General features: G+C 39.7%; 2 protein-coding genes and 1 pseudogene across 6 annotated transcripts; 2 read left to right on the top strand and 1 right to left on the bottom strand.

Moving 5' to 3' along the window:
- Positions 1 to 17,297: 17,297 nt before the first annotated feature.
- Positions 17,298 to 70,552, bottom strand: LOC145513196 (uncharacterized). 5 transcript variants are annotated; one of them, XM_081508808.1, is made up of 11 exons: positions 70,238 to 70,552; positions 69,654 to 69,735; positions 37,608 to 37,764; positions 37,266 to 37,508; positions 33,383 to 33,643; positions 29,309 to 29,606; positions 27,979 to 28,040; positions 27,652 to 27,735; positions 27,311 to 27,523; positions 17,716 to 17,902; positions 17,298 to 17,514 (listed from the first exon to the last, which is right to left on the bottom strand). In XM_081508808.1, exons 8-11 carry the CDS (start codon positions 27,701 to 27,703, stop codon positions 17,418 to 17,420), a joined length of 549 nt encoding a protein of 182 aa, XP_081364934.1. In that variant the 5' UTR covers positions 27,704 to 27,735; positions 27,979 to 28,040; positions 29,309 to 29,606; positions 33,383 to 33,643; positions 37,266 to 37,508; positions 37,608 to 37,764; positions 69,654 to 69,735; positions 70,238 to 70,552; the 3' UTR covers positions 17,298 to 17,417. The 5 variants fall into 5 exon arrangements, 1 of the variants encoding a protein (XP_081364934.1); XR_014059237.1 differs by lacking the exons at positions 17,298 to 17,514; positions 29,309 to 29,606 and adding an exon at positions 43,882 to 44,029 and having other exon boundaries at positions 17,518 to 17,902; XR_014059249.1 differs by lacking the exons at positions 17,298 to 17,514; positions 29,309 to 29,606 and adding an exon at positions 43,882 to 44,029 and having other exon boundaries at positions 17,518 to 17,902; positions 70,453 to 70,552.
- LOC145513157 (small ribosomal subunit protein eS6) lies at positions 20,328 to 21,192 on the top strand. The gene has a single exon (XM_081508678.1). It carries the CDS (start codon positions 20,365 to 20,367, stop codon positions 21,112 to 21,114), a length of 750 nt encoding a protein of 249 aa, XP_081364804.1. The 5' UTR covers positions 20,328 to 20,364; the 3' UTR covers positions 21,115 to 21,192.
- LOC145515473 (mitochondrial pyruvate carrier 2 pseudogene) lies at positions 42,239 to 42,618 on the top strand (annotated as a pseudogene).
- Positions 70,553 to 72,089: the final 1,537 nt, after the last annotated feature.

The following is a 72,089-nucleotide window of genomic DNA, read 5'->3' as shown; positions in this document are numbered from 1 at the left end:
AATCATCAACAACCCCGATGGGATTTTCTGCTATTCAAGAAAGAGGGAAATTGGCAGGCCTCACTTATCAAATCCCATTTTCGGCAGGGTGCAGACAGTTCTTCTTTGCCAGATCTGTTTCTTTTTTGATTTGGAGTTCTCTCACAGTGCATGGTTCATTATACTTAATTACCTAGAATGTGTCACTACATCCAAAATAGTGTGGCTTTTTGAAAACTCACCTGAGAAAACTTCTTGTTTGACTCTGAAAACATAATGCAAAATCCAGGCTTAAAATGTAATGAATTTTGTTTTTGACAAAACTTGCCAGAATAAATGAATAAAATAAACAGGCAAACACATAAGCAAGCAAGTAAATAAATCCCCAAACCCTTTAATATTTAGCATGGGTAATTTGATATGCTTCTATTTTTTGCTGATTTGATTCCAGGGATTTAGAGTAAAAGATATAGAAATGAGAGCAGTTCCTGTGGAGAAATAGCATGTGAGAGAACATTTCCATCAAGGGTTCAGAGACATGTGGTCAAAGATATTCCTCTAAGAGCACTATTATTACATAATTGTGTGATAGATATAACTGAATATATAATAATTTAACACATATAGAAAATGTGGTGCATATGTAATACATACATACTAGAACTAGAAAGTTCAAAAATGGGAAATTGGTTTAATTATGGTTTATGCAAACAATGGAATATCTACAGTCATTAGCCAGTAAGAATGATGATGTAGGTAAATTTGTTGTTATAGAATAATGCCTATGGGGACTTCCCTGATAGTCCAGTGGCTAAGACTCCATGCTCTCAATGCAGGGGGCCTGGGTTTGATCCCTGGTCAGGGAGCTAGATACCACATGCCACAACTAAGAGTTTGCATGCCACAACTAAACATGCCTCAAGGAGGACTGAACATTCCACAGGCCACAACTAAGATCCAGCAAACAAACACAAAAATAAGAATAAGTATTTAAGAATAATACCTATGATGTAGTGGCCTTTCAAAAACAAAGAAAAAAAGAAAAAAGGAGCAGATTAAAAACAATGTCTATCTTATCAAATTCTACTTCAAAAATCTTCTATGTCTACTTGTATTCATAGAGAATACATATTGTATTCATAGAGAAAAAAATTAGAAGTAGCGTTGTTGAATAATAGTCATTATCTCTGGTGATGCTGATTGTATGTGATCTCTCTTGTTTTTTCCCTTTCTTCATAGACCATGAGCAGAATAGAGATATAATTGTAGTTGTGTTCTGTGATGTATTAATTACCTACTGTGTGTCCGAGGGAGTTGAGCAGGGATAGAACATGGCTCCATAAGTAGATGAAACTTACAACCCTGATGTTTTTCACATCATGCCCCATTCAGCAGAAGGGCAGTTTGCCAGTGTTAACCATGCTCTTTTTTTGAGTGTCATACTCCTATATACATGCATGCTGAATCGATTCAGTTGTGTCTGACTCTTTGCGACTCTTTACTTCTTCCCTGGTGGCTCAGACGGTAAAGCGTTTGCCTACAATGCGGGAGACCCGGGTTCAATCCCTGGGTCAGGAAGATCCTCTGGAGAAGGAAATGGCAACCCACTCCAGTACTCTTGCCTGGAAAATCCCATGGATGGAGGAGCCTGGTAGGCTACAGTCCATGGGGTCGCAAGAGTTGGACACAACTGAGCGACTTCACTTTCACTTTTTTGTGACCCCATGGACTGTAGCCCACTAGGCTCCTCTGTCCATCAGATTTCCCAGACAGGAATACTGGGGTGGGTAGTCATTGCTTTGTTCTAAGTCTTTTTTTGAGATTCTTCTTAATTCTATACACTTTAAGGATTTTAAAAAGATAGCAGATCATTTGACCACATTTAAATGAAAGATTTCAGTTCCAATAAGCCAACTACAGACAAAATTAACATATGGGTGACAGACTGAAAATAAATGCAATGTCTGAAATTAACAGGAATTAGTATCCAGAATCTGAGGAACTCCTAAAAACAAAACCAATAAAGGATGTGAATAGGAAATGGAAGTTATTTTATCCCAGAGATACCCACACACACGTCCACAGCATCATCCACACAAGAATATCCCTAGAAGTCATATTATGTCTTTTGGAATTTGCAAGCAACCTAGATATTAATCAGTAGAGCTGTAGATATTGTTTACACAGTAAACAAAAGCTTATTACTAGATGTACAAACAGCAACATGAATAGATAGATCCTAAAAACAGTGTTGAGTAAAAAAATGAGATGTTTGTTAACATATCTTGGTAAATTATAAGTGTGAATATAAATAAAATGATATTATGAATTTAACAAGGATATTAGCATGTTTAAAGACATACATATATTAGAATGGATTTCTTTGGGGAAAGAAGAATGGGAGAGAGAAGAGAATTGAAAAGAAAAATAAATAGAAAACAGTCTTCTTTTCTTTCCATTAATTTCTGAAAGAGAGAGTGTATATATCAGAATTTCTCAAATTTCAACCAATTCAAAGGCTGAAAAGTTAGGTGAGATGGTATTTTGGGGAGTACAAAATAGTTTCATATGTACAAAATCTGGAAATACTCTCATATCTAATATCCAAATAATTAGTATATCCCTTTGTCTCTTCCATCAAATCGTATACGGAATCCGCCTCCTTTTTTTCACCTTCACTTCTACCACTTTAGTATAATTCATTGTATTCTTTTGCCATAACTCATGTAATTATCTCCAAACAGGTTTCTTTACCTCGCCATACTCTTCCACCCCCAACTCCCCCCCTAACCCACCCGGTCAAATCTCCAAACAGAAGCCAAAATGATCTTTTAAATGCCTCGCTCAGGTCCTATTACTGTTTAACTAAGAACTTGCCAGTGGATTCCCTTCTAACAGAATAACGTGTAGGTCCCCAACCCCAGCACAGGTCTATGACCTCAAATCCCATCTCAGGGCTTTTGTCCTTGGCACTTCCTCAGCCCAGAACCCTAGTCCCTGTTCAAGGTCATCTCATCAGAGAGGTCTTCCAATCATCTCTAAAATAGCAAAGTTCCTTTTCTCCTTCCCATTTATTTCTCTTTATCTCTTTAATTTTTCTTTTTGGCATTAACTACCTCACAACAGAGTATTTGTTTCCAGATGCCCTTACCACACTAGAAAGCCAGTGTCTTGAGGATAGGGACGTCTTGTGATGTCCTAGTCAGTTTTTAGTGCCTTCAATCAATACTAGTTGAGAGCATAAAATAATGAATGAATGAATGAATGAAATGAGAAGGGAGAGAGAGATGATAGAAACAGGCAGACAGAGAAAGAGATAGAAGAAAGACCTGCTCTCTGTTGGAGCCACCGTGCTTGAAGTAAGAATGATTCTTTTGGGCTAATCCTTCTCCTTTCCCTTCTGATTTCCTCCTTGGCTCTCTTTCAGCTGTGGGTATTGATCGAAAAGTGACTGGAACATGGAGTAGGGGCTTATTCTGACTGCTTAGGAAATGGCACCTACAAATGCTTCCTTATTTCTACCAGGCCTGGAACGAAAGAGCTACATTTGAAGAACTAAGTACCTTTTCAAACAAGTATAGACAACTCTAAAAGTAGACATTAATTTTTTTTTCTATTTTAAAAGCACATGTCTATTGCAGAACATTTAGAAAATACAGATAAGCAAAAAGTAAAAACAAAATTCAAATATCCAGTAACTTCAGTATCTGAGATAGTATTTTGATTTATTCCTTGGCAATTTATTTTTCTATACATACACTTTCTTATATACTCATACCCACCATTAAAAAAATGAAAAATGAGATTAAGAAAAATGAAACTTTATGATAATGGCATTTCACCCCTGCAGTTTTTTCTTCCAAAAGAACATAACCCTAGTCAAATCACGAGAAAAATATCAGACAAATTCCAAATGAGGGACATTCTACAAAATATCTGACCATTAATCCTCAAAACTTTCAAGATCATCATAAAGAAGGAAAGTTTGAGAATCTGTCACAATAAGAAGAGCCTATGGAGACATGATGACAGTGTTATCTGGGGCCCTGGATAGGATCTTTGAACAGGAAAAGAACATTAGGAGGAAATCTGGATAAAATGCACGTTAGTTAATAAGGTATTAATACTAGTTCATTAATGTGATCCATGGGCTTCCCTTGTAGCTCAGTCAGTAAAGAATCTGTCTGAAATGCAGGAGACCTGGGATTGATTCCTGGGTCGGGAAGATCCTCTGGAGAAGGAAATGGCAACCCACTCCAGTATTCTTGCCTGGAGAATCCACATGGACAGAGGAGCCTGGCAGGCTAAAGTCCATGGGGTCACAAGAGTCAGACACTACTTAGCAACTAAACCACCACCACCTATGTGATCCATGCATCATAGAAGTATAAGACATAAATAGTAGAGAAAACTATGTGAGTATGTGTGTTTTGGAGGGAATGGAGTGTAGTGCTGTTGTTTAGTCACTAAGTTGTGTCCAAATCTTTGTGACACTATTGAGCACGCCAGGCTCCTCGTTCCTCCGCCATCTCCCGGAATTTGCTCAAATTCATGTCCACTGAGTCAGTGATGCCATCTAACCATTTCATGGAGTGTATGAAAACCCTGCACCATCCTCACAAATTTTCTATAAACCTAAAATTTAAAAGTTTATTTTTAAATTGACACGACATACTATACATGAAATATATTTCCGCCCCTGTATAATGGGAAAAAAGATTGCTCTAGAAATACCTTGTGTTTAGTAAAATTTTTTTTCACCATTCAGAATATACCCTCCCTTCCCAATCACTGTTGCGTGAGGCAGGTAGATAGAGCCTGTTTCTGGGGAAGGAAAGCCCAAGTTATATAATTAGCTCTCTGTCAGATATAGCCTGAGGATTTACATGTTTTGCCGTGTTTAGGTTTCAGCTTAGAGCTCCGTCGTGTTATTTTAAGATCCTTAGCCTTTACAGGAAAAGGGAAGCATGGAAAACACATCAATTTTTATATAACTTCATGTTTAACAAAAATGATTTACATGGAAGTGAGCAATCAGACGAGATTTGGAAATCAGCAGTCCTGTTCAGAGAGCTGTCTACATGGAATTTCCTTGTTTTAAGAAAAGCTTTTTGTAAATCAACTATACTTCAATAAAAATTAAAAAAATACTACCATAAAAAAAAAAAGCTTTCACATAGTCTATGAAAAGAGGGATAGTTTCTCACTCGTTTCCTCTGCTGAAAAGGGTAGAAAGGTGACAAACTGGATCTATTTTGCAATCAACTCACCACAACAAGATGTGATGTGTAACACACATGTATTTATCCTATATGTAAACATGATAGATTGATTTAGATAGCTATATATAGAGTTCTAACATACAATATGATATAACATATAACATGTATGTTTCAAGCATAATACAAATATCCTTAAGACAAACACCCCTGCACGCATCATCCAGTTCAAGAAAGAATATTTCATATTCTTTGAATCCTCCTCTGTAATCCTTCCTAATAACATCCCTCATCCTCTCCGTGGAGATTACCGCTGTCCTGAATTTTATATTTATTATTCTCTTGTTTTCTTTGCAGTTATTACCAGGCCAAAATGTATCTCTAAAGAATAACTTTTTAATTATGTATATTTTTTAATTTATATAAATGGAATTAGATTGAATGAATAGCTCCTTGATTTGTTTTTTCACTCAACAGTATGGGCATTTTTAGTATATGTTTATTTGATGCTTATGTTTTCTCTTCTGTAAAATATTTTTTTTATAACATATCTGCTTTTAATTCTTTATTTTGTCTTTATTTTTTATTTATCTTTATTTTTCTTTTCTCTTCCTCCCTCTTGAACCATATCTGTTTTTCTACTGAGTTATTTTCTCATGAAATTTTAGGAGTTTTAAAATATTTACATTCTGGATACTAATCACTCATTGGTTATCTATACGGCAAGTATTTTGTCCTAGTTTTAGCTTATGTTTAAGCTTTCTTTGTAGTCTTTAGAATATAGAGCTGTTGATACTAATGTCAGTTCAGTTCAGTTCAGTTCAGTCTCTCAGTCATGTCCGACTCTTTGCGACCCCATGGACTGCAGCATTCCAGGCCTCCCTGTCCATCACCATCTCCCGGAGTTTACTCAGACTCATGTCCGTTGAGTTGGTGATGCCATCCAACCATCTCCTCCTCTTCATCCCCTGCTCCTGCGCCTTCAGTCTTTCCAAGCATCAGGGTCTTTTTCAATGAGCCAGTTCTTTGTATCAAGTGGCCAAAGTATTGGAGTTTCAGCTTCAGCATCAGTCCTTCCAATGAATATTCAGGACTGATCTCCTTTAGGATGGACTGGTTTGATCTCCTTGCAGTCCAAGGGACTCTCAAGAGTCTTCTCCAACACCACAGTTCAAAAGCATCAATTCTCCGGCCCACAACTTTCTTTATAGTCCAACTCTCACATCCACACATGATTACTGGAAAAACCATAGCTTTGACTAGATGGACCTTTGTTGGCAAAGCAATGTCTCTGCTTTTTAATATGCTGTCTAGGTTGGTCATAACTTTTCTTATATTAATTTAATCAAATAAAATTTTCTTTTTCATTTTGCTTTTTGTCTCATTTAAGAAAGTCTTCCTTGCTTCAAAGCTCTTAAGATCATCTCACTTATTTTCTTTTCAAAGTTTAAAAATTTTTAGATTTACATCTATGTCCTTGATACAACTGGAATTTACTTGTGTGTAAAATGAGAGAAGTAGCCCATTTCATTTTTTGAAAATATTTCTCTGACTTCCGAGTCATGTTTACTCCCATCCAGTACACAGTGTTGCTGTTGAGAACTCAATTTTCAGTCTATCACTGCTTTCCATATAATACATCTTTTCTCTTAAAGGATCTTTTTTTAATTATTGTGATCTGTCACCATCATAAATCCAGATTTGAGTTTGTTTGCTTGTGATGTGTGCTTCCTGAATCTGAGCATTTGTGTCTTTGATCAGTTCTAGAGAATTCTTGGCTATTATTTCCTCAATTTTACATCTTCCCTATTTTCTGTATTATTTACCTCTGATGTCTTATTTGATGTATTTTTAGACTCCTGAGTCTACTTTCTAGGTATATCAAACTATCATATAGTCAGTCTATGATATAGTCTCTCTACTGCAGTCTTCTTCTTTTTTTAAAATATTTATTTATTTTGGCTGTGTTGGGTCTTAGTTGCGGCATATGGGATCTTTTTAGTTGCAGTGTGTGGGATCTAGTTCCCTGTCCAGGGATCAAATCCAGTCCCCCTGCATTGGGAACTCAGAGTCTTAGCCACTGAACCATCAGGGAAGTCTCTCTACTGCATTCTTGATAAGTACTTCAGATCTATTCTCTGTTTCACTAATTCTCTTGTCAGCTGTCTCTAATGTGACCTATACTACATCTCAGTTCAGTTCAGTTCAGTTGCTCAGTCGTGTCCGACTCTTTGCGACCCCATGAATCTCAGCACGCCAGGCCTCCCTGTCCATCATCAACTCTCGGAGTTTACCCAAACCCATGTCCATCGAGTCGGTGATGCCATCCAACCATCTCATCCTCTGTCGTCCCCTTCTCCTCCTGCCCCCAATCCTTCCCAGCATCAGGGTCTTTTCCAATGAGTCAGTTCTTTGCATCAGGTGGCCAAAGTATTGAGTTTCAGCTTCAACATCAGTCCTTCCGATGAACACCCAGGACTGATCTCCTTTAGGATGGACTGGTTGGATCTCCTCGCAGTCCAAGGGACTCTCAAGAGTCTCAACACCACAGTTCAAAAGCATCAATTCTTCAGCGCTCAGCTTTCTTCATCGTCCAACTCTCACATCCATACATGGCCACTGGAAAAACCATAGCCTTGACTAGACTGACATCTACTGAGTCTCAAATTTTATTTAGTATACTTTTCTGTTATTAGAAGTTCTATTTGGCTTTTATTCATATTCCCTGCTCATTAAAAATATTTTTAACATGAAAAACTTCAAACATACTAAAGAAAAGAGAATAGCAGAGTAAATCCTTATTTATCCATTATCCAGCTTCAACAATGAACAGTTCATGGCTAATCTTTTTTCCTCTATGTCTCTGCCTACTTTCTTTCCCACTCCAGATAATATTGAAGGAAATCCTAGACATCACATCATTTTATCTGTAATAGTTAAATATTTGATATTAAGGAAAAACACATGGTAATTCCTTAATATCAAATATTACCATCTTTTAAGCAATATTTTCTGGTTCCTTGATCATACTTTTTAATAGCCCCATTAATTTAAGTTTTATATCTAGTTTTCCCAATTCATGTGGTTCTGATATTCTTATTTATTATTCCTCAGGCTTCTGCTCATAATGATTTGTTTCCTTTGTGTCTGTAATTTTTTTTTTTTAACTGGGGGCTCATGGTCATTGAAACTTTTTTGTAGAAAATTTTTAAGACTTGGTTAATTCCCTTTGGAATTAATCATTCCCCAGAGATTTGTGATTGCTTTTTCAGGCACCTTGTGTCATTGTTAACCTTTAATCATTTAAAGTCAGTTCTCAGGCTGAGTTTTTCAGACCACCCAGGTAGGGTGAATTTTGACACTAAACCTAGGTGATAATCACCTTGTTGTTAGTAATTCTCAGGGAAGCCTTTATTTTCCTTCTTTACCCAGAGTCAGAGCTGACAGAGGTTAAGAGTTCCTACTGGGTTCTTGCTGTGATACTAAATTTATTTTTCTAGTTTGCCTTTATTAGGGTGTTGCCTTTTATAGGACTGGCTCTATGCAAGGGTCTCAATTTGCTGTCCTAGCTGGTGCAAACTCCAGGTATTATCTCCTATCCCTAGCACATGCTTATATTGTATTAGAACAAACAATTCTTCACAAGCATGTATTGGCAGATTTCCTGAAGACAAGATTTAGTTTTAATGCCCACTTACTGCTTTGAATTCGTGACTTATTAAACTATTTTTATCCTATGAATATTTCCTGCATTTTCTGAAACTTAGCTAAGCATTTTAAATTATATTCTGAATACTTTATCCACTATGTTGAGGTGCTCTGTATTGGGATTCCTTATTATATACACTGTACGATCACATTCCCGGAAAGAGGATCTAAACTATGTCTTAAGCCCCACCAGAGTGACCACCTGAAACTAACCTCCTTCAGAGTATCTCCCAAGTGTGCCTGAGACCTTCCCATTCTGGGGGCTGAGGGCTCCTAGATGCACATCCTTTACACCCTGCACCCTTCTGTTCTGTCTTCCTCATCTGACCATCACTCTTCTACTGCTGACGACTCTCATGGATTCCTTGTTCTGTTTTGGGAAGTTTGTCCTTCACTGGACCACTACTGTCACTACCATTTTTGGTCTTTGTCTGAGACACTGTTCTTTCTTTGCTTATTTTATTCCAAACATTGTATTGACCCCTGTCTTTAATTCTCTAAAGCACAGAAGGTGTGTGAGAGAGTATTATAATACAGAGATCTGCTGATAACTACTGCCCAGTACCAGATCCATCCTCAGGCCTCCTGGTCCACCAACTCTCTCCATCCTGTTGCCATGTCACCATAGCTAATTTACTTTCCCGCACCTGGGTCCTATTCTCACCGATGGGGTTTGGAGTTCAGGCTAAATTTCACAGAGTCCTGGAGAGAGGAATTTTTACTCTCTTCTTCCCAGACCCCACATCCGCAGTCCCTATTTTCCTATCCAGAAAGGACTGCCTTCCATAGCACTTGGAAGGAAGAAGTTATTTTTTTCTTTCAGAAAAGCCCAGGGAAATAGGACCTTACCTTATGACTCCCCACTTCTAAGACATCTCTGACACTAATCTGACATCAGTACACTGTCCAACATCTGGACCTTTTAGTCTCACATAACACCTTGTGTGGGATTCCCAGGTGGCACAGTGGTAAAGAACCCATCTGCCAATGCAGGAGACATAAGAGACCCTGGTTTGATACCTGGGTTGAGAAGATTGCCTGGAGGAAGGCATGGCAACCCACTCTAGTATTCTTGCCTGGAGAATCCCATGAACAGAGGAGCCTGGCAGGCTACAGTCCATAGGGTCACAAAGAGTTGGACATGACTGAGCAACTTAGCATGCACAACACCATGTTTTAGGACCTTATCACCTTTTTAGAATAGACGTCATTGAGCCTAGTCCGTTTCTTTTTCTGGTGTGCTGTGAACAATGACTTAGAAAAGAAACATATTACAAACTTCTCCAAAGACACATAATACTAAAGAGGTATTGAGCCATCTGAAGTCATTGTTAGAAGAATAACTGCTCTCTAAGGGACAAATTGTCTGCAGAGATGCAACTCTCTTTAAGACATCTTCTAAATTTACCTGAGTAAGCAGAACACTACATTTTAAAATTCAGGTTACTTTCCTGCATTGGGGATTTCTCCATGAACAATGAGTGGAATGTGACCTAGATTTGCATAACTAATAGCTCCCAAAGTGATGGTTGTTCCAGAAAAAAACAAACAAATACATGAACAAAAACAATAACCAGCCCCAAAAGTAAACTCAAGTCTTCACCTGGGATCTCCTTCCCCTATAAACATACTTTTAAAGTAAAACCTGAAACTTTTAAATTGTGGTTTTCCAAGCACTGTACTCATACATTTTGTAATAAGAATCTTGTTTCTTAGATACCCTCTTATATATCTTTGTCAATATACTACAAAGCAACGTCTTAATCTGAGTGGGTCCTTATTAAATATATGTTTATGCCACACATCAGTGTGAATAATTTGACTCATACTGCTTTTTTCCTACTATGACATGGAAATAGGGGCTTTGATGGAATAAGAGGCACTTGAGATCTTTAAATCCCTGCTCTGCCAGATATTGTGTGACCTTGGCTAACTTATTTTCTCTAAGCTTCAGTTTCCTTGTAGAAATGTTCCCATAGTAAAAAACTTAGCCAAATGTTTCAATGGATAGTAATACTCTCTTCTCTTTCCTTCTGCCATCTCTCAGCCTCAAAATGCTAGAGGTCATTTGGCTCTGGGAAAGAGCAGGGGAAGCCAGGTCCCAGACCACTTAGGCCCACACTTCTTTTCTTTAATTTTAAATTTTATTTAAAAATTTTTATTGGGATATAGTTGATATGCAGTGTTGTATTAGTTTCATATGTACAGCAAAGTGATTCAGTTATATATATATATTCTTATTTACATTTATATATTCTCTTTAAGATTCTTTTCCATTACAGATTATTACAAGATATTGAGTATAGTTCCCTGTGCTATAAAGAAGGGCTTTGTTGGTTATACATTTTATATATAGTAGTGTGTATCTGTTAATCCCAAACCCCTAATTAATCCCTCCCACTCTTTCCCCTTTGTTTTCTATGTCTGTGAGTCTGTTTCTGTTTTGTAAATAAGTTCGTTTGTGTCATTTTTTTTAAGATTCTACATATTAGCGACATGGTATGATATTGGTCTCTGGCTTACTTCACTTAGTATGATAATCTCTATCTAGGTCTATTCATGTTGCTGAAAATGGTATGCTCACACTTCTGAGTTCTATGGTTCATTTGTCATTGAACTGTAATATTCCCAATTCAGACATTCTTCTTCATGTGTCTTCTATACATTTATGAGCTGTTCTGGAAAACAAGAAAAGGATCACAGAAGGCTAAAGTTGTATAAATCAGTACTTTTCAAAATGTTGATTTTGACTCATTAGAGAATCCTGAAATTAATTTAGTGGACGGCCAGCAGTTTAAAAAACTAAATAGCAAAATAGAAAGAAATGTTCATAATAAGAGGAAATAATATTTAGTGAAATTTTATATAAAATGAGTCACATTGTGTGTCCAATCTATTTCTTACAGTAAGTTGCAATAAAATTTGAGAAATACTGCTTTAAATTGTTCTGATACAGTCAAAATTCCTTTTAAATTCTGCAAAAATAAAGTAACGTAGGTGAATATTCCCATGTAAACAATAATAACATCTCGTGTAGTAGTTTGATTGCTTTACTGGTCCCAGTTTTTCACTCCTCTGTGTCTACATTCTTTCCTGAGAAACTTGGTCTGCGTTTCCATTCTGACTGTCACGTGACTTGATTTGGCCAATAAGGTATTAGCAAATGAGATGCATGAAAAGAACTCATGAAATTGGGCTTGATCTTGCTCTTGCCCTTTGCTGTTACCGTGAGAACATGTCCACATTAGTCTGTTGGAAGATGAGAATCACATGAAGAAGAGTGGAATTGCCCCAGTCTCCCAGCCAAGTCCATCTTGGACTTAGCAACAGTCAGTCAACTACCACACCTTTAAAGGAGTCCAGAGAAGACCAGAACTGCCCAGCCAAGCACAGCCCAAATTGGCTAACATGTCTACTCATGAGCTAAATAAGTGTGTATTTTAGCATGCAGTAAGTTGTTTGTTATGGAACATTATTGTGGCAATAGATACTTTATACACCACATTGGGAGATATTGTCAAATATTCATAATAATAATAACCATTGCGATAAAATACACACCAATTTCTCAAAGACCATCTCATTATGTAATTTCCAAAAACACTTCTCATCTTTGTGTTTCGCATTACACTGGGTGTCACAAAAGGGCTTTTACTTACAAGAGCTTATTCAATTGTTTTAATGAAAGACAAGATGGCAGACGAAGGATTCCTGCCCAAGTTTACCTAACCAACTTCTGTTACTAAGAGAGTTGGGAAGAGCCACTCAAGAATTCTTTTTCAGGACCAACAAAGGTTGCTGACCACTCTAATTTTCCAAAATGAAAACCCCAGTTCCTGTCCATTCTTCTGAATCTACCTCTATTTTCATAGAAGTTACCATGGGATGTCTGTTTGAATAATTAAAATTGACATTTTGCTGTTAAGCAAAACAGAGGCCCTTACCTCAGGAAACCACAATGACATGAATATCCTCGGAGTACATATCGTCCTCCAAATAACCCAATTTGTTTTCCCTAAATTTACATTTTCATTGAATCATTGAAGATGAGTTTGTCTTTGTAACAGGAGGCCTGTGATTCCCTTGACTAGTCTATTTGTCTTGTTGGTTCTCACAGCAACATCCTGGGGCCATTTGCTCCTGGAACATTTCAGTTTCCGGGGGCTATCAGTTATCTAACAAGAGATGCCCTTATCAGTGAGTTCTCACCCCAGTTATCAATTCAGGGGATAAGGAGTGGCAAAGTGGTAGTGAGGATTGAATTGGAGGGGCTTTGAGGTTCTTTTATAGACCTCATACCAATATGTTAAGAAGATATTGATTGCCATGTTACAGAATTGACGGTATGTATAGATAGAATTGTGGGTATGTATATTGAGCAAGAGAAAATGGAACACAGGGAAAAATCTTTCAAAGCCATTCCCTGGTACTAGCAAACACCCATAAATTAGACAGACCTGGTAATTTTGGATTAAAAAAATCCGAATATTTTGTATCCTATTGACAATGGATCTATTAAGCTCTGTTTGTGTGTATGTGTGTGTATGTGTGTGTGTGTGCGCATGTGCACACGAGTGCTCAGTCATGTTCGACTCTTTGCAACCTCTGTCCATGGACTTTCCCAAGCAAGAAATATTGGAGTGGTTTGCCATTTCCTTCTCCAGGGAACTTCCTGACCCAGGGGTCAAATCTGCATCTCTTGCATCTCCTGCCTTGGCAGGTAGATTCTTTACTGTTTGTACCACCTGGGAAAGTAAGCAGTAACTTCACACATATCTGAAATATGTGTCTTGTAGTGGCTTATGACCTTGAACGAAGGCAAATTTATTAATATTCATGCATCTTCAATGTGTTGGGCTCTATGCAGAGTATTGGTGATCTACAGACAAATAAGACCCACCCCCTGCCATCAAAGAGGACCTACGATGCACCTGTTTTGATGTGTTCATCTCTGTGACCCCAGGGAAGGGGTCAATATTTTAGCTCTTTGATGACTTAATTTTAATAGCAAACTGAGGTTTTATGTATTTCTTACAAAATTTTCTCTGATTTTTGACAGCTTGGTTGTCATTTGTGTCTTTTGATGCTTTACCTTGAGTTATTTTGGAGTTTGCATTCGATACAGATAAGTATCCAATACAAAATATTCATTAAATGAATGTAGAAACAATCACATTTTTTAAATGCCTCAAAATGAGTAGTCAACTGGTTTGGCAGAATTCACAGGAAAAAAATACACACGTTGGTACGCATGTGTGCACCAAAATGCTTACAAGAATCTCATCTAATATATATTTTTAAGAACATAAGTACTTTTTCAGCTAAAGATCTTAGGTTGACTTGAATCAAATTTGACTTACATTTCCTCCAGTGCTTAAAGCTTGGATTGAAGCTTAAATACTTGGGTTCAAAGTATTTCAGCATTTAACAAAAATCCTTCGGATTCCATCAAAATGGTAGATTAAGTATGCTTACTCGAATCCCCTGCCTCACAAATGGGTCTGCAAATCTATTTTAGTGAGTGTTTTACATAAGCCCTTTCTTGAGAAATGGTTAATAAGTAAATTTAAGATAATCTATTTTAGTTAGAAAAACAAAACATTTCTGAGTGTGTTTAAAGTAAGATTTGTTTTATTTAGGGTATTTTTCAATATCCTTGAAATCATGTAAATTAAACAAAAATGAAATATTAAAAAAAATAATTTTGCCCTACTAGTACACTTAAGTGTTTTCCTTTTACATGTTAGTTATCATGTCTTTATGTGTTATGTATTTATTATTTTTGTGAAATAAGAAGAATATTTATAAGAAAATCCATTGTTACATTATCACCAATGTTTGTAATCACAGGATGATACATCCATCCATCAGTGACATTTTTGTTTAGGTTTGACTCATTTTACTCTGTGCTGTGCTTAGTCACTCTAAATGACTGTAATTATTCCATCTAAAAGAGCTCATAAAGGCTTTTAAGATTAATTTGTATCAATATCCCCTGATCATAGACATAGTTCATCGTCATGTGTTCTAAGACTGTCTTCTACTTTGTGGGAGACCAATGGGTGATCATGTAGAATAATATAATTAGAGTGTTGTAGGACTGGAAAGAACTCAATGTAATCTTAATTCATTTCACATAGGTGATGATTTGGCTTATAAAAGTTAAGTGATATGTATACCCTTCTAACCTTACATACAAAGATAATTTCAGAATTGTTGAACCTGGAGATGGCAATTGGGATAAATTATACATAATTAGCAAGGAGATCAAACCAGTCAATCCTAAAGAAAATCAACCCTGAGTAGTCATTGGAAAAACTGTTGTTGAAACTGAAGCTCCAATAATTTGCCCACCTGATGCTAACAGCCGACTCATTGGAAAAGACCTTGATGCTGGGAAAGATTGAAGGCAGGAAGACAATGGGGCGACAGAGGATGAGATGGTTGGATGGAATCACTGACTCCATGGACATGAGTTTGAGCAAACTCTGGGAGATAGTGAAGGACAGGGAAGTCTGGTGTGCTGCAGTTCATAGGGTCACAAAAAGTCAGACACAACTTAGTGAGTGAACAATGAACAACAATACATAATTATTCCCAGTGAGTATTTTACCAACCACCTATCATCTTCCCAGAATGCAGTACAAGAACAAAATACCAGGATGGCTGTAGGAGTTATGGATGGGTAGTATGGTTGATGTGAATCTATGGTGTGTTCTTCATCACTCATAGAACACAAACGATGCTGAGAGCTCACACCAGAACCCAAAGCAACAGGAAGAAGATGGCCAGAAGGGGATAATGAATAACCCCTCAGGAGATGATGTGCTGATTTTATTCTTGCAAATATTGACTGAGTTCTATGGCCTGAAGGTTTGTGTCCCTTCAAATTCATATGTTGAATCCTAACCTCTAAAGTGATGATATTTGGAGATGAGAACTTTGGCGGTTAGATCATGAGGGGAGAGCCCTCATGAATGGGATTAGTGCTCTTCTAAAGGAGACACCAAAATGTTCCCTCTCACCTTCTGTCCTGTGAGGACACAGGGAGAAGAGGGTCTCTGTCTACGAGCCAGGGAGCAGGCTCTTATCAGATGCTGAATCTGCTGGCACCTTGATCTTGAATGTCCCAGACTCCAGCATCAAGAGAAATAAATGTTTGTTGTTCGAGCCATCCAGCCCATGTTATTTTTGTTATAGCATCCCCAAAAGACTAAGGTACTTTTAAACCAAACTTATTGCTAGAACTGACAGATGATAGTTTCTGAGAGTCAGAGGGTTTCACAGCCATCTGTCAACCAAGACCAGAAAGTATAGAATGACCCAGACATGTGTAACGCTTGTGGGTCCCATTACTGAGATGGTAAATCATGGACTGGATAGGGTTCCTGACTCATGATCAATTATGATAACATGGTAAAACTTGCCTTCAAAGAAGCTGGCAACTAGGAAAATTTCTTTGAAGAGAAATTCCTTAGTGAAAGTTATCAGTGTTCAGGTGACTAGTTCAATCTGTTTCCTGGGTTTGAGGAGACAGTGACGAACAGCAGAGAGGACACAGACTTTAAAGGGAAACAAACATGGATTTGAACCTTAGCTTTACTGCATGGTAGCTGTGTGGCTCTTCTGTAAAATGGGGGTTAATAAGACTGCCTTTGCAACATGGTTTTAAGAGTTAGATGCTTGGAACTTCCCTGGTGGTCAAGTGGTTAAGACTCTGAACTTCTAATGGAGCATGGCGTGGGTTCAATCTCTGGTCAAGAAACTAAGATTCCACATGCCACCTGGCACAACATGCACACACACACACACACACACACACACACAAGAATTAGATCCTGGTGTATACAAGATCTGCAGTAAGTGCTAATGAGTAATAGTTATTAATTTTCCTCCCTCCAAGTGAAGGAGGACAATAATGATATAATGGTCTCTATTCTTTATGCCAGCCAAATAATCTCTAGATGCCAGGCAAAAAGTTTATAAACTGTCTTTCTGAATCTTCATCATTATCTCTAGACCCAGGTATTATTGACATTTTTCATATATAAGAAACATAGATTCTGTAAGGTTAAGTAGATACCAAGGTCACTTGGAAAGTAAGCTGCAAAGACAGGGTTCAACCCAGATCTGTCCCGCTTATCACCACAATTCTATACTCTCTTTCCACAACCTCTGGAATCAGGATGCTGATTTCACTCGATAGATGGTCCTTCTCTCATATCTGTTTAAGCTGAAAGAGAAGCAATGATTAACTAATGAAGATGATTTTAAAAATCCCAGAACTCTTTGAGATGCATGAGAGGGGGAAGAGCTCCAGATTTCTGTAGTTTTAGAGAAGACCCTCAGGAACATTGGTGAAACTAGAAAGCAGTGAGACAGATGTTTAACTTTGAGTTTAAACAGTGGAATTTTTAGTGCTCTGTGTTTGTTTTAGAACATATTTTATAGCAGTTGCTGTTGAAATGATGGGAAGATAGAAATCTCTTTTAGCATTTGGAAGTAGTTTTTTCATTTTCTTTGAGTGGCAATGTTATGACTGGCTTCAGAAGATGAAGTTTTTAAGACATTCATGCAAACTTCCGACATTAGCTGATTTCCTTCAGCCCTGTTGTAGTAAAATTCAGGTAAACAATTTTATTCCATGTCTTCCATTAACAAGGTCAGAAGATTAAAGCATACAAGGCCCTGTTCCTTTTGTTCTAAAAAAGCATTTAGCTGGGATTACGTTTACCATCCTGGGGTTTTCTTGCTTCTTAAAAACTGTCCTGATTTCCTTGGTTGAAGTTGTCTAGTGACTCTTGGTTACCTGGATTTGTAGCTTGAGAGAGTGGTTGAAGGGGGCAATCTGAAGGCTCTTTCTTCTGTGCTGGGCTCTTGTAGGTCCTGTTGTGCTAAAATTTGGGAAATGGCCTTATAGCCTAGAATGCCAATTGTAGAACTGTACAACGAATTTGTTACTTTGCTGATTTGTCCTTTTGTCAATGTTATTATATCTGGAAAGACAAATAACTATTAGTTAATCCATGAGAAAATATTTTAGGAATTTTTAATAAGTAGCTACTATGCTATGGAGGGGCTTCCCAGGTAGGTCAGTGATAAAGAATCCGCCTGCCAGTGCAGATGTGAGTTCGATCCCTGGGTCGGAAAGATCCCTTGCTGGAGAAAATGGCAACCCACTCCAATACTCTTGGCTGTAGAATTCCATGGACAGAGAGCGGCAGGCTACAGTCCATGAGGTTGCAAAGAGTCAGACACAACTGAGCAACTGAGCACACAGGCACCATGCTATGGAGACCATGATGGCAGTTACAAGGAAGTGTAATAAACTGAAATGAGCAAAAGTTCCAGAAAAGACAGTTCACGTCTGATGATGCTGGTGATGATCACAATAATGACAGTGATGATGATGGTGGTAACTATCAATTACTGAGCATCTTCCATGTATCAGGACCAAGAATCTGCCTGGTTCTAAAACTCCTACTCTTTTCTAACACACCCCACTTCTTTGTATCTGCTTCAGTGCTAAAGAGCGGCTTCTTGGGTGGCACAGACAATAAAGAATCTGCCTGCAATGCAGGAGACCTAGGTTTGATCCCTGGGTCAGGCAGATCCACTGGAGAAGGAAATGGCAACCCACTCCAGTATTCTTGCCTGGAGAATCCCGAGAACAGAGGTGTCTGGCGGGCCATAGGCTATAGGGGCTCAAAGAATCGGACATGACTGAGTGACTAACACACACACAGTGCTATAGAATGGCAGATAGTCTGTACGTAGCTCACTTTAATGTTCCCTGGGTAGGAAGTAACAGGGTTGGGGACACTAGTGATGTGACATCAGAAATATGAATTATGTCTCTTCACCACTCTAAGCTTTATTTTCCTAGGAATAATTTTAACTATGAGGTATCAGAGAGGCTTCTACAAAGAACCAGGTTCATGGAAGATGTTTCATAATTGGTAGTGATTATTAATATTATTACTATTATGAGACATAGCCTTGCTCTCTAAGAAGTCTTAGTAACGTGGAAGGGAGTTCTAAGAAGAATATGGTCAACAGTGGTAAGTTGGCCAGAGAAAGGCCAAAACTCGAGAACAGTAAGAAGAGGTAACATGTTTCGTTACCATGGAGTTATTAGAAAAGGAATTCAGGTAGGTCACGAGGCTGGGCTAACTGGAAATCTATACACCTCTTCCTTGTGCATGCAGTGCCTTAATCAAGGTCATGCAACATATTTTCTTTTTTCACTAGCTTCACACTGGGACCACACTAATTCTGATTTCCAGAGCCTTACTTCCCTGGTCTTTGGGTGGCTGTGCATATATCCCTGGGGCAGACTCATATCCATCCCTCCCTTCATCCCATTCTGTTGGAGCGGTTCTCCTCACCACAGCTTCCCTTCTGCCCAGGAGAGGCTGATTATGTTCCCAGAGAAGCAATCAGCAACCTTAGCCTCTGGGTTTGTGAGTGAACAGAAGACACTAAAAGGTTATAGTCCACTGAAGGCTGCACCGGGAGACTGAACGGGTGGGAACCTTCTCTTCGGTGACTTGCTGAACTGTGGTCCTCATTAGCTTTGTTTTTTAGCTTGTTAACAGTGGATAGAGAGGCAATAAAATGCTGCTCAGTTTTGTAGAGACAATTGTTCCAGCAGATTTCAGTACTTGCTTTGGTCTTTGTTAGTTTGGGATAAATTTAAATTATGTAAACAAAATCTTCCTTCTCCTGACTATTTCAGCTTTTACGTTTTTCCCCTTGATTGCTCTAAATTTGAATGAGAGCAGCGCTGGAGCTCAGTCAGACACCCTTTTATTGAGGCATCTCAAAGAAGTGCTGAAAAGCATCTCAGAGGTGATTTTTAACTAATCAGTTAACTAATTAATTATCTCACAGAGTTTAAGAAATAAGTAATACTTATTTTCAAACAGAATGAAAGGGTAAACAGTAAAAAGTATGTCTGCTTTCCTGATTCCATTTCCCAATTTTTTTTAAACAGCAAGTTAGTGGCATGATAAAATCCAATCTGAACACAGATGAAATTTCAGGTTTTGTATTATGAAAAATGAATGTTTCTACTTTATCAATGCTGTAAATTTGCAAACTGAAACATACTGAATTTGCTGACAAAGAATGACACCTGTAACTGTGCTATGGTCAACAACCACAAAAGCAAAAGACATAGAGAAGGAGAGCAGAAAGAATAAAGAGTACATTAAAGGTGAATGAAGTGCAACAGCCAGACCCTGACATGATGCCTTGAAATCCACTTTGTGATTTCCAAGTTACCATGTGACCAGCTCACGGAAGAACTCATTAGGGAACTTTGGGGTGAAATGTAATGTAGACATCAGACTCTGTCTCCAGTTAACTCTTCACAAAAACCACCTCCTGTCTGCCCCATCAGAATAATTCATAATCTCTTTTTCGTGGCGCCGCGGAGGCTGTCGGCTGCTTCAGAATGAAGCTGAACATCTCTTTCCCGGCTACTGGCTGCCAGAAGCTCATTGAAGTGGACGATGAACGAAAACTTCGAACCTTCTACGAGAAGCGTATGGCCACAGAAGTTGCTGCTGACGCTCTGGGTGAAGAATGGAAGGGTTATGTGGTTCGAATCAGTGGCGGGAACGATAAACAGGGTTTCCCCATGAAGCAGGGTGTCTTGACCCATGGCCGAGTTCGCCTGCTACTGAGTAAGGGACATTCCTGTTACAGACCAAGGAGGACTGGAGAGAGAAAACGCAAATCTGTACGGGGTTGCATTGTGGATGCCAATCTGAGTGTTCTCAATTTGGTCATCGTGAAAAAAGGGGAGAAGGATATTCCTGGACTCACTGATACTACAGTGCCTCGTCGCCTTGGTCCCAAAAGAGCTAGCAGAATCCGCAAACTTTTCAATCTCTCTAAAGAAGATGATGTCCGCCAGTATGTTGTGCGAAAGCCCCTAAACAAAGACGGTAAGAAACCTAGGACTAAAGCACCCAAGATTCAGCGTCTTGTGACTCCACGAGTTCTGCAACACAAACGCCGGCGTATTGCTCTGAAGAAACAGCGTACTAAGAAAAATAAAGAAGAGGCTGCAGAATATGCTAAACTTTTGGCCAAGAGAATGAAGGAGGCCAAAGAAAAACGGCAGGAACAGATTGCCAAGAGACGGAGGCTGTCCTCTCTGAGAGCTTCTACTTCTAAGTCTGAGTCCAGTCAAAAATGAGATGTTCTAAGAGTAACAAATAAATAAGATCAGACATCAGAAAAAAAAAAAAAAAAAAAAAAGAATAATTCATAAGAACAGCTGAATTCCTCTACCCTAGCTTCGCAAAATAACTTCAAAAATTATTTAGAGGAAAACAGAAAAATCTACATGATCATCTCAAATTTCCAATTTCCCCAGTGGCTCAAGTGGTAAAGAATCTGCTTGCAATGCAAGAGACTAAGAAGATACAAGCTCAATCCCTGAGCAGGGAAGAGGAAATCACAACCCACTCCAGTATTTTTACCTAGAAAATCCCATGGACTGAGGAGCCTTGTGGGCTACAGTCCATAGGGTCACAAAGAGTTGGACTCAATTAAGCATGCACGCATCCATCTCAAATTTCAAGAAAGGTTTCACATTTCCCTGGCCATCCTGACATTCTTATTACTTCCTAGTATGAAACTAAGAACCGAAGAATCGGTTTATAATACTTACCCCTAGGTGTTGCTTTCAAATACCTGTTCCCATTTAAACAAACCAACCAACAAACAAAACATTCAAAAACTCCAAAAGTCCAAGAGAAGCCTCAAGAGTATGTCTGTGCTCCCAGGCTGCTCTCAAATTTCCTCATAAGCTTGATTTCCTTGGGTCTACTGGGTTTGGCCCAGAGAAAATACAAACCAGTTTCTTCTCATGGGTTTTGTTTTTCATTTATTGCAAAAGAGTATTATGACCAAGAAGTGTGCTTGGTCACTTAGTTGTGTCTGACTCTTTGCAACACCATGGATTTTGTAGTCCATCAGGCTCCTCTGTCCAGGGGATTCTTCGGGCAAGAATACTGGAGTGGGTTGCCATTTCCTTCTCCAGGGGATCTTCCTGACCCAGGGATCAAATCTCATCTCCTTTGTCTCCTGCATTTCAGGCAGATTCTTTACCCACTGAGCCATCAGGGAAGCCCACTATGATCAAGATGATCACTGGAAAATAAGCATTGCTATAAGAGATCTCATTTCAAAGTTAAAATATTTTATGCATGGATCATCAGAGATAAATTCTACCTCTACCCTACTTCTACCTCTTTTTCCTCCTTATATTCTCCAAGCTTTGAAGCTTTTCTCCAATAGAACTAATAAACCAACACATTAGGAATAGATTTAATCTCGGGGCAGCCAGAACTAGGGTTCCATCATTATGAATTAACTAATTAATAATACGATTAACTATGTCTACCCAGTTATCTGCAGTAGTAAATAAACAACGCAGGGACTTCTCTGGTGGTCCAGCGGTTAAGACTTCACCTCCCAATGCAGTAGATGTGGGTTCAATTCCTGGTCAGAGAGCTAAGATCCCACATGCCTCATGGCCAAAAAACCCAAACATAAAACAGAAGCAATATTGTAACAAATTCAACAAGACTTTGAAAATGGTTCACATCAAAAAAACTTTAAAAAAATAAGCAGTACACTATGTATTTGCCAGATCAGTTGGTCGCTCCAATTCTTTACTCTCTTCTCCATAACCTAGTCCTTCTTTTTTTCCTATTTAATTTCTAAATGTATTTAAAATTATGTACCACAGCAAATAACTCTCATGGGAGAATCTTCCTAATGTGCTATGATTTAAGGACAACTGAGTGAGTTAGCAGATGGAGGAATAGATGGAACCAGGGGTGAATGAATGGGTGATTGAGAAGGATGCTATGAAATTTGAACTTGGTATATTAAATAAAAGGTTCAAAATTTAGGGAGGTCAAAGGAGTATTATAGACCTCAAAGATAGCCATAAAAGATTAAAGCAGCAGCTAAGAGATAATGTATGCAGATTCCTTAGAAAAGTGAAGACCATAACAAACCACTAGAGGTTTCCAATACTTTTTTTAAGTTAGAGGACTAAAACAATGTATTGCTTCTTTCCCCAGTTTTTAGTTGCAAAAATTAGTCTACCTTTAGGAATACATAAGTTGCCCATCTGCCTTCTTTGCTATTTATTGAGAATGATTATATTCAGAGTCATTAGAAAAGTAATTCTCTCTTGATTTTCCGAGAAAATCCCAGATGTGACCTGCACATTGATAACAGGGAATTTAGTTTGCTGGCAAGAACTAAATTGGATTTTGGTTGTATTTTTTAAGTAGAATTGCTATACTTGTTTCTTTTTTCAAGGACAGATTCAAATACCTTTCCCCTGCTGTCCATGACTGTTACTCTGATGGGAAACTCCACTAGAATAGAAATATATTTTAGGTAGCAAAAAACACAATTGACAAATATTTAAAAAAAAATCTACCTGTGAGATCAAAGTAACAAATTCGACTCTGAAAACGTATTCTTGGGTTAATCTCCTAATCTCTGTCTCAATAATAGTACCTGAGAGAGACTGAGTGATTATGCAAATCAGCTGCTGGAAATTAAGTTACTTTGTTTAAAATGACCAAATCTGTAGTGGAATTTAATCACTTGAACCCTGGCATTATTTAAATACCAGATAGCATGATCCAATGGTACCGACTGTCAATCATGTACTACCCTCTATTTATTAATGCTGCCTGGGTGATGCTTTGCCCTGAGGTAAAGATAGTAATTTCAATTGGTCAATACAAACAATGAGCTTTATTTGTTAAAGTAATTTGAGAGTGAAAAAAGGAAATTATTATGAAACATATATTGTCACATAAATTTGTATTTGAACTAAACAGTGGGCTCTGGGTGATAGCCTAGTACAATATTAATAGGTTCTCTTTAACTTGAGCACAACATATAAAGAAGAACTTTTGCCCAGGAGATAAACATCTGAAGTAATTCCCAAAGTAAATATAAAATGACCACCACAGAAGCAAAAGTGTGATGATATTGAAACTTTTCTTTTGAAATATTTAATACAATTCAAAGAAAATAACTGCCTCTAAGGGACTTTAGAAAAATGTGCATATTAAGAAAAACTGGAAGGAAATTTACAAACATGGAAATAGTCATGTTGGGGAGGAAAGATTATGGATAGGTTTTTTCTCTTTTATTCTCCTCAATTTTATAAATTGTTGTAATAAAAAGAAAATGGCTCAATTGTGCTCTAGTTCCAGGGTTTGATTGATAGAATCAGAGTGCTCTGGGTATCTGTTTGTTCCCTGTAATATTCTACTGTTTGCAGAAACCATTTTGGGGTTTTTATTAAGACCTGGAGGAAAAGAAGAAGGGGTGTGTGTGTGTATGTATGTCTGTGTGTGTATGTGCTTAGTTGTTTCTTTATAAGCTGTCTTTTTTTGCTGCTTGAAAGAGTATTTCATTTGTATCCATTGTCTTTCTCTCCTTAAATGCCTGTTCTCTAGGAGAGCTTGCTGAAAAAAAATCTCCAGTCAATAAGAAAGGTACTCTGGTTATAAGTAATTATGTTTTCCTATTCTATGTCATTGTTTCTACATTTGTAAAACCAATATTATATTCTGCACAAAAACATATGATTGCTACACACTTCAGCAAACTTTCTAGGTTAAGGTAATTTTAGACTTAGTAGGTTTAGGTAATTTTCAAATCATATGCAAAATATCAATACAATAATAAGATAGTACTTTGTGTATCTTCTACAAATAGTCATTCTAAGATAATAAATTATGGCCTTATATTTTAAAGTAGTGTTGATAGAGAAGATACATTTGAACAGTGGATGAAGAGGGGAAATATGTATTCAAGACTTTGCTACTCTTCATCTCCCAGCAGGTTTTTGACTCCATTTCCCCATCTGCGCAGTGGCCCAAATCTTGCCCTGACCCAGAGGACTCCTGTGAAAATGCTCTGGGAGGATGGACTATATTCATAATTTTGTGCATTTTTTTTTTTCCTGATCTCTCTGCAAATCACAAGGAAGAATTTGCCACTTTAAGAATAGGTCCTACTCATCTTAACTCACTCAAGCATGTATTCTAGCCTAGAAAACATAAGGTTTCATCCTCCCTTGTCCTGGGATTCACAGACATGGACCTATGTGCAATCAGATATTCCTAAACCACTGAGAAAACTCTTTTCAGTGAATCATGATGTTCGTTGAAGCCCGAGGGACCATCCAAAGCCACTGTCTCAGGCACTAAGTCTTTCCAAATGAAAGCTCCTTGCTGGCACTGGACTGAATTGCTCTCTTGCAACAGTATTCCATCCACCAAAATGTCTCTGGAGAACCTTTAGTTTATTGTCATCTGTGGAAAATAGGAAGCCTGCACAGAGCTTTCTAAACTCCTAATTCATTTGGCAGGATCTTGAAACAAGTCATAGCCAAGGGCAGAAATAGTGGAAAATGAACCCCAGGCTGACTTATGAAATATGTGAGCTTGCAGTTGCCTTGACATCCAGTTTCTTTATGGTCTGTCTTTTTGATTCACCAGTATTTTCCCTTAAGCATTTTGATGTGATTTTGCAGTTGTTGTTCACAATAAAAGGTAGAGGTTTCAGAGTATGACTTCCTTGCCTTCAAGGATTGGCTACAGAAACCCAGGGAGTTCTTGGTCTAGACATAGAAGAGAGGAAAAATTCTAACAGTTTCTGAAATAACAGGTGAGGAGCTGGGAGGGTGGCATATAGCCATGGGAGGTGGGAGGCCCAGGCAGTGGATGAGGAGAAGGGAACACAGTGCAAAGGGGGCCATGGATGGGAGGGGGCCCTCCAGGAAGAGCTTGTAAACAAGAGCCAGAGAACAACTGTCTATTTTTCAAGACAAAATGGAACAGGGAGAAGCAAAACAGTGAATGAAGGTTTGACTGAGTTTTTTTTTTTTAAGCTTGGGGCAGTATTAAATTCCTACTGACTTCGTAGATCATTAGGTTGCTGAAGGGGCCAGCACTCCATATTTTCTCCATTAAAAGTGGGGAAATCAGATTCATTTATGCTCATATGAAACATATGGGGAGTAGATATTAATCCTGTAATTACCCAAATCAATAATATCAATAGGTATAAAATAGGAGAAGAACCATGAATGACAGAAAACTACAGGGAGCTGGAAGAATATACACAAACCTCAGGTACAACGGTTGTAGTTGTGGGTCACTAAAAGGTTTCCTTAAGGTAGAGACTTTTGGGTAGAGGCTAGTAGAATCTCCTGAGAATGAGAATTCTCTCTGTGAGCTCTAGAAACAGCCGGTGTCCTCAGGACATGGCCTTAGAGAGACGATTCTGGGATGAAGAGAGTGTGTTGTTGAAGAGAAGCTTTTGTCATGGGTTGTGGATTCCTGAGGACTGTTCGGGAACATTTGGAAGGGAAGGGAACCATGGGAGGCTTAGTGAAGTTCTCATCCACTCCCATCCGTCCCTTACAAGGGATTGATGAAGTAATCCATTCTCCAATTTTGCTGTATTGTCTCAAATTGGATCTGGAATTTTCCACCTTTTGTCCTTTACCCAGCCTGAACCTTTGACAGAAAGAACTAGAAACCCTTTAAAGTAGCTGCAAATATCCAGAGAAGTCTTATCACTAAACCCTTTGGGAGCTTGGGAATTGGAAAGAAATTAACCAAAAAGATACTACTTAGGAGATGCCAAGGAACAGGGGTTTAGGAGAGAGCAGATGCTGACTCCTGCTGCCAGGAAAGAGAGCAAGTGACAGTTCAATTTGAGGATGAAAAACCTCTCACCTAGAAAGAGGAATCTCAGATCATCCCAATCACTCAGAAGACATTTCATGGCTTGGCAATCTGGAAGTTTTCTGTTTTATCTTGCTTTCAAAGAAGCCCCGAGTCCTACTCTGTCCAAAATGGTAGCCACTAGACACACATGGCTATCCATCCCTTGAAATATGGCTGGTCCAGATCGTGATATGCTATAGGTACAAAATACACACACTGGAATTCAAAGACTTACTGTAAAGAAAAGCATGGAAAAAATCTTATCCATGTTTTTAAATTGGTTGCTCAATGAAATGATGATGTCCTAGATATACTGGGTTCAGTCAAATACATTACCAAAGTGAATTTCTCCTCTTTATTTTTCCTTTTCTTAGATGTGGTTACTAGACAGTTTAGAATGACGTGTTCACATTTGTGCCTCGCACTAGATTTCTCCTGGACAACCCTCTTCTAGTCCGACAGACCATGCCCTTCTCCATGTCATCTCTCCTCTCACAGACAGAAACGTTACCCACCACAGCAACAGAACTCATAAGATCAACCAGTACCACCTGTAAGAGAAGTACCACCTGATTCTGTGTTCATTTCAACGTGCTGCATTCTCCTCACCTTGGCAGTCTGAGATGGAGTGAAAAAATAGGTGCGGCCTGTCTAAACCCTTGGCTTTAATATCTGCCTCCTTGAAGTTCCTGTCGATGGAGGGAGTGGCTGCTCTTCTGTGCGCTCCCCTGAGCTCTTCATCTGCCTGGCATCCCAGACACTTGTGCATTGAGAATTGTTCCTGCTGGCTCCGCCTCTCACAGATGTAGCTTGGGAGAGGACCTGCAACAGTTCTCAGAGCATCAGGGAAAAAGGCGGCATCGAGCCAGAATCTTTCCCTTGCAAATGCAGTGTTTACAAATGCAGCTGCGAAGCGCTGGCTGCCCCTCAGCTCAGAGCCTCACACTTACCTACTCTGTTCTCCTTCAGACTGGAAGAGGCCTCTCTCAGGGGAATCTGCATTTTAAGATGGAATTCTTCAAAGCCCCCAAAATCTGCGGTGTGCAAAAGAGAGAGAGAAAGAGGCACTGAGTGAGGTCATTTCAAACCTGATGGCAGAGAGAGAGGACATTATTGCCCCCTATTCCCCCTTCTTGTCAAATCAGCCCCAGGAAACCTCTTGAGTTAATCTTAAAATGAGTCATTGGAAATGGATTTGGAGTAGAATTCTAAATACATAGAGGGATTTGGGTTGAGAAAGAATAGATGAGATCCTGAGAGTAATAGCTAGTACTTACGAAGCCTGTTGATGGGTCTAGTCCTGCTGGAAGCATGAATTTACCCAATCTTTGTAACAGTCCTACAGGATGAACACAATTGTTACTCCCATTTTACAGAAGTGAAAATTGAGGAAAGAGGTCCATATTCTCATTGCTTAAATTCATAGGCTGATAAGCAGCAAGACTGTTAAGAGCTTAACTTCAGAGCCTATGTCTGTAAACTCTATAATCTACCATTTCTCATATGAGAAGCGAGTGCAGGAGAAGTGAGCAAGCCTGGCTTCATCTATCTGTTAAAAGCAAATTTAATCTTCCCTCATGTAAGTTCCAAAACTTTATAAGCCTGCAGATATTTTTGCAGCCTCTGAAATATTCATGATCCTTCCTACAGTTAATGCAAGGTCACGGAGTACCTTGGCTCCCCTCAACCTTGATGGAGAGTGTGTTGTGTAGCTGGTAACTTCCTGTATGAGATGCTATAAATTGCAACCCTCTAAAATACAAGTTTTTTGAGGGAGGGGTTTTTCTTATTTCTCAGTGTGTTCTCAGTGTCTGGCTTGGAGCTGGTGTTCACTAAACTACAACTAACCCTCTCCTTCAAGTCCTACTTGAGTGGAAATGAAGAAGACTTACTCCACAGAAGATAATGATAATATACTTATTATCTCTTATATAATCTTTTAAATTCTTTTCACCCCAGAAACTTTAATTACAACTGGGCAAATGTTTCTCTAATTATTTGGACATAATTCCGATGTCATAGTCAAATAATTGGACTTGTAAATTTTAACAAGAATAACTACAAGCAAGTAAACAAACTAAATAATGCAAACATTCCTATTTAACAGACTTTCTTAGATTAAAAAGAAATATTTTTGGTAACTGATCATTTCAGAGAAACTATTATCTTCTATTCATTCCTTTTATCTGTCCTCAAAAAGTATAAAACAAGTGTTCGTTTTTTATGAGTCAAAATTGCAACATGTATAAATAATTGGTTTTCAATGATGCATGCAAATAACATCAGAATTTATTTTAAATGTAGAAGCAATTGTGGAATATAATTACAGAGTGTGCAGTTCATCACCCTCTTGCTCATTAATATATATGGACCCTCTAATAGATGTTCATTGTTTCTTGGGAATCAAATCTGGCAGGTCAGATCCAAAGAAGATAATTTTCCTTGGTTGTCAAAAAGATAATAGTTTCGAAAGCAAATCAATCGCCATATCCACATCAATTGCAACACTTAGAATAGAGGTCCATCCAAAATCCAAAGCCCAATTTGATTAGTAATTCGAAAGAAGCGTTAATTATAGGGATGTAAAATATGCTATATAAAGCTTACCTCCTCTCATTCAACCCCTCCTCTTTTCATTTCAGTGGGTTGTAGGCACAGAGGGCGCGTTGGCTTTGGTTTCAGTGGTCGGGCATGGGTAAAAAAAGCTTTCTGTATTTATATAACTAGTGTGTATGTTTGTGTGGGTCTACTCACAACCATTCTTGGCATTGTTGCAAAATTCATAGTGATTTCTTCGTTTTGCAAATTTTTCAAACTTTGGCTTACTCACATTTGTAATTCTAAACTGTAATTAAAATTCTGTGGCTTTGTGCCCTTGTCTCTAGAGCATTCCCTCTTGGTTAACCTGCAAAGATGAGGGGATGAGTAGATCTTTAGAAACTCTCGTATAAGCTAGCCAGTTGGTTTCAAATGCCAGCTTTGGAAGTGAAAGTGCATAGGCTCAAAGCCTTTGGGCACCACCTGCCATGCTTGTTATATTATTTACTGCTGTAGCTGCCCCTGTCCTCACCCCTAAACTAATGCAACTAGAAAACTGATCCTGAAGTCTGAAGAGGAACTGGTCAGATGGAGAAGGACAGGGATGGGGAATATTCCAGAGAGTGTGAACAACTTATGCCCATGTTCAAAGGCCAGGGAGAGATGGCACATTTGAGGAGTTGAGAGTAGAATATGCTATATAGAGCTTGCCCTTCTATTTTAGTGAATAGCATAGGTTAAAGGAGCATAGGCTTAGGTTGAAACTTTATTCTGAAAGCTAAGGCCATTTGTTGAAATTTTTTAAAGATGACAGCAACAAAATTAGATCTTAACATTAGAAAAGACAAAAGCCATTCTAAAAATGTGGTAACGGAGAGGAAAAGAGAAAGAGAGACACAGAGAGAAGAAGGATGGATGGATAGATCTTTAAGATGTAGAATTAACAGACTTGGATGACCTGATAAAGGGGATGAGTTTAGGCTGACACCCAGTTTCCAGCTCAGGTAACTTGAAAGATGATGGTGCCATTAATCAAAATAGGTATTATTAACTGTTAGAGTTATATTATGGCACAGATATGGGTGAGAGGATAGAAACTTAAGAAGATAATGTAGCTTTATAGAGATTTTCCTGTAGCATGTAACTCGAGTGTGCACAGCTCAAAGAGGAAAATCAACAACAACATCATTAAAAGCAACAGAGGGATGTCCACCTCCCACCTCTAAGGGGTTCTGATTTAATTGGTTAGGATGGAGCCAGGCACTTTTTTTTCTCATGATAAAAAAACACAACATGAAATTTACCTTTTTAGCAGATTTTTTTAAGGTACAGTACAGTATCATTAACTATATGTACTTGGTTGTACAGCACATCTCTAGAATGTTTTCATTTTGCATGATCGAAACACTACATTCATTCAATAGCAGATCTTCATTTCTCCTTCCTCCTAGTCCTTGGCAACCACCATCCTACTTTCTGCTGCAGTGAGTTGACTGCTTTGATTACCTCATATAAATTGAATCATGCAGTATTTGTCCCTCTGTGACTGGCTTATTTTACTTGGAATATTGTCCTTAAGTTTCATCCATGCTGTAGCACAAGACAGGATTTCCTGCTTTTTTTAAAGCTGAATAATATTCCATTGTATGAATATATCACATCTCCTGTATCCATTCATATGCTGATAAACATTTAGGTTGGTTCCATATCTTGGCCGTTGTGAACTATGCTGCAATGAACTTTGGAGTGTAAACACTTCTTTGAGATCCTGATTTCTGGTTAAATGTCTAGAATTGGGATTGTTAGATCATATAGCAGTTCTACTTTTAATTTTTTGAGGAACCTCCACACTATTTTTCACAATGGCTACGTTGTTTTACATTTCTACCATTAGTGTTCAAGTTTTCAATTTCTCCACATCCTTACCAACATTTTTATCTTCTGGCTTTGTTTTTAATGCCATCCTAACGGGTATGAGGTGATATCTCATTACAGTCTTAATTTGCTTTTCCTTGATGATTAATGATGTTGAGCACATTTTCATGTAACTTTTGGCAATTTGTATGTCTTTTTTTACAGCAATGTCTATTCAAGGCCTTTTCGCTATTGAATTGTAAGGGTTCTTTATACATTTTGGATATTAACCTCTTATCACATATATGGTTTGCAAATCTTTTCTCCTATTTAGTAGCTTTCTTTTTCATTTTGTTGATTGTGTCCTTTGCTCTACAAAATCTTTTTAATTTCACAAATCCCACTTGTTTATTTTGCTTTTGTTACCTGTGCTTCTGGTGTCATGGCCAAAACATCATAGGTACTGTGCTAAACAGCTTCTGTCGTGTTCAACTCTTTGCGACCCTATGGACTATTGGTAAAGAATCATAGGTCTTAGGTGTTGTTATAAAGCTCCTCCAGATGACTTCAGCGTGCAGCCAGAAGGACCATTGGTCTAAAATATACCTTGCTATGACATAAAGCCAATGGTTCCATCTGGAAATGAAAGTTCTCTCAATTCAACAGGCGAGCAGCTAGGCACATTCAATGTCTATTTGGCATGGTGACCATTAGAGGGAGGGACATGTCTACATTTCTGGATTGGATAGGGGTGAAGTAGGGAGAGTATAGTTTGAAAGATCATATTCAATATTGCTATCCAATTTCATTTCCCATTTTTTCATAACTTAAACTAGACAAAGTAAAGCCCAAAAGAATCTTTTTCACTCCTGAGATATTTAGTGATTCTAAATGGTGGGTGTGTGTGTTTGTGTATTATGTGTACACAAACCTCAAATGTCAGGAGGTGATATCTAAAGCGTCTTCCTGCAATGCAGGAGACTCAGGTTCGATCCCTGGGTTGGGAAGATCCCCTGGAGAAGGAAATGGCAGCCCACTCCAGTATTCCTGCCTGGAGAATCCCATGGGCAGAGAAGCTTGGTAGGCTACAGTCCATGGGGTCACAAAGAGTCGGGCACGTCTGAGTGACTTCACTTAGTCTAGGAAACCAGCTACAGAGAGTTCTTGTTATTTTAGTCGCTAAGGCATGTCCAACTCTTTTGTGACCTCAGGGACTACAGCCCGCCAGTCTCCTCTGTCCATGGGATTTCCTAGATAAGAATACTGGAGTGGGTTCCCATTTCCTTCTCCAGGGGATCTTCCTGACCCAGGGATAGAACCCTCGCCTCCTGTGTTGGTGGGTGGATTCTTTACCACTGATCCACCAGGGAAGCCCATAGAGTTAGTCCCTGACTATAAACTTATTCATTCAGGAAATATTTCCTGAATGCCCCCTGGGTGTCAGTGCCTTTCTGGGTCCTCTAGCTTTATTGTTTCCAATCTACTCGCCCTGTGAAGTAGGTATTGTTATATCCATTCTGCAGATAAAAAGTGTGACCAAAAATGGTACAACAGAGTCACACAGTCAAGAAGTGACTAGAATGTAATTCCATAAAGGCAAGGATCTTTGACCTGTCCACGGCTGTATCCATAAGCCCAGGACAGTGTCTGGTATGGTAAGCACCCAAAGTATATCTGTGGAAGAAGCTGAGCTGGAGACTGGACTTGGTTCTGTCAGCTGTGTCTGACTTGCAGTTTTCCCCTCATATCTAGGCACTCTCAGCTCATCCTCTCCCACGTCACCTTTGCCTTCGCCCATCTTTAGTTCAGAGGAAGCTGCCCTTATGTGACTGTATCTTATTCTGTGAGGCTGTGGGGATTGCATCTGACTGGGTCCTTGAGCACACTGTGGAGAGGGTATTTATTCATCCAGGAAATATCCATTTACATACTAAAATCTGGTTGCTCTACAAGGTTAGACGAATACAGTAACTACTGTGTATCTGTAGGCCAGGGAGCTAGATATGTCAAATCCAGCAGTAGTTAACAAAATATTATGTCATAGTAGTAGCAGAGTGATAATCAAAAAAAAAGGCTCCAGTGAAAATATCCAGAATGTCCTATATTGACAAAGTCATCTTAATTCCATTTGTTAAGCAAAATTATTTTCACTTGTATTTTAATAATCTTTGCACTATGAAATAACACTGTTTCTAAAATATACCTGATAAAATAAAAAGCATGAACTTGTTTCTACAGCTCAGACGTGAAAGCTTTCCAGGGGAAAAAAAAGAAATGGAATATACGTACTGTTTTCTATGATTTTCATTTTATCATTTTAGAGTACTCAGATGAGGATTTGGGAAATCTTCGTGTCACTCTCTTAATAAAGCCACAGTGAACACTTAATGCTGCTTCCACTTCCCACACACAAACTTTCTAATTATAAAAGGACCTTTTCAGACTTATTCAGGGCATATAATCTTATTTGCAGCTCCTAATTGGAGGACTGTGTTTGTTGAAAAGAACAGAAGTCTTCAGTCATTTAGAATAAAGCTGGCTCATCAACCCCTGTGGGAAGAAAAGAACTATTTATTTTATCCGTTAATCCCGAATACAAACACAATAAAGCTGTCTTTTCTAATAGTGACCTATTTCATGTTAAATTGGGATAAAGCTAGCTTTGCTCAATAAGACTATTGTGGTCAACAAAAAAAGTCAATCTTATTAGGATTCCCATTGAATACCTTCCAATAACTTATCTTTTAAAATGCTGAACCCAAATCCCAATTGAATTCTTTATGTTGTCTGACACAAAATGCAAATCTGAAAAGAAAATAACCTTGACTAGTGAGCCCCATCTAGTGACAGGGAAGTAAATTGCTGTTCAAAACCCTGATCTGTAATTATCCCCTATTTTTAATCTGATTTTAAAATTCTTCTATCTGTGCTCAAGCTATTATGTTTTAGTTTCTCTGTTTTTTATTTCACCTATACTTTTATTTCTGAGAATATATAGCTTTTTATAACAAGCAATTTTTTCTTTTCTTTTTTTAAAATATTGAAGTATATTTGATTTACTTGTCTTTTCTTGATACCTTAAATTTCAGTCTTTAAAAATTTAACATCGCTTAAAATTAGCCATATTTCCCCATGTGTATTTGAATTTTAAAATATGGGCAACTGTATTCCTTGAATAGCACTACATAGCCTTTATAGACTAAACTGTTTGATATAAATAGTATTATTCATCTATCAAAAGTATTTAATCAAAAGACTCTAAAGAGTACTCTTCTGTACACATAAGAACTTCAGAGGAACAAGATTGGGTCACAGAAAAAAATGTAATGAGACATATAAGGACATTAAATCTTTCAAAGTTTACTTTCTTGGGCAATATCTACATTTGACAATTATAGTGGCTCAGAGGTCAGTTTCTTTCAGCTGACTATATTAGAAGTTAATTTTGGCCTGTCTGCATTCAAGGCTTCTGCATTTCTTGACTTTTACTATCACAATAATAAACATGTCAAAAGCGGAATAAAGCTACAGCAGGGATCAACTCCAGTCATACCTGGGAAATACTTCTGGTAATGATTCTGCCTTATAAATGAAAACTTTTTTGTTTCCAGAAATAAAGCAAGTTGATAATAGCCATGTCACTTTAAAATGAAGTGGAACATATTCCTCAATTTATCTACACTTGAGTTACTTTCAAAATATCTTTCTACTAGCCTATGTGCCCAAGCACCAGAAGCAGACCTAGGTATAAGAGGTTTCCGGGTTATGGAGAAAAGAACTAAGAGCTCAAGTTCAAGTCCTAACATCACCCCTGCATGGCCTTGGGCTAGTCATACCTCCCATCAAGTTCCCATGAGCTCAGGCTATGAAGCAGACAATGCCAGCTCCTCCACCTCCCAGTTGCTGAACTTCAGATAAAATACTTCTTGAAGCCTTGATTTCCTTAAAGTGTATCTTGATATTTACTTCATAGAGCTATTATGAGGAATTGATTGAATAAAGTGTGTGAAGTGCTGAGCTTAAGTCTGGCACATAACAGAGTGCCCAGTAGGTATTATCATTACTTACAAAATGGAAGGACAGGCAACCACCTGTCAAGACTGTTGGGAAGACCCAACTAGATGATATTTGGGAATGTGTTGGTCAACTCTGCAGCACTCTATAAATGTTATAGATTAGAACAAATCTGGTAGGACACTCAGAGAAGTCCTAAGAAAGAAGGAAGGAGGTTGTAATTGGAGAACAAGGGGCTTTTATAGATTATTTTTATAGAAACTTTATGGCCTGAACAGCATTTTTATAGGTCTACTGATTTTTACTGTTGGCTTCTGTCATATTGGGGGATGTAAATTCCTGCAAAGAAAGCAACAATCAAGTCTAAAGGGTGATTATACAATTTGGTTTTCTCATTCTATTGAGGGGAAAAGGCAATAGCACCCCACTCCAGTACTCTTGCCTGGAGAATCCCATGGACGGAGGAGCCTGGTAGGCTGCAGTCCATGGGGTCGCTAAGGGTTGGACACAACTGAGTGACTTCACTTTCACTTTTCACTTTCATGCATTGGAGAAGGAAACGGCAACCCACTCCAGTATTCTTGCCTGGGTAATCCCAGGAACGGGGGAGCCTGGTGGGCTGCCGTCTCTGGGGTCGCACAGAGTCGGACACAACTGAAGTGACTTAGCAGCAGCAGCATTCTAGTGAGGAAATTAATACCACTTTCTTCTACAGAGCTCTTTGCACACTTGAAACTTTTTAGAAATTTTAAATGCTTTCCTTAATATCTCCCTTTGCTTCTGGATAGTAAGTGTCATAAGGAGAAGGGTTGTAGCTTTTCGATTCCCACTATATCCTTGGCTGGTCTTCCCCGGTGGCTCAGATGGTAAAAAATCTGCCTGCAATGCAGGAGACCTAGGTTCGATCCCTGGATTGGGAAAATTTGCTGAAGAAGGGAATGGCTACCCATTCCAGTATTCTTACCTGGAGAATTCCATGGACAGAGGAGCCTGGTGGGATACAGTCCATGGGATCACAAAGACATGACAGCGCAGTGAATGACTGAAACCAAAGACCATAAGTGTGTAATGTCCAAAACCCATGAAGTCCTGTGATGTTCAACCATGGCTCAGGGTCCAGCACAGCCTCTGGTTCATTGTCTACATGTGGTAATTGCTGACAAGCTCAGAGATGTCAAATAGCAAGGAAGTTGAGAGCATGGACTCTATGGGGAAGAAAAGCTGGGTACTAATTTGATCTCTGTGGTTTACATACTCTGTGACCTTGGGCAAATTACTTAGGGATCTCTCTTATCCCCAGTTTCCTGACCTGTAAAATAGGGCTAATAATGATAGAACCTATTTCATAGGGTTGTTGCGGAGATGAATGAGCTAATTCACGTAAAGTGCCTAAAACAATGTAACTATTAATTTTTCTAAATGACCAAGATGAAGTTCATCAGAAGGAGTTCTGGAACTAGAATTCTACCTAGGTCTTGCTCTTTATTCTTATTCCTCCAATATTCCTCAACCCCTCTGCCCAGACCCCTTTCTAAAACCATTCAATCTAATCAGACAAAAATAGCAACACAAAGTATTCCACGATTTACTTAGAGGTGCTGCCATCTCTCAAAGCACTAGTAGCAAGTTTCCGGAACTCATCTGAATGGTGATAAAGGGCTTATTATTGCTAATAACCTCCCAGAGTCTAAGGCACAGAGCTGAAGAAAGCATTTCATATTTTGCTCGAACAGTTGGTCCTTAAGGGTTTGACGATCAGATGCAGGCATGGCTGGATTATGAAAATGGCATGTTTAAAAATATCTCTGTAACTCCCTCCCAGATGACTTTTAGCAAGTGAACTAACTGTTAGCCTCCTGGAAGATTAGATGTCAAGATAATTAGCTCTCTGCCACACAGACTCTCTATTATTTTTCAAATCTCATTCTCCTTTCTTTCTTACGTCTCTTAGTTGACACAACTCATTATTACTTTATGCCTGAGTTCTTCAATGTTTTGTCAGCACACCCATAAACCATCTCCTTTTCATGACTTATCACACCTAACACTCAATTCATACTCTTAACTTTGATGTTATATTTTACAATTCACTGTGTATCTAAATATCATTGAAAACAAAGATCTAGTTTGACAAGTAAACCAGATATAGAAGCATTACCTATGATAACCTGTCCTCCTAGCTCTCCTTGCTCTTCAAAAGTGCATGTGCCATGGAGGAAGTGAAATGCATTTTCTCATTTCATTTCATGACCAGAGGACTGTGAATTTCTTCTTTCATTGTCTAATCTTGGAGCCTGTGAGATTTCCCGTTTCATTATTCTACATGACCTGGACTTGGTCTTATGAAATTGGAGAATAACTTTCTCTTTTGTATCATAAATGAAGTCGAAGAAAAGCTAGGCTAAAAAAGAAAAAGATGGAATGGGGAATTATCCAAAGGAATCATACAATTACAGAAATTTTGGGCTGGAAAAACTTTGGAAACTGCCTGTCCACCCACCTGCACCTTACTCTGCTCCACACCAATCCAGCAGGTAAATTTTGACTCCTGTTTCAAAAGAATCTGTAGAATAACATACCTCTGCTCTCCATTTAAGAAAATTCTTCATATATGCAGCTTAATACCTTTTCTCCTTCTAGTTCAGGCTCTTTCCTTTCTGTTGTTAGGAAGAAGAATTGGTTAGTCTCATGTCACCTAGAAACATAGATCTTCCTTGACTTATGATGGGGTTACATCTCAATAAATCCATCATAAGTTGAAAATATTGTAAGTCAAAATGCATTTAATACACCTAACCTATAGAACATTGTAACTGAGCCTAGTCCACTTTAAATGTGCCTGTGGTTGAGAAAAATAATCTAACACAAAGCCTATTTTGTAATTATAATTGTGTTGAATATTTCATGTAATTTATTGATTAGTGTGCTGAAAGTGAAAAACTGAATGAACATACATGTTGAGAACAGATGAAAAAATACCAGTTCTTCGCTCTCATGATTGCAGAGCTGACTGGGAGCTGCAGTGGCTGCCACTGCCCAGCATCACAAGGGAGTGTCCTACTATATATCACTTGCTAGGGAGAAAGAGGAAAAATCAAAATTCTGAAGTACAGTTTCTACTGAATGGGTATCACTTTCAAAACCATTGTAAAGTTGAAAAATTGTGAAGTTGAACCATCCGAAGTTGGGACGTCTGCGTAGATATCCCTCAGGCAGAAAGGCGAGATTGCTTTACCACCCAGACCGTTCCCTGCCCATGACCTTCTGAGTTTGCTTTCCAGCTTCCCTGCTGTTGCCACAAGTTGATTAATTGTGGAAATTCCAGAATTTCCTGAAACTAGCCTTGAACTGAATCAGTGTTTGAGGTAGAAGAAAAGAGGATGGGAAGTGTTTTCCTTCTTTCCTTTGCCAGGATCACAGAACCATCCCTTAGATGCTGACAACTTCACTTACACCCACCTTCACAGCTCAGAAAAGGGACAAAATTGAAGGCCTATCCAACAGCCTTTAGCTTCATGCTTGGCTCCATCCCAAATCCAGCTCTTCTCAAATGTCTAAGAAAAGGCCTGCTTCCTAAGAGTTTTCTAAGATTTATTCAGACCCAGGAATTATTCCCTAGAGACCTAAAACGTGCAGGGAATTTCCTCTATCCCCACTCTTACCTGCAATCTTACGCATAGGTCCTTAATTTTAATATCTAATGCTGAGCACAACTTGTTAGATAGTAACTTGCCAAGCTATTTCCAGTGCATCTATCTTAGTTTTTGTACCCCAAAGATCAACCTGTTGAACTCTAGGTGATCTGGCATCATGTGTAATGAAAGGAGTGTGAGTTTTGGGGTCAGATCGATCTTGATCTAATGCTCCACTCTTTCATTTCTGTAGAAGGGCTTTGAGCTTCTATAACCTTTGAATGTTATATGGAATCTTTTGTATGTAAAATGGAGCTAATATCAACTTCAGAGTTTGATATGAGGATTAAAAAAAGAGTTAATATAGGTTGGCAGTTTAGGGTTGGAAGATGCAAACTATTATATATTGTGTGTGCTAGTCATTTAGTCACGTCCGACTCTTTGCAACCCCATGGACTGTAGCCCATCAGTCTCCTCTGTCCATGGAATTCTCCAGGCAGGAATACTGGAGTGGTTTGCCATTTCCTTCTCCAGGGGACCTTCCTGACCCAGGGATCAAACCCTGGTCTTCTGCACTGCAGGCAGATTCTCTACCATCTGAGCTACCAGGGAAGCCCTAGTTGGTTCAGATTTTTCATAAGATCATACAGAAAAACTGGAATGAACATTCTGGTCAACTCAATATACAGAATAGATAAATAACAAAGTCCTACTTTGTTATTGGGCTTCCTTGATAGCTCAGATGGTAAAGAATCTGTCTGCAATGCAGAAGACCAGGGTTCGAGCCCGAGATTGGGAAGATCCCCTGGAAAAGGGAATGGCAACCCACTCCAGTATTCTTACCTGGAGAATTCCATGGACAGAGGAGCCCGGCAGGCTACAGTCTACGGGGTCGCAAAGCGTTGGAGATGACTGAGCAACTAACACACACACACACACACACACACTATAGCACAGGAAATTATACAATGTCTTGTGATAAATCATAATGGAAAAGAATATGAAAAAGAATGTATAACTGAGTCACTTTACTGTACAGCAGAAATTAACACAACATTGTAAATCAGCTATACTTTAATTTTTAAAAAATTTTAAAAAAGAATGAAAGAAAGCAATCAGCACAGTGCCCAGCATAAGCTAACTTTTTCAAACCCATTTCTCTCCTCCACCAGTTGTAGGGATAGAGCTGTGTCCAACAAGTGAGCATTCATCAGCTTCATCACAGAAACTGAGCTGCCTTAATAGCAACCCTCAGTGGAACTGTTAATATCATAGACGGTGAGTGTAATTATAAGGGTCTTCATCGTGCACTTACATTATGCCCAGTATCATGCTGGGATCTGAGAACAGAAAGGCAGGACTCATGGTCCCATCTCATGGCTCCTACAACATAGAAGCAGCAGTAGCACATTTGAGGCCCTTTCATGAACATCTCAGCCTGGAGTCCTATCCTTACTCAATCCCTATCAGGATTGAAGGCCTAAGCACTAAGAATACTATGGTCCCACTACCCCTGTATATAATTAAAATATAATTAAAAATAAAAATAATACTAAACCATAATTAAGTGTAAAGAAGTAGAACAACATTCTGATATTTTTCCTACTGTGATGACAGTCCTAGTACTTCTTTTGAAATATCAATTTTCACTTTTTCTTTTTATAGAAAAGATGGTTTTGGGATGCCCTCATTTTGTAGGTAACTAGTATGCTGGTAGCACAGCACCACAGGGCCCCAAGGCTCTCCCAATGTTCAGTGACTGCATCAGAAGGCAGGCCAAGAGCAGAGAAGCCAGGGGTCTCAGTAATTCACAAACTACTTGACAGATCCCACAAAGAATGGAAAAGTGACTGTATATTTTGAGACAAGAGCGAATTAACGTTTTAAAAAAGTAAATTGAAACCCTTTCCAAACATATGGGTGAACTGGGATGGACTTTTCACAAATGGGACTATAGAAAGGTCATATTTAGATAAGCAAGTTGTAGAGTCAATTACATATTATGTTTTAAGAGATGACCTCACCACTGAACTGCACCATCTGGGTCTATTACAATAGAGACAAATTGCCAGGAACAATGGTGACATGAGGCATTCAGGATGCAAAGGCACTGTTTCGTCTTAGTTTTTTCCTGTCTTTAATGGAAGACGCTCTCTCTGAAGGACACAGTCCCTCTCTAAGGGAAGGTTTGCAGTAACCTAATGAGGCTTATCTGGAGATCTCGTTGACAACACTCACATTTGGAGCCACTCATCTTTACACCACAAATCAGAGAAGCACCAAGGAAGGCCCAGAAACCCCGACAGGGAACTTTCTCAAGCAGGGATGAAAACAATTTACATAGCCACTGTAAATAGTTAATAAAATCCATTTTACAGTCCATCTACTTAGATTTCCATTACATCCTGTTCTGTTTCAAACACGCATTTTTCTTTTGGATTGTTAGGCAATAAACAGTCAAGCCATTTATCAAGCAGTGTCTTAGGACTCCTTTCAAATGTTTTACCATTTTCAGGAAATACCGTGCCTTCTATAATTAATCTCCTGGTAGAAAGCTGTTTCAGAAAGACTCTAGTCCAGCGGAGAGAAAAGTATTTTCTTCTTGGGAGATTTTTTGGTTCTTATGAGTGGAAATGTTCAGAAACAGATGCTGGTGGTATTATCATGTATTGCAAACTGTCCATTTGAGACAGAGGGAAAAAAAAACCAACAGCAGAGTATGGTCTGCTCCCAAAACTGTCCTGTGACAGAGCTGATGTTCCACGGGCCCCACAGGCAACTCAGTGTGAGGCTAAGATGAGAGTCACCCTTCAGAGTAAGGCTGGGTTTCCACAGTTCTCACACCTGATGGAAACATAAGTCATGTGAGGGGTCCCCCTCACCTCACACACCCGCTTGCCTTTAGTACTACCAGCTACCACTTGGCATTTTCCATGTCTCAGGCCTTGCTCTTATCATTGTATACATGTGCATTCACTTCATCCTCACAACAACTCTGAGAAAGGTACCATATGATACCCAATTTTCAGATTAGAACGTTGATGCCAGGGCCGACTCCCTGAGGCAAGGAGCCAAACCCAGGCAGCCTGCCAGAGTCCAGCCTCTGCGGCTGTAGGTGCCCATTTTCAATTCTCACCACCTCCTTTGTGCTGGCATACAGTAGGACCGTTCAGCCATCCCATTCTACAGATGGAAACAGAGGCATACAGTTGCCACGTGGCTTGCCAAAAGTCAAGTACAAGACAGAAGCTCAGGTTCCTTGACTGTCAGGCCAACTTTTCCTACTTTATAGCCTTCTTCCTCTTCATGAAAAAAAATAAACAATCTCTGGGGCAGGCCACCAGGTTCACAGGGAAGCAGGCTGAGCTACAGGAAGGACTCCCTGGGGGAGAGGAGGGTGTGAGGCAGCAGGAAATGACAAGCTGCTCTCCATGGCCAGCCAGGGACGAGCACACAGCCACTCTCCCACCTGGTGGCCCACAGTCACTCGTCTGCAGAGATGTCAACGCCCTGCACCTGGGGACTGCAGGCCACCTACCACCAGGTCCTTGATAAACTGGAGCTCCTGGTTCCTGAGAAATTGAGGCTGATGTACAACCCCCGCAGGTCCTGGAAGAGTATTTTTCTGGGCTCCAATTAGTGAAAGGGGGTAGGTGTGTGCTGGACTGGCTGACATGGCCAGACCTGCAGAAAAATTCAGCACAGTCCAATCTTCTGTTTTGATGACTACAGGGTTTATTTGGTCAAGACACTCATAATTATTCCCCCAAACTGAAGTCTGTTTGCTACTAAATTCTTTGTCGCGACAGCAAGAACCTCTCACCTCTTTCGTATTTGGCGATATAACCAAGAAAGCTGAAAGCTAAAGCAAACAAATGATCATGATTCCTAACAATCTAGATGTGGACATAACCACTGAGACCTATTGACAGTTTGATTTATTATTTCAGTTATTGATGAGGTGATGTTAACTGTGCTGATATTTGTAAAGTATGATAATCTAACTGTAATTGGGAGATAGCACCTGATTCAACAGGAAAAAAAAAAGCAAGTTTTAATAATAAACAAATAAGTAAGTAAAACCAACAAAACCAAAGCTGTGGCTTTACTTCTTTCTATGACATTCCCTCAGGAATGGGGGTATTGGGGTCTCAGGAAAGGGCGGAAGAACTTGTTGGTCTGCAACACTGAGCAGAACAAACCCCACTCTGGGCCCGGGTTCTGCCCAAAGCGGCCGTGGCGCTCCTCCTCAAAGGCAGAGACCTGGTTTGACTGGCCTCCCAACCTGAACTGAAGGTTTTGAAATGACTTAATCTCATCCTCAGGCATATTAACAATAAATATTAGGACGTGCTCTCAACTGTAGGGTACACAAGGGATCGAGAGAACAACTTGGAAAACGAAAGAGTCTGGATGATCTCTAGGAGAAAGTTCTGGTTTCCTCCAAGAAACTTGATGGGATGATCATCTTTACTTCTTCATGTCAAGTCTCTATTTTTGTTTGTTTCATTTTGGCCTTTTTTTAAAATTTAATGTTTATTTTATATTGGGGTATAGTTGATTTATAATGTTGTTAGTTTCTGTTGTACAGCAAAGTGGTTCAGTTATGCATATACATATATCCATTCCCTTTCAGATTCTTTTCCATATAGGTTATTACAGAATACTGAGTCGATTCCCTGTGCTGTACAGTAAGTCCTTGTTGATTATCTACTTTACATATAGTAGGGCATATGTGTGTGCTAAGTCGCTTCTGTCGTGTCTGACTCTTTGCGATCCTATTAACTGTACCCCGCCAGGCTCCTCTGTCCATGGGATTCTCCAGACAAGAATACTGGAGTGGGTTGCCATGTCCTCCTCCAGGGGATCTTCCTGACTCAGGGATCGAATCCCCATCTTGTGCGACTCCTGCATTGTAGGCAGATTCTTTACCTCTGAGCCACCGGGAAAGTCCACATATAGTAGTGTGTGTATGTTAGTCCCAAACTCCTATTTTATCCCTCCCCTCCTCATTTTTGCTTTTAAAGAGTTATACTGAGGACTCAGGTGGCCTTTGTGGGCCAGTCTGACCCCTACATTGACCTCTGTCAGAAGACATTTAGGCATCATTTCATCTGCATGACACCCTGATGATGCACTTACCATAGTGTTTTCTTCCCACACAAGGGAAAGCTTGGTTGTAGTGAAATCACAGCGATGTAGCGCACAGGTAGATTCAGCCTCTAACTATATCATTTGATGAAACAGGCAATCATCACACACGGAAAATCTCAAGTCACGTGAATGCCATCTGTATTTATCAGAGTGCAGGAAACAGGAAGAGAGTGTTCATGCCAAACGGGTATTTAGGGGAGTTTAATAAAGGGAGCATTTTACAAAAGTGGGGGCAGAGTAAGCTAGGGATCGGAGTTAAGAGGTACAAACTACTATGTATAAAATAAGCTACGAGGATATATTGGCTAGCACAGGGAATATAGCCAATATTTTATAGTAACTGCAAATGGAGTATAATCTATAAAAATTTTGAATCACCATGTGCTACACCTGAAAATAATATAATATCGTAAATCAACAATACTGCAATTTAGAAAGTCATAAACTTTCAAAATATATGGGAAAATGTGAACAATGGCAGGTTAAGTGAAGAAGCAGGATATAAAATTATTCATATGTCATGTTTATGACTGTTAAAAATGTTGACTATTAACAGGGAGTTAACAAAAATTATGAACTGTGTTTAGGTTATGAGTATTTTTCTTTCTTTGCTAAACTTGTAATGGTGTTATCAAATTTTTAATGCAAATATAAATAAAAGACTTTTTAAAGACAAAAAAGAAGAGATGAGGACAGAGTTTAGGGAGACAACACAAGAGATAGTGCAGTATCCCAAGGCTAGCACACACAGGGAGCCATCACCCCTGGATATAAAGAGAACGGTTTATGGGAATCAGAGAGAGAGCTGTTTGGGGAGGGCCACGTGACAGGAGCTGTGGCTTCTTTGAGGGACACAGAAAACCACAGTGAACCCACACACAGAGGAGATGGAGACTAGTTACTCCAGCTGCGGCTCTCCTGCACACTGTCCAAACCGTACCCGAGGACAAGGCAGCCTACAGATGAGGTCCATGGGGGAGAACCTGCCAGGCCCGCACAGGTAGGAGGGCAGAGGGAAGACACCCGGCTCACCATCTCATTAAGTTTCTGAGGTACAATAACATCAGTGTGCCCTCCTGCTGTGACATGAGTAGTTTAATAAAGAAGTAATTAGGAAAAAATCCTCTGCACGCATGGAATTAGGTGGCTAATTCTATGTCAATGGCAAAAATCAGTGTTGTAAATTTCTCATTGTGTTTTATGAGTCAGAACTGGGTACACTGAAGAGTCTTAGGAATATGAACCTTGAAATGGGACCTCTGATACCTGGCAAAGGAGATCCAGTGGAAATCCGCCCCCGCCATGATGATGGTCACAATTAAACAGAAACATGGGTTTAAGAAGGGGGGTCATTGGGAGTTGAAATTATTGGCATAAAATCTCTTGCAGGTACCCAATGCACTGAGAGGCACATGTTTTAATGAAGTTAATAGGGCCTGGCTTTGTTCTGTCCTACATTGTTTTGTCTGGTTTCCTTTAGCAGTTTAGGCAGAAGACCAACCAGAAGGAGGGGAGATGGGGAAATCTGGAGAGGCATCCGGAGCACTTTGTTGTTGTTTTAGTTGCTCAGTCGTGTCTGACACTTTGCAACCCCATGGACTGTAGCCCACCAGGTTCCTCTGTCCATTGGATTTCCCAGGCAAGAATACTGGAATGGGTTGCCATTTCCTTCTCCAGGGAATCTTCCCGACCCAGGCATTGAACCCACATCTTCTGCATTGGCAGGCGGATTCTTTATCGCTGAGCCACCAGGGAAGCCCCAGGGCACTTTAGTGATTTTCTAAAGTCACAAAAGTCAATTTGTGATTTTCTTTTTTTTTTCTGTCATGCTGCATGGCATGTGGGAATCTTAGTTCCCCTGTCAGGGATGGAACTCACACTCCCTGCATTGGAAGCAGAGAGTCTTAACCGCTGGATGGGCACGGAAGTCCCCCAAAGTCAATTAGGACATCCAGGGTTGTCCTAATGAACCTAGTTAACCTATCTCCCAATCACTTGGTTGGAGCCTCTTTTATCAAAGAGGGAGGCCATTGGTATTTGGATAAACAGCATGATGTGGTGTTAAGCAAAGGCTTTAGAGTACAGTTATTAGCTAGGTCATTTTGAGCAAGTTACATAACCTATAGAAGCCTGAGTTTTTGCTCAATGAAATGGGGAAAATACCTCTTTCTTCTAAGGTTGTTTTGTGAATTAAATGAGATTATGTATTAAAAATGCTTGAAAGAGTACCTAGCACATAACTGGTGTTCAATAAATATTTTAATGGCATATGTATGTCTAGAGACATATTCATATATATAAACACATATTTGCCCATCTATTTATAACTAGAACCATTTGGCCTTCATAAAGGATGGGAGTGGTCATGTTGGTCACTGGGACCCTTTGGCCATGAGAATACAGTGTGACAAGAGCCTCTTCATTTTTCTTCCTCTTTCTAGCAACCCCTCTCCCAAAACATGCATACTTAAGTTAGCTCTCTCCTTTTAGCTATGTCCCCAAATTCTTCCTGAACTTATATCCTGATGCACAGATATCCATGTATGCACCTTATTTCTCTTTTAAAAATTGTGATTGATAATTACCATATACTTGTTAATTTAATTATAAGTTTATCAATATTTAGGATATTATAACAGAGTCTTAGATGCTCTCTCTCTTCCACTCTTTTCTCTCATCTCACAAATTGCTTTATGGTGAAAGAGATGGTTTTTCCAAAGGTCTGGTATGACTTGGGAGCAGAGGTCAGAAAATTATATGTTACACTTTAATTTGACCAGAATGGAACTAAAGATTTCAATTTAGTGGATATATTTGTTTGTTTCACTTACTACTGACTCCAGAATGTACCTGATGGTTTTAAAATGTTATGTTTTTTTAATATTTTTAAGGGATTTAAAAATGTATTTCCTTAGGTGGTTAAAGCCAATGCAAAAGTTTCCGCAATTCTGCCACCTCCTTAGAAATTTCATTCTTGGGCCCAAATCCTTGAAAGGTATTGACCCCTATAAACAGCTAATACTGTAAAAGTTGACAGGCCATTTTAACCTCCTAATTGTATTCTACACATCATGCATTTGACCTTACAGAGACAACTTGATGGGTTTCTGCCATATTAATTATTCCTCACTGTTTTGCCGTGATCCTGTAACAATCCAAACCTAGTGGATGAATGCAGGAATGTTTCTAGGCTCCAGGGAAGAAGCTGGAATGGCGATTTAAAAACACCTAATGTAATTTTCCACTACCAGCCTTATTTTCTTTCCTGAAACTGTGAAAAAAGACCTCTGAGGTGATTTTGCATTTGTTGTCTTCTGTAAGTTCTTGCAAATTTTTAACACTTTCTAAAACATCTTTGAAATTATGAGGCACTTTATTTTGAATACCCTCCTTCAATTATTATGCATCTTAAAATCAATACATTTATTACTAGGCAATATTACTTTAACACATGAGGCTTTTTCTTTTCATTTTATTTTTTGCTATAGATGCTTTCATCAGCCGTGGTATTTTTTAGTACATAATTTTTAAAGGTTACACTCCATTTACAGTTATTGCAAAATACTGGCTATATTTCCTGTGTTGTACAGTATATCCTTGTAGCCTACTGTACACTCAATAATTTGTACCTTTCAATGTCCCTACCCTGGATTGCACCCCATCCTCCCCAATGGTAATCATTAGTTTGTTCTATATATCTGTGAATCTGCTTCTTTTTTGTTATATTCACTAGTTTGTTGTATTGTCTAGATTCCACATGTAAGCTTCACTTCTGAGTCTTTGTCTCAAGTGTTTAATGTGACACTTAAGAGACCTAATGTGCAAAGTTTCATTTAATTTTCCACCCCTAATATTCCTTGTCTGAGGCTGAGTTTGTCTTCCTAATGGACTAGACAATAGTCATGGTTGCTAAACAGTCTTCTTCCCTCCTTGTTTGTTACACCATGTGCAGTTTACATGTTCCCTCTTCTTCTCCTTCATTTGGAGCAGGACTTCACCTGTGTGGGTCATTTTCCTCTCCCTGGACTAAGCCATCTCAGAATAAGACCTGAACATTGCCAATGGCTGCATTTGGAAGGCTGATTCTCAGCCTGTTCTCACAGACCCTGTGAGTGTACTAAATGGAAGTCCCCTGTGCAAAACTGGATTCTAGAATCCAATTTTTTCCTGCTCCCTGTTTCCCTTTATTACTTAGGTCTTTTGATTCAACAACTCTCTCTAGCCATATTTTCTTTAATGGCAAAATGTGATTGAATAGGAACTAAAAAATTTGAATGGAGTCTCAAGTCTCCCATCTACATCCCTGTGTCTATTTATGCATGTGTGTCTCCAGTAGGTGCTTTGTGCCAGGCACTGTGTAAAGCAATTTACACTTAATCTACACAGCAATCTTATGAGACAGATACTAGGATAGAGATGTTGTTGATGAGAGAGAGCTTAGAGGGCTTAAATGATTCAGTGAACTAGGCTTAAATAATTTACCCAAGTTAGTACTAATGGGCATGAAATTAAAACACAGCTTTACCTGACTCTAGAATGTGTGCTTTTAACCGCTGTACCATACTGAAAATGTAAAAACTTAAGGACTTGGATTTTTGGTGCCTGTCCTGAGTTCCTTGAGAAGCAATGATTGGGAGTCTGGAGTGTGGAGCCTAGTTTGAAATCTGTCTCCTTTACTTATTAGTTGTGTGACATTGGACAAGTTACTTTACATGAGTCCCCTGCGTATGAACCTACAAGTTGCGGACCTTCAAAGATGTGAGTGTGCCCTTGTATGTCAGCTGCTGTACTGTACTACTGTACTTTTCAAGATACTGTACTTTAAGATCAAAAATATTTTATTCATTTTTTTGTGTTTTTTAAAACATATTATTTGTGTGAAAAGTTGTTGTTGTTCAGTCACTAAGCCATGTCTGACTCTTTGCGACCCTATGGACTGCAGCTGCTGGGCGTCCCTGTCCTTCACTATCTCCTAGAGTGTGCTCAAACTCATGTCCATGAAGGCAGTGATGACATCCAACCATCTTGTCCTCTATCGCCCCCTTCTCCCCTGTCCTCAGTCTTTCCCAGCATCAGGGTCTTTTCAATGAGTCGGCTCTTTGCATCAGGTGGCCAAATCATAGGAGCTTCAGCTTCAACATCAGTCCTTGCAATGAATATTCAGGATTGAAAAGTATTATAAACCTATTACAGCACAGTATTATATAGCCAAATGTGTTAGTTGAGTACTTAGACATACTCTGTTGGACTTTACAAACAAATTGGACTTATGAATACACTCTCAGAATGGAACTGGTTTGTATGAAGGGAACTTACTGTACTGTGCTTTGGTTTCCTTATCTATGAAATGGGGAGAAAAATATCGCCAATAAATTTCCTCAGGCCACATGAAGGCTTGGTGGTGGTGCTTTAGTTGCTAAATTGTGTCCGATTCTTTGCAACTCAGTGGACTGTAGCCTGCCAGGCTCCTCCTTTGTTCATGGGATTCCCCAGGCAAGAATACTGGAGTGGGTTGCCATTTCCTTCTCCAGGGGATTTTCCTGACCCAGGGATCAACTTAGGTTTATGTATTAATAAAATATTTAGCTCAGGCCTGACACATAGTAGGTGCTCTTTAGAAGAAAAAATAATTAAAATAGTTCAATAAATGTTAGCAAATATCATTATTATTGCCTTATTTGCCCCAAATAGAGCTGATATAGTGTCTAAGTGATGGCTGTAAGGATTCTCGTTGAGCCCTTGAAAGTCTAAAGTTCTCTAGTTGTATATTGTTGATAAAATCCACTTCTTATTTCTCAGCCTAGAACACAATGGTAGAAGGTTTGGGGAATTCTGCTTGGTATTGAAATGACAACGATAGGTCTTGTCCTTCATCCCCTGCAAAAAGTGTGTTGTTAAGTGGATAAAGCCAGGACAGTGAACTAAGAAATTTGGTTTTCTATCAACCTGCGCTGCAGGCTTATTATTAACACTTGGGAAATTAACATATCTAAAGTTCAAGCTCGTTATCCTGTCTACAAAGAGTAGGGTACCATATCTATGCAACCTAATTTCAGAGAAAGATTAGGAAGCAGAAAAAGAAGTTAAAAAATGAAAAGAGAATAATAGCTTTTTATCACCAATGGACTCTCCTCTAGGGAGCAGTAAATGGATAGGGCCAAGCCAGACAGATAGTTAATAGGGAATGACTAAACGGGTATCTGGCAATCAGCAGGATACTTACTATTGGCAAAAAGTTGCCCTTGACATCATGCAAAGATAAAGAACAAAGTCCTACCTTAAAGGAGATGTGATTTACTTAGTGAGCAAGATATAAAACAATAATTAATAATAGAGAAGTTTACATACTAGGTGAGTGGTGCAATCCAAAAGCCTAGAGGGCAAACTTCCCCATTTATAAACACCTGTTGCACCATTTAATTATATGTATTATATTACAGGACTTGGTTGGACTAATTTTCTCTCAATCTTCAACACTGTGTAAATATTTAAGTAGAATTCTTAAGAGTTAACCTAAACTCATTTTTTAAAATTTATTTATTTTTCATTGAAGGATAATTGCTTTACAGAATTTTGTTGTTTTCTGTCAAACCTCAACATGAATCAGCCATAAGTATACATGTATCACCTCCCTTTTGAACTTCCCTCCCATCTCCCTCCCCACTTCACCCCTCCAGGTTGATACAGAACCCCTGTTTGAGTTTCCTGAGTCATATAGCAAATTCCCATTGGCAATCTATTTTACATATGGTGATATAAATTTCCATGTTACTCTTTCCATACATCTCACCCTCTCCTCCCCTCTCCCCATGTTCACAAGTCTATTCTCTATGTCTGTTTCTCCATTGCTACCCTGTAAGTAAATTCTTCAGTACCATTTTTCTAGATTCTGTATATATGCATTAGAATATGATATTTCTCTTTCTCTTTCTGACTTACTTCACTGTATATAATAGGCTCTAGGTTCATTCAACTCATTAGAACTGACTCAAAGGTGTTCCTTCTTATGGTTGAGTAATAATCCATTGTGTATATGTACCACACCTTCTTTATCCATTCATCTGTTGACGGACATCTAGGTTGCTTCTATGTTCTGCTGCTGCTAAGTCGCTTCAGTCATGTCCGACTCTGTGCGACCCCATAGATGGAAGCCCACCAGGCCCCCCTGTCCCTGGGATTCTCCAGGCAAGAATACTGGAGTGGGTTGCCATTTCCTTCTCCAATGCATGAAAGTGAAAAGTGAAAGTGAAGTCGCTCAGTCGTGTCCGACTCCTAGCGACCCCATGGACTGCAGCCTACCAGGCTCCTCCATCCATGGGATTTTCCAGGCAAGAGTACTGGAGTGGGGTGCCATTGCCTTCTCTGGCTTCTATGTTCTAGCTCTTGTAAATAGTGCTGCAATGAACAATGAGATGCAGGTGTTTTTTCAATTTTGGTTTACTCAGGGTATATGCCTAGAAGTGGGATTGCTGGGTCATATGATGGTTTTACTCCTAGTTTTTTAAGGAATCTCCATATCACCTTCCATAGTGGCTGAATCAATTTACATTCCCACTGACAGTGCAAGAGCGTTCCCTTTTCTCACACCCTCTCCAGCATTTATTGTTTGTAGACTTTTTGATGATGGCCATTCTGATTGGTGAGAGGTGATATATCATTGTAGCTTTGATTTGCGTTTCTCTAATAATGAGTGGTGTTGAGCATCTTTTCATGTGTTTGTTAGCCATCTGTATGTCTTCTTTGGAGATTAACCTAAACTCATTTTTAAAAGTTAATTTTAACTTCTCTGGAAAGTGGGAACATAGACACCTCTGAGAACCTATCAGAAGCTCTGAAGCATCTCCCAGGAATCTGCACAAATGCCTCCAAATCTGCATGTAATTGTGGAAGGTTAACAGATCCCCTAAAATTCATCTGTGAATGCCCAGCATGAACCATGGTATCATAGACACTCAGTTATTCATAGTTTGCCAAATCATACCAGATCTCAGTGACCTTTTTGTTAGCTTTGGATGTTTTAAATAATGCTATAGTCATGATTCTTGGAATTAAAATATCTTTCTTTAAAAAACCAAAAACTCTGAGATTGATTTTATACACAGTAAAGCAGGAATTGCTATTTGTCCTCCAGTGTCTATCATAGGCTTCTTCCATAAAAATAGAATTTTTAACTGGATGAAACCAAATGAAGACCACCTTGTCTATCCTCTCCAGGTGTTACCATGTCCCTAAGGTCTAGCCAGTGGCTGTAGATGGGAGTGTTGTAAAGTCTGCTCTGAACCCTCTTCAGCAAACAACATAAGGGTATCCTTTTCTTCCTTTTTATCCTTTCATCCATCCAGCTTGGAACATGGATCTGATGATTGAAATATCTTCTTGGGCTTTGAGACAAGGGACAACTCTGGGTGGTGAAAGATCTGAAAGTTGGAAGGAGCCTGGATCTTCAAGGAGCAGAGAGGAAAACCATCATAATGGTCTTGAATATTATCTTCTGAACTTTGAGGTAAGTAGTAATTAAACTGAACTTAACTGAACTGAGGAATTGAACTACTCTATTTAAGTTCATGCTGTTTTTAAATTTTTTCTATTCAGTTCAGTTCAGCCGCTCAGTCATGTCTGAATCTTTCCAACCCCATGGACTGTAGCATGCCAGGCTTTGCTGTCCATCACCAACTCCTAGAGCTTGCTCAAACTCATGCCCATTGAGTCGGTGATGCCATCCAACCATCTCATTCTCTGTCATCTCCTTCTCCTTCTGCCTTCAATCTTTCTCATCATCAGGGTCTTTTCCAATAAGTCGGTTCTTTGCATCAGGTGGCCAAAGTATTGGAGTTTCAGCTTCAGCATCAGTCCTTCTAATGAAGATTCAGGACTGATTTTCTTTAGGATTGACTGGTTGGGCCTCCTTGCAGTCCAAGGGACTTCAAGAGTTTTCTCCAACACCACAGTTCAAAAGCATCAATTCTTTGGTGCTCAGCTTTCTTTATAGTCCAACTCTCACATCCATACATGACTACTGGAAAAACCATATCCTTGACTAGATGGACCTTTGTTGGCAAAGTAACGTCTCTACTATTTTTAATATGCTGTCTAGGTTGGTCATAACTTTTCTTCCAAGGAGCAAGTGTCTTATCATTTCATGGCTGCAGTCCCCATCTGCAGTGATTTTGAAGCCCCCCCAAAATAGTATGTCACTGTTTCCATTGTTTCCCCATCTATTTGCCACGAAGTAATGGGACCGGATCCCAAGATCTTAGTTTTCTGAATGTTGAGTTTTAAGCCAACTTTTTCACTCTCCTCTTCACTTTCATCAGGAGGCTCTTTAGTTCTTCTTCACTTTCTTCCATAAGGATGGTGTCATCTGCATATCTGAGGTTATTGATATTTCTCCCAGCAATCTTTTTCCATTACTTGTAGGTAAACCTAATTCTAACTTAGAGATAAAATCCTCAGAACTTTAAAGCTGTTGTCATCTTGCCTCTTGACATCTTTTGATGCTAATGAGAAGAACTATCTGTCTTCTCGAGAGAGAAGACAGACAATTCTTCTCATAAGCATTTGGCCACCTGATGCCAAGAGCTGACTGGTTTGAAAAGACCCTGATGCTGGGAAAGATTGAGGGCAGGATGGGAAGGGGACAACAGAGGATGAGATGGTTGGATGGCATCACCAACTCAATGGACATGAGTTTGGGTAAACTCTGGGAGTTGGTAATGGACAAGGAGGCCTGGCGTGCTGCGGTTCACGGGGTCACAAAGAGTCAGACAAGACTGAGCAACTGAACTGAGCTGAACTTGTATGTTGTGCAGTTTCTCTTCAGTGTATACTGGTGTAGATTTGTTTTCATCTATCTTGTCATACCCTTGGTGTTTCTGATCACCCATATCCTTTCCTTCAGCCCTGAGAAATTCTCAGCCTACACCTCTTTAAATACCATGCCCCCATGGTTCCTCTAGCTCCTATTCAAAATTTGTTGGCACCTCCCAATCAAGATTTCATGTGTTACAACTACATTTTTAATCTTTTAAACATCTCTTCATTGGATGCCATTCTTTATCCTCTAAATACCCTTTTTGATGGTGAACAAACTGGTGTTTATTCCATCCTTTAAATTTTTCATTGCATTTTTCCCCCTGTAATTTCTTATAGACAACATATAGTTACGTTCTGTTGTTTTTTTAAATCCATTCTGATAATCTCTATAATTAGTGTATTTAGACCATTCACATTTAAAGTGATTATTGATATAGTTGGATTAATACCAAACATGTTTGTAACGTTTTAATGTATTGCATTGTTCTTTGTTCTTTTCCTCCTCTTTTTCTGCCTTCTTTGGTTTTAAATAAGTTCCTATGATTCAATTTATCTCCTCTCTTAGCTTATCAATTCTGATGATTGCATTGTCTCTTTAGATTTTGATTTTTCATGTATTTTACTGTGTCTTACAATTTTTTGCTGAAACATAAACATGATGTATCTGGTAGTAACAACTAAGGTAAATAAGGCTTTGATGTGAAGTTTTATATTAATCCAGTTAAAAGTTGAGCTCTGTTGAATGTTTTCTGTAGTTACAGAGTTCAGAGGTTTCAAATTACTCTAGTATCCTTGTTTTTGTCTTCTCTCTTGGTTTCTCTAAGAAGTCCTTCTCAGATAGCTTTTGTCTCACAGTTCTATCAGCTGTAATCCACTGTTATTATCCCCTTGGGTATGGTGGGAAAGTGAAGGAGAGAGAAAGTGTTCTATAATTTTATTTAATCAAACTCTATTCTACTGGGCCGTGTCCCTGAGCTGAGACCTTCACAACTGTTTTCCAGCTTTTTTTCCTCTCTTAGATGAAACAAGAGGGCTAGAAGGGGTGGAAGAGGAGAGATGTTCTTTCCCAAGCTGGGATAAGGCTCTGACACATTCTTTTCCCTGGAAAATAGGTATTTGTTGAGGAAAAATGTTCTGGGAGTATTTCATTAGGCTTACTCTTTCCTTCCTTCTGCTCAAGCAACAAAGAGATATTTCTCAGATCATGACTATAAGAATGTGGTGGAGTTCCTGGAGGAAAATTTCATGAAATTGTGGTGGATCCTCCTGAGACTAGATTCCCCAGGAGTTTCTCACTCTCATGCTAGTCCACAGCCTGTTTCCAGCAATTCACCAGAATTACTATTTGAATATTCCTACCAGGTTTATGGCTCCAGTATCTTCTGCTTGGGCTTTCCCAGTGGCTCAGTGGTAAAGAATCCACCTGAAATGCAAGAGACGTGGAGACACAGGTTTAGTCCCTGGGTCGGAAATGATCCTCTGGAATAGAAAATGACAACCCATTCCAGTATTCTTGCCTAGGAAAGTCCATGAACGTAGAAGCCTGGCAGGCTACAGTCCATGGGATTGCAAAGAGTCAGACACAACTGAGCACACATGCCTCATATATCATCTTCTGCTCCAGATAATCAGATCTCTGCTGAGACTCTCTGAATTCACCTCTCTAGTTCATGAAAAATTGTTTTGTTGACTTTCAATTTGTTCAGCTTCTTGTTGTAAGGACAAGAGCGATGACTTCCAAGCTCTGTACATGTCAGAACTGAAACCGGAAATCATTTGAGGGAAATCTATTAATCCATGTATTCTGTTTATTTTTATTGTTGTCATTGTATTATTGTTGTTGTTGTTACTTCATCCTTTTGGTCTCATGACTTTTGGTTCTTTTTTATGGATGCCAGTACTTTATTTCTTTTAAATATCCTTAAGTATGCTCATATAATCATTTTCAGACAGGTCCATTTGAACAATAGGTATCAGTGAAAGAATAGTGAACTAATTTTCAGGACTGAATTGATCTCTTGATTTTTATGGTGTTAGCTTACTTCCTTAGATTTCTTTTTCCTTCTATGTTTTAGAATTTTGATTTACAGGTGCATCTTGAGTAGAAGGGTTGTTTCTCTTTCTGTATTTTGTGGATGTCTCAATTAGACCCCTTGGGTTCTTGATTAAGAACTCTGCATTCTGTTGGAAACTCAGGGCACCTGTTCTCTGGTGATGCTGAAGACAGTATCTTTCTACTCACCCACTCTGGCAGGCAGCAGCAATGACGCTCCAGAATACTGGAGTGGGTTGCCATTTCCTACTCTAGCTGGCAGCAGGCAGTTTCATGTTGTTGACAGAAGTCTGCTTCCTCTCTCTTCCCTAAGTATGGAGTTTTATACTAGTCCCATGTATATTTCAGCTCCACATATAATGCAGTTTGGGGAGAGCACACCTTCTGCTTTGCTTCCTGCTTTGTGCTTCTGATTCATGCAGAAGTTTACCTTGTTTTGAAATGAGGGATGTGTCTGTTCTGTTTTTCTCTCTTAAAATTTGATCTACATTTGTTTGGAGTTGATCAGGGGCTAAGAGCATGATTTTACAATGCCCTCTGGCCCAGAAGACATGTTTCATGTATCTTAGCAACAACTCTATGAAATACACGAAGTCGGGTTTTATGTACCCATTTTATAAGTACAAAGAGAGCATAACAGGTGCTTAGCAGCAGGGCTAGAATTGGTGAATAGGCTTCTCAATTCTGTCTCCAGCAGGTGATATTCATAATCATATCACAGCTGCCATCTTCATAGCTCAGCCTCTAACATTTTTCTTGCTTACAACACTTGGATTCTGGGCTCTAATGGAGCAGTGCTAGGGTGGGTAGGCCAAATGTCCCATTTACAACTTAACCACAAGGTGTTTCAACTTTAGGGCCTGTGGTTTCTGCCTGAAGATTTCTGAGCCATTGGCTGCATGTCTTGCCATTCCTTCATTGTATCCATTCCTTTATGTTCTCTATGCAGAACACCTATGATGATTTCATTTCCTTTTCCTCAATCTTCAATCACACAGAGCTTCTAATGACTTCAGATCACTCCACTTGGGCTCTCCCTCTCCCTCTAATCTTCTATCTTTGTCAGATTTCATCACCTCGAGATTGGAGTCCCTGTGTATTCATGGGGGAGGGTGGGGAGAGGGCAGTGTTTATGTTTATACTTTTCTTGATTTTTATGGTTGTCATTACCCAAAGCTGTGTGAAATTGAGGGAAACACAGTTGCCTGAACCCTGGAGCCATCTGTTCAACCTGCTCAAGATATTAGTGGTTGACTGTTTACTAAACAGACTACCCCGAGTGGCAGCCCGAAGGCTGAGGTTGGGGCTTCTGTTAATCGTTAGGCATTTAACAAACAGTTGGGGCTCTTGCTGGCTTTGCTATCACTGCTTTCAGAAGCAACGTTCTGTACCCTGCCATCAGCCACAGAACAAGGGATGGGCTTGCTGTGTGTTGCCCCTGAGGATTTCTAGCAGGCTTGGGCCGCCACGCCCAAGCAGTGGTGGTCATGTCATTCTGCAGGAGATGTGACATGTGTGCTTTTCTTGTTGACTTTATCTTTGCCAACACACGTGGGTGTCTAACGTTGGCAAGGAAGCTGGGCTCTAGGGTGGAGTGAAGGTTTCATGTTGTTGACAATTTAATGCTTGGAGAGGTATATGCTTTGGTGAGGTCTCTCCCTTGAGACTTTTGTCCTTTCACTAATCCTTTGCATAAACATTTCCTTGAAAACTGTTTATGAAGTATCTGCAAAGGCATGTGAAACTGTTGGTAAACAGTCATGGTGAATAACATTTACTCATGGTCAGATTTCTGGGCCTGCTTTTTGATGGGATTTACTGTCTGGTGCAAATCTTTGTGAAGCTGCTAACACAGGCTGAATCTCTCTGCCAAATTTTTGTGATGGATTAGAGTTCATGACAGAAGTGGCAATTTAACCTTGGGAATAAAATGGATATGACAAACTTCTCCCCAAGTCTCTGTATTCTAAATAGCAATCTAGTAGTTGAAAGTACAAAAAAAGAGAAAAATGATCATGAAGTCACAGAATGCTGGACAGAGCCAAGGGCAGTCCATATTTTTGGTTAAAGAGAGAAAAAGAAAATTTGGAGGCAAGTGAACCTCAGATCTAGCAGTGTGTGGAGCTGGCTGGTGTGGCTCTTAAGAGCAGTTTGTTTTTCTTTCTTTCCAACTCTGTTTTTGGGAAGATGAGGTCAATGGCTTCAAACAGCTATGATCACAGTACTTACTATAGTGAAATCGTCAAATGCTACCAATCAGGGCTTTTCCCCAGAGAGTCAACTGTTAAATGTTTACTAGCACTTCACTGGATATGGTGGACTAGTTCTTAATTTCATTTCCAAGGAGGGAGAGAGGTTGTATCATTTCACAAATAAAGACATGTCACAGTTGAAGACGTATTCACAGAAAAGTAATAAAAGTTTGTCTTGACTGAGTCAAGACATGGCCTCTGAACTTAAACTCAACCCTTCTTTTTGGGTAAAAACACATTATATGTGAAATGAAGCCATTTTAGAGATCTAGGGTGGTGGTGGGGTGATGGTAGGGGAATACAGTGTAAGCAATTGCCAGATCTTAGGCATTATATTCTGCTTAGTTTTGTTGGTTTTGCTCATTCATTTATTTATTTATCTTACAATATTTATTGAGTACCTCCTGTATGCTGTGTTAGCTCTTAGATGAACAAAAGCAGTCATGGCACTACAGTCTAGTAGAAAAGACAGATATTAATCAAATAGCTACACATAAGCATATAATTCCAATTTATAGAAGATTTTATGGGATTCCTAGATGGCTCAGTGGTAAAGAATCCACCTGCCAATGCAGAAGACACAGGAGACCCGAGTTTGATCCCTGGGTCAGGAAGATCCACAGGAGGAGGAAATGGCAACCCACTCCAATATTCTTGCCTGGAGAATTCCATGGACAGCTGAGCCTGGCAGGCTCCAGTCCATGGGGTCACAAAGAGTCGAACATGACTGAGCATGCACACAAGCCGAGTAGATTTTATAAAGGGAAAGTTGAGAATGCTAAGAAAGCATATAAGCTGATGATTTGATCTACATTGATGATGGGTAGGGGAGGTCTCCATGAGAAAGTGTGGACTGACCTGAGATCTGAAGGATTGGTTGAGTGGAAGTGAGTGATGAAGGAAGTTTAAGTAGAGAGAAAAAATATGTGGTAGCCTTGTATTGGGCTTCCCTTGTGGCTCAGCTGATAAAGAATCCGCCTCCAATATGAGACAGCTGGGTTTGATCCCTGGGTTGGGAAGATACCCTGGAGAAGGGAGAGGCTACCCACTCCAGTATTCTGGCCTGGAGAATTCCATGAACTGTATAGTCCATGGGCTCGCAAAGAGTTGGACACAACTGAGCTACTTTCACTTCGCTTCAGCCTTGTATTGGGTAGAAACATGTATACTTTTAAGAAAATTAAAGATGGGCTGTACAGCTATGGAGCAAGAGACAGGGGTAGTGACAGGCAATAAGTTGTGTTAATACATTTACATTAACCTAAGAGTAACAGACAGCTATTGGATCAGATTTGTGCTTTCTTTAAAAAAATTTGGCTACAACATGGAGAATTGATTAGAAGGGGAAGAGGGAAGGTAAGAACACAAACTAGAGGCTATTATTAAATATTCCAGGTGAGATATAATGGAATTCTGGACAAGGCTAAGGGAAGAAGCGATGAGGATAAGGAGATGTACTTAAGAGATGTTTTGGATAGGAAACTAAAAAGGCCTGATGATGTGTTAAACATAGGGGTAGCAAGACAGGAGAAGCTTGTTAAGAATGACCCCAAGATTTTGGCTTTGGAGATTGAATTGACAATTGCTATGGTACAAAAGCCAGGGGTTGGATTTGGATATGTGGAGTTAAGTACTTTTTCAACATTTATGATGTAGGTCTCTAGTAGACTCTTTGGATAAGCAGATTTGGAGCAGCATGGAGAGGCCTAGCACATCTGCATCTAGGTGGTAACTGAAGCCACAGTCATAATGGGGTTCCTTCAGAGGAGGAGTATAGAGGGAGAAGAGGAGAGAGTCTATGCTGCACTTTGAGAAATGGAAACATTTAATGACTCAGTAGAGGAGAATGAGTCTGCAGAGGAGGGAGGGAGGAAAACCAAGAAAGATGAGACTGGGAGTGAGAAAGGAGATTTTGTCAGGGGAATGAAAATGTTCTGAAATGGATTTATGGTGATGGTTACATCACTTGGTAAAGTTACTAAAAAGCATTAAACTTAACACTTAAAATAAATGATCTTTATGATATATAATATATACCTGAATACCACTATTAAACAACAACAACAAGAGAGTGTGGAATGAAAGAAAAGAAAGGAGGAGTCTTCTTGAAAGACCTCATCCAACAAATGGCACAGAGTAGGTGTTCAGTAAACATTTGGTGTGACCCAAACTCAGAAGTTAGAAAAACGAGAGTCTTCATGAGTCATTGTTTAGATCTATAATGCAAGTTACTACAGTAGCAAAACTCAGAAGAGCACAGTATCATATCAAAAGAAAATACCAAATCTATGTGGGCAATTTACGTACTTCTCCATTTAGAAAGAGTTCATAACGCTTCATTAGTTCTTACTCATTTTTCACTTGATTACCCAAATCAGTTTAAACTACTTAGCCAAACTACACATTTAGGGAAATCCTTTTTTTACCTTAGCTATCTCTTGGGATTTATGTTTGCAATATATGTTGTCTTATTTCACTTATGATCTTTTGTTCGAGCTGTTAATCTGAAAATGATATTTATTCCATTTTGGTTTCCTGTCCTAACCAATAAATGCCTCTGCCTTCTAAGCCGACCTAAGGTATATTCAAGAAAACATGCACCAGCGGCTTTTTTCAGCTGAGCTTCTTAATGTAGGTGGCTGTGGAAGGCTGTTGACATGTGATTGCCAATCCGAATTGTTAATGAAACACTTCAACTGAATTTAAATAAGTTTTCTAAATTGGTTTTTAGGAAATGCTTAACTCAGGTCATTTGACATTTACTTGATTTCCTGAACTCATAATAGCAACCCAGTGTTATTCTCTGAAACAGGATATCAGGGAGCAGAACCACAATTGATGGAGATGTTTCTGAAGGAGGAAGTCAGTGAGGACAGAGATGACCCAGAAATGACCAGTTTTTGACAGAATTTTAGATAAGAATCCATCTGTGTGGAGTGATTGTGGTGTTCTGTTAGATCTGACTTCTTTAATATGTCCAGCCTACAAATGCTTTTGTTTCTGGTAGTTGGAATTCATAACGTTAGAATAATCGAGAGTATCAGAGAAGTATTTCGGCTATGCAGCAATCATGCAAAATTAGGACCTTTGCTCTTCCCTCTATTGACCAAAACCCTCCATTCAGCAACACTAGAGAAGTTCAGTAGCTCTCTCATGGGTTCATAATCTTCTGTTCTTACAAGTCAAGTTGCCTGTTTACCAGGAGTCCACTGTCTCTTTACTTGTCATGGCCGTTATGTAATTAATTTATATATATAAATAATTAAACAATCAAATGCCATATCAAAGAGAAAACAATATTTCTATGAAAACTAGGTTGAATGCTTTGGAAAGACTTACTAAGATGTGTTGCCTTAAAATGCTTTTGGATTAGGTGTGAACAAGGCAACTGCAAAGATTGGGTGGGAGAATATTATAAAAGTATAACTTCTATTTAAGGTTGTTTTATAAGTCTTTTTAAATTCTTACTTCACTTAAAAAATCAAAACTGGAAAAAGTGTACAATGCATTATGAATCTATTTACGTAAGGAATTTAACATGAAACACTAATCAAAAGACAAGGTCTAGGACTAAAATCCAAAGGTTAATGAACTAACACCCATTTGTATGTTTTAGATTCAAATAAAATGCTTAAGGCATGTAAAAATTTTCCATAACTGTTCACTTCTGCCAAGGTTTTTGATGGATCAATTAATATAAGGTAGGAGGACTTCAACTACTCTTGTGATTTCCCCAAGGCACCATCTATTTCCTTTAAAATATCCACCCTCACTTGTCACATGTATTTCCCCAGAGTCCTTTCTCTCTCTCTCTCTGTTTCTCTGTTTTACTTAACTCTTACTTATCTTTCAAGTCCTAAGATGCTAACTCCAGCTCAAACAGTAACTCTTATGAGGAACCTTTCCTGTCTCTTTTCTTTTCTTATTTAAAATTTTATTTTACTGCTAAGTTTTTAAAATTTTATTTCAATCTATAGTACTGTTGTCAGTTTGAACTGCTGACATAAATCTATTCCATCCAAAAGGAAAATATAAAGTGGTTCTTAGCAGTGCAAGCACAGTTGAAATGGTCTATTCAAAGGTTTCCCATTAGAGTCTGTAGAAAATGTAAATGTGATAAAATCACAAATAAGATGTTCCTATTTTTCAGACCATAGGAGATTTTCAAAATCACTTTGATTTTTATACTAAAACTCATCAGATGCTTTTTGGCATATTATTCTCATCTCATCATCTCTGTGCTGAGTCTGTTACTTTAGGACTATACTTAAGGCAGAGTTTGTATTGTATTCTATTAGTTTATTTAACATCCTTTATTGCCTTTGGATCCCTCTAGGGTCAGTCTCCACAGGTTTTCTTTTCTCTTGAGAGTGCTTCACATTTTCCTATTTCTTCATATGTCAGGTAATTTTGTTGGATCATACATATCCCTGACATTGTGAATACTATACTGTGGTGACTCTGGATTATGCTATATTCCTCTAAAGAGTGTTTACTTTGTGTTAGCAGATATTTTAATTAACTAGATTCAACATGCAACATTCAACATGCATTAAAGCAGATACTTTAATACTGAGATTTGGGTAGCAACTCAAATCTAAGTTCAGTTCATTCATCCTTAGCTGGTCTGCCTGCAATCTACATGACACATGGATTGTTCAAGTGTCAGACAAAGATTCAAGCAGAGTTTATACCCAGAAGTTGCATTATCTCTCTCTCTGATTCTTTCATTTTCACGATCTCCCTCTCACTCACCAGTGATTTTTTTTAAATATGAATAGCAAGGAGAGATAAGAAAGCCTTCTTCAGTGATCAATGCAAAGAAATAGAGGAAAACAGTAGAATGGGAAAGACTAGAGATCTCTTGAAGAAAATTAAAGATACCAAGGGAACATTTCATGCAAAGATGGGCACAATAAAGACAGAAACAGTATGGACCTAACAGAAGCAGAGATATTAAGAAGAGGTGGCAAGAATACACAGAACTATACAAAAATGATCTTAATGACTCAGATATCTATGATGGTGTGATCAATCACCTAGAGCCAGATATCCTGGAGTCCGAAGTCAAGTGGGCCTTAGGAAGCATCACTACCAACAAAGCTAGTGGAGGTGATGGAATTCCAGTTGAGCAATTTCAAGTCCTAAAAAATGGTGCTCTTAAAGTGCTGCACTGAATATGCCAGAAAATTTGGAAAACTCAGCAGTGGCCATAGGACTGGAAAAGGTCAGTTTTCATTCCAATCCCAAAGAAAGACAATGCCAAAGGATGTTCAAACTAACTCACAATTGTACTCATCTCACACACTAGCAAAGTAATGGTCAAAATTCTCCAAGCCAGGCTTCAACAGTACGTGAACTGGGAACTTCCAAATGTTCAAGCTGGATTTAGAAAAGGCAGAGAAACCAGAGATCAAATTGCCAATACCTGTTAGGTCATAGAAAAGTAAGAGAATTCCAGAAAAACATCTACTTCTGCTTTATTGACTTTGCCAAAGCCTTGACTATGTGGATCACAACAAACTGTGGAAAATTCTTCAAGAGATGGGAATACCAGACCACCTGACCTGCCTCCTGAGAGATCTGTATGCAGGTCAAGAAGCAACAGTTAGAATGGGACGTGGATCAATGGACTGGTTCCAAATTGGGAAAGGAGTATGTCAAGGCTGTATATTGATACCCTGATTATTTAACTTATACGCAGAGTACATTATGCAAAATGCCGGGCTGGATGAAGCACAAGCTGGACTCAAGATTGCTGGGAGAAATATCAATAACCTCAGATATGCAGATGACACCACCCTATGGCAGAAAGCAAAGAGGAACTAAAAAGCCTCTTGATGAAAGTGAAAGAGGACAGTGAAAAAAGCTGGTTTAAAACTCAACACTCAGAAAACAAAGATCATGGCATCCAGTCCCATCACTTCATGGCAAATACATGAAGAAACAATGTAAACAGTGACAGACTTTATTTTCTTGGGCTCCAAAATCACTGCAAATGGTGACTGCAGCCATGAAATGAAAAGATGCTTGCTCCTTGGAAGAAAAGTTATGACCAACCTAGACAGCATATTAAAAAGTAGAGATATTACTTTGCCGACTAAGGTCCATCTAGTCAAAACTATGGTTTTTCCAGTAGTCATGTATGTATGTGAGAGTTGGACCATAAAGAAAGCTGAGTGCTGAAGAACTGATGCTTTTGAACTGTGGTGTTGGAGAAGACTCTTGAGAGTTCCTTGGTCTGCAAGGATATCAAACCAGTCAATCCTAAAGGAAATCAGTCCTGAATATTCATTGGAAGGACTAATGCTGAAGCTTGAATACTTTGGCCACCTGATGCAAAGAACTGACTCATTGGAAAAGTCCCTGATGCTGGGAAAGATTGAAGGCGGGAGGAGAAGGGGACGACAGAGGATGAGATGGTTGGATGGCATCACCAACTTGATGGACTTGAGTTTGAGCAAGCTCTGGGTGTTGGTGATGGACAGGGAAGCCTGGTGTGCTGCAGTCCATGGGATCGCAAAGAGTCAGACACAACTGAGGGACTGAACTGAACTGAACTGAACTAGCCATCCCACCCTTCGTGGCACCACAAGTCTAAAATCCACTAACATAGGAAACTCAGCCAGTGCTATTTTCTTCTCCCAAGTGCCAATTCCTTTCTAGAACAAATTACTCTTGTTCACTCTCCAATTCTTTCAAGTAGCTGGTTTTTTGTTTTTTAATTTTATCTAAGTTTATAGCTGTTATTTGTGAGAGAATTGGTTTGCTAGAAGCTTATGCATACTACCAGAAGCAGAAGCATCTTATTATCTTTGTACTTCTATGTCTAAATAATGTCTCATACATTATGTCAGCCCCCAAGGAAATATTTTGTGCTGGACAGAATTAAATAAAAGTGCATTGCTAAATGAACAAATAAGTTAAAGTCAAGAGAGGATGAAAGCTTGTTCTCATTAGTTCATATTGATTTTTTAAAAAATAATAACTAGACTTTAGAAGGCATAAAGATCTTAATCAAGGAGACTTGAAAAATAAGAACAGCGATTTCCCAGCATGAGCCAGGAAGCCTCTAAAGGCAGGCTCAGGGTAGTGGCATTCATGGGGTCAAGAAGCATCTGGGAGAGTTTTAACTTGTCCAACCCTGGACACTGATTCCACCAACAAGACTTTCCCTAACTCTTGGAGCTACTAAGCCTCAGAATGAACATCTGCCTCATGAGAAATCCCCTTGAAAAAATCTGTTAAAGTTCAGTTCAGTTCTGTTGCTCAATTGTGTCCGACTCTTTGTGATCCCATGGATTGCAGCTCGCCAGGCCTCCCTGTCCATCACCCATCCCCAGAGTTTTCTCAAACTCATGTCCTAACTCATGAACTAACTGTTAAAGTTAGTTCAGAGAATAACAGTGTCACAATTGGCTAAAAGATGATAAATAGAGCAGCACAATAAATAGTAATTATTCACCAAGGAGGTGTCTGCAGGGGTGCGAGGGACAGGGGCTGGGCCTTTCCTCATTTACTATCTTTATTAATGACCTGCAAGGTGTGTAAGCAGCTTGCTAATGAAGTGGCAGCCAGGCCTGCAGTGGGAGCCACCACGGCTGTGAAGAGAAGAATACCAACCAAGCAAAATAACAAGGTTAGGACACCAGGCAGAAAAATCAAAGGCAAGAGATTCAGCAGGCAGGGAATATTGCAACTGTCACGAAAAGAATAATCAGAAGTGTAGCTTTCTGATGGCAGGGAGTAGAAACAAATGCCAAGAAACAAATACCTGGAAAGAATCTGAAAATGTTAGGCTGAAAGTTGGGAACTGACAGATGGCAGTCCTGGGGTGAAATTCCATAACAATCACTTCCCTCCTTCTGACTCTGCAGGCTGTAAATGTTACTGAGTTGTGAAAGGCCCAGGGAGGTCCCCAAGACCCCAGGCAGAAGGAAAGCTCTGCTTCCTGTGATGCCTTCATGGTTCCCATGGTTCTCTGCACTGGTGGTTTCCCAATGTGAGACTGGTCCCTACCTAACGTGGTGGCCCTTTTCTTTTCTTGGTCGACAGGGAGAGACATCACAGGCAGGAGAATATAGGAATTCAAATATAGAGCATTAAGATTTTTGGCTATCCCATTCAAAGAACTGCCTTCCATCCAGAGTCATTGTGTATTCAATGAACTTCACAACTCTTAGGTCTATCAAGGATATTGTTGTTATGCGGCAACCTGGATGGGAGGGGACGTGCGGGGGAGAATGGATGCATGTATATATATGGTTGAGTTGCTCTGCTGTGTACCTGAAACTGACAACATTGTTAATTGGCTATACCCCAAACAAAAAGTTTAAAAAATGATATTTTTTATTCATTCATTTACTTGTCTTCCCCACAAGAATATGAGGTCCCAACGAAGACAGAGGCTTCATTTGTCATGTTCGCCTCTGCAGTGTTTATGCTGAGGGTTGTACCTGCCTCAGAATAATCAGGAAATAAATATTGGGTTGGCCGAACATTTCATTTGGGTTTTTCGGTAAGATGTTACAGAAAAACCCAAATGGACTTTACGGCCAACCCAGTATTTGCTGAATGAACGACTGAAGAAATGAATCCTGTCTTATGTGTTCACTTTTCAAAGAAGGAAACAGTCACAAAAGGACATGGTGACTTGACTAGTCACACAGAGGGAGGGTGAACCTGGACTGGCACCCCGTTCTTCTGACTCGCAGCCCCACTCTGAGTCCTCACCTCCTTCAGGGCTTTAATCAAAAGTCACCTTCTCAGGAGGGCGTCCCTGGCCAATCTGTGGAAAGAAAACTCCACCCCCTCCGCCAGCCAACACTCCACATTTTTCTTCTGGCTCTATTTCATTCTCCCTGCAACCCACAAGCACTTATAATGATTCTTTACGTTTTATCTTATTGTTGTGAGTCCCTCCTTATAGAACACAGGCTGTGTGAGAACAGGCATTTTGGTCTGTTGTGCTCATTGCTATATCCCCAGCATCCAGCACAATCCCCAATGCAGAGGGATGCTGAGTATTTGCTTCTGAGCATTTAACAGGCAGGACGATGGCCCTCAGCCCTTAGGGACACATTAGGACCCACTTCCACAAGCTAAATGCAACTCAGATGAGGGGCTAGTGGAGCTAGTACTTCAAAAACTAAACTTGTGTTCTCAGTACCCTTGGCCAAGTTTTCCTGAGCCTCCATTCTCCCATCTACAGAATGGGATTACATGATGATTATAAGATGCCATTTCTGTGGACCCCTCAGCATGTGTCTGTTACAGCCCAGGTATTCAATAAACGTGATTTCTCCCCTGCTCCTAAACTGTCTCTATGAAGATCCACAAGAGGGTCCTTGGACCTAAGAATCCAAAGAAAAAGTGGAAAGTCCCTGGAGATGAGTGCTGAGGAGGTAGAAAGAAAGCACCAACAGTGTGGAGCATGTTGGGGGACCAGTGAGAAGGCACCTTCCTGCTTGCCCTTCATTCTCTGCCTGGGCCTTGACGTCTGCACCTTGCACACTTCCCTCAGGGCAGAAGACAAGCTGTTACTGAAAGCAAAGGAAAAGCGCTGACAGGCTGGGACCTCCCCACTGTTTTCTGAGCATGTACAGTACAAAGGTGCCATAGGTCAGGAGGTGGTGCTTCTAAGAAAGTGAGGGACCGAGGCGGAGGGAGTTAAGGACTGGCTGCCTCCTGTCTTCCTGTTAAGAGGCTGATTGTGTCACGGGTTCAGGTGAAACGCCCTCTGCAAGGGCCAGTGAGGGAGCTTCAAGGGACTTCTGTGTACGCTGTTTTCTACCCAGGGGTCTGCCCACCACCCTACTTGCAGCTTTATTGGATTCCTCTGGATACAGCTAAATCACAGGAAGAGAGCAGTTGCCTATGAGGCACAAAGGGGTTGGACCACACCTCTGTGCCCCACCCCACTCTGCAGGCCCCAGGTCTTCACCACCTGCTCCCACTAGGGCCACTGTAGGGGGCAGTATATGCACAGTGGTTAAGGCAGTGGCTTCTTGTTCCATCTCTGTCGCTTGCTAGTTGGGGCAGATCACTTAGCTTATCTAAGCTCCGTTTTCCCATCTGTAAAATGGGCATACTAACAGCAGCTACTTCATGGAGTTACTGGGAATTTTATTTTACTATTTAAATATTTATTCATTTATGTATTTATTTTTGGCTGCACTGAGTCTTAGTTGAGGCACTCTGGCTCTTCCTTGTAATGGTGAGCTTCTCTCTAGTTGGGTGAGAGGGGCCTGGGGGCCTGTGGGATCTTCCCCGACCAGAGATGGAACCAGCTACCCAGCTACCCTGCGTTGGAAGGTGGATTGTTAACCACTGGTCTGCCAGGAAAGTCCCTGCTAGGGATTTTAAATGAGATGATTCACCTTAAGTGTCTGACACATGGTAAATACTCAATCAGTATTAGCTATTGCTTCTGTTATTGTTCACTGCAGTGAACAACACAGATGAAATGCCTGCCCTCATGCAGCTTACATTCTACAGGGAATGACAATAGCAAGATAAAAACAGAGTATGGTAGTCAGGGTAAGAGCTCAAGAAGGAAATATTTAATAGAACCAGGAAGGAAATGTGGAATGTTGGCTGCTGGAGGGGGTATAGTTTTCTTTCCACAGGGTGTCGGGGGAAGGCCTTGTGAAAAGATACCTCTGGGGTAAAGCCCTGAAGGAGGTGAGGATGGACAGTGGGACTGGGCATCAGAAGAGCTGGGTGCTAGTCCAGGTCTGCTCTCCCCCTCTGTGACTGCAGTCAAGTTACTGTGATCCTTCGTGACTCCATTTCCTCCTTTGTTAAAGTGAGCACATAGGACAGGACTCATCAATTGTTCATTCAGCAAATGTTTGTTTCCTGATTCCTGTGAGTCAGGGCCAGCCCTGGACATGGGTGTTACAGAGGTAAACACAACACAGAGGGCCCCTGTTGTCATAGGACCTCATGTTCTCGTAGGAAAAGCAGACAATATATACATGAATAAGTAAACACCATCATTTTTGATAGCCGTAAGAGGCATGAAGTGAATAGATAACATACAGTGACTCTGGGTGGGAAGTCTTTCTGAGCAGCAGTCAGGGATCCTAATGTCCTGTGTTCCCGGTCCTGCTACCCTCCTGCCTGTGACCTCTCCTCCAGACAGGTTCTGTCCTGTCAGACCATGTCGTCTCCAGAGCTAGAGAAAATCCTCAACAGCTAACAAGTCCCAACCACCCCATGCAGGAGATGAGGCATAGGCCTGTGGTTTCTTTCCAAAGGTGTCCTGACTGAGAGTGATAATCGATGAACTTGGCCCAGGGACAGTCTGCAGGTGCACAAAGTATGCTGGTGCACTAAGAACCCTCAACTCACAGGAGAGCAAGCTGTAGCTTGCAGGAGACTCCAGGCATATACTTTCCCCATCTCTTACCTCTGCAAACAAATTATTAGCAGTTTTTACATTTTCCCTTAGGGCAATCAGTGCTTATTGACCTTGACACCTTTCTGGCACTCAGCCTATCTAGCCCTGTTTACAGCTCCTTAGCTAAAAAAGGAGGACGGGAAGGAAGGGAGGAAGTGATGGAAGGGAGGAAGGAAAGAAAGAAAAAGGAATAAAAATGCTACCTCAAAGACTTGTTACAAAATAGACTGAAACTCACCTTAATGATCCTCAGCAGTGAGTGGGTTCTTTAGAGTCACCTCTCCAAAGGCTTCGGATACATTTTCTTAAACTTCTACTTCCTGTAAAGGAAAAAGGGCAATGGGTGCATTAGCACGGTAAGGAAGAGGTCTAAACTTTTCTTCATTGTAATAATCTGCACTTTTCTTTCACTTCCTTCAGGGTTCATGGAAATCAAGTTCCAAGGGGTTCAAGACTTTCATGTCACAGTTGGAGAAACTATTCTGTAGCCTAGATAATAACGGCAGGTTGTATGTTTCGTGGGCTTGCCAGGTGGCACTGCCAAAGAATCTACCTGCCAGTGCAGGAGGTGTAAGAGACGGGTTCGATCCCTAGGTTGGAGAGATCCCCGGGAGGAGGGTATGACAACCCCCTCCAGTATTCTTGCCTGGAGAATCCCATGGACAGAGGAGCCTGGCAGGCTTCAGTCCATAGGGTTGCAAAGAGTCGGACATGACTGAAGTGATGTAGCACGCATGTGTGCATGTATGTTGTGTTCATTGCTAAGCTCCCTCATTTTAATCTGGTATATCAAATTTCTTGATGATAACAATAGTAGCTCACATAAATTGAGGCACCAATCTGTACCCTTATAAGCATCATCTCTTTTGACTTGAATAACCTTGATCTCTGTAGGGACTCATTGTTCCAGTGCCTGCTTTGACTGAGTAGGTTGGTTTGCCTAACTCTGGAATTCAGTATCAAGTAGCCTGCCCATGTGAACTGCTTTCTCCAATAGCAGTTTTCTTAATAAAGGTGATACTTTGGTTTCCAGTTACATATCTCAATGGATCCTGCACTTGGTCAGGGAAGAGGAGTGCTGGTTGCTGGGCTCTCCCAAAGCCCCAAAGGATCCCATTTCATGCAGCTGCCTTCTGCACCCATATCACACATAGCCTGTAGGTGTGTCACATCATCTCCTCCATCACAGCGAAGTTTGTGTGTACCATTATGACCTCTCTGAATACAGATGCTGGGTAGGCATTGGCCTCCCTTATAAGACAGAAAGTGAAGCCCACCAGCAGAGTTCACCATGGATGAGAGTCCAGACCTTATACTTAGGAGAAAACAGAGCTCAGAACCCACAAAGGCCATGATTCTGTCACACGGGGCCCATCATCCCTGCTGCAGCTGACTGGAGCTGGGGGTAGGGTACCAAAGCTAGGAGGAGCCTGTCTATAGATAAGTGTGAAACCTGTCCATAGATGTGTGCAAAGCCTGAGAAGATGTCAACAGGGGCAGCGCCATTATTAAAGGCAAGGACAATTACTACTGTTAATCAACCGTTTCCTATGTTTCAGGCATTGTGCCAAGTGCTTAACACTGATTATCTTATTTACCTCCGCTGCATCAAGTAAGTATTAGTATCACTATTATAGAGCTTCCTAGGTGGCACAGTGGTATAGAATCTGCCTGGCAATGCAGGAGACCTGGGTTTGATCCCTGTGTCAGGAAGATCCTCTGGAAAAGGAAATGGCAACTCACTCCAGTGTTCTTGCCTGGGAAATCCCATGAACAGAGGAGCCTGGTGGGCTATATTCCATAAAGTCAAAAAGAATCAGACACGAGTGACCAATTGAGCACACACACACTCATCACCACTGTGTAGATGTGGAGACTAGATCATACAGAGATGAAGAAAACCTGACCAGAAGAGAGAGGAAGGTCCATTTCAAAAGTACAGTTGAGCTTTGAACAACATTTAGGGATGCTGACACCCCCAGTTAAAAATCCCTGTATAACTTTATAGTCACCCTTCCATATCCGTGGTTCCTCTATATCTGCAGATTTAACCAACATGGATCATGTAGTACTGGAGTATGTATTTATTGAAAAAAATCCGCATTAAGAGAACCCACGTCGTTCTGACTTGTGTCATTCAAGGGTCAACTGTAAAATACAAACATTATGACTTATAGCATGAGCTTAGGAATTAAAATGCCTGCATTTGAATTTTCTATACTTGACTCTGATCTTCAGCACATACATAACATAGGCCAATAATGGTACCCACATCAAAGGATTGCTACGAAGTTTAGAAGGGTTAATACTTGTAAAGAGCTTAGAAAAGTGCCAGCACCTAATATACATGTCCAATAAATATTAGCACTGAGAATGACATTCTTTTTCCTTACCCACAAATAACACTATGATATCATGTAATGGCAGAGTTGTCAAATCAAAACTAATTTTCCTAAGATGGCTATCATCATTATCATCATCATTATTATTATATCTCATAGGCATGTGGCAGATAAATAGTATCTCTTTCCATGAAGGAGCTCCAGGTATGTTACACTAGTGTTGCCTCTCTGCCTACTCACTTACTCCTATTAATTCATTCAATGAACACCTTATTTGAGGCAGGTAATTTTCCTAAGCATTGGCAATACAGCAGTGAACAAACTGCTGCAGA

Source organism: Giraffa tippelskirchi, chromosome 1, assembly GCF_054371585.1.
Source record: "Giraffa tippelskirchi isolate mGirTip1 chromosome 1, T2T-mGirTip1v1.2.pri, whole genome shotgun sequence".
NCBI lineage: Eukaryota > Metazoa > Chordata > Mammalia > Artiodactyla > Giraffidae > Giraffa > Giraffa tippelskirchi.
This window is presented reverse-complemented; position numbering and strand designations above follow the sequence as displayed.

Bases quoted from the DNA above. Each gene is read 5' to 3' on its own strand.
- LOC145513157 (XM_081508678.1), top strand. From the start codon at position 20,365: ATGAAGCTGAACATCTCTTTCCCGGCTACTGGCTGCCAGAAGCTCATT.
- LOC145513196 (XM_081508808.1), bottom strand. From the start codon at position 27,703: ATGCAGATTCCCCTGAGAGAGGCCTCTTCCAGTCTGAAGGAGAACAGA. The intron at 27,524-27,651 runs GTAAGTGTGAGG...GAACTGTTGCAG, and splicing joins TCTGAAGGAGAACAGAGTAG to GTCCTCTCCCAAGCTACATC. The intron at 17,515-17,715 runs GTAACCAAGAGT...TTACTACAACAG, and splicing joins CTCTCAAGCTACAAATCCAG to GGCTGAAGGAAATCAGCTAA.